Source organism: Trifolium pratense, linkage group LG6 (genome assembly GCF_020283565.1).
Source record: "Trifolium pratense cultivar HEN17-A07 linkage group LG6, ARS_RC_1.1, whole genome shotgun sequence".
Classification (NCBI taxonomy): Eukaryota; Viridiplantae; Streptophyta; class Magnoliopsida; order Fabales; family Fabaceae; genus Trifolium; species Trifolium pratense.
Window position 1 is genome coordinate 38,140,526 of NC_060064.1, and position 71,359 is coordinate 38,211,884.

At 34.9% G+C, this 71,359-nt stretch overlaps 7 protein-coding genes and 2 pseudogenes across 9 annotated transcripts in view; 4 read left to right on the forward strand and 5 right to left on the reverse strand.

The window, feature by feature from the left end:
• Positions 1-3,119: 3,119 nt before the first annotated feature.
• LOC123892231 (uncharacterized mitochondrial protein AtMg00810-like) lies at positions 3,120-4,001 on the reverse strand. The gene has a single exon (XM_045942040.1). The coding sequence runs from the start codon at positions 3,999-4,001 to the stop codon at positions 3,120-3,122; it is 882 nt and encodes a 293-aa protein (XP_045797996.1).
• A 9,654-nt stretch (positions 4,002-13,655) lies between these two features.
• Positions 13,656-15,753, forward strand: LOC123889942 (protein LIFEGUARD 4-like). The gene is made up of 4 exons (XM_045939469.1): positions 13,656-14,068; positions 14,182-14,295; positions 15,019-15,176; positions 15,291-15,753. Exons 1-4 carry the CDS (start codon positions 13,819-13,821, stop codon positions 15,492-15,494), a joined length of 726 nt encoding a protein of 241 aa, XP_045795425.1. The 5' UTR covers positions 13,656-13,818; the 3' UTR covers positions 15,495-15,753.
• Positions 15,754-17,745: 1,992 nt separating this feature from the next.
• Positions 17,746-19,611, forward strand: LOC123892233 (protein LIFEGUARD 4-like). The gene is made up of 3 exons (XM_045942041.1): positions 17,746-17,989; positions 18,979-19,145; positions 19,246-19,611. Exons 1-3 carry the CDS (start codon positions 17,746-17,748, stop codon positions 19,609-19,611), a joined length of 777 nt encoding a protein of 258 aa, XP_045797997.1.
• Positions 19,612-23,541: 3,930 nt separating this feature from the next.
• Positions 23,542-25,907, forward strand: LOC123890188 (protein LIFEGUARD 2-like). Its single transcript, XM_045939742.1, has 4 exons — positions 23,542-24,030; positions 24,131-24,244; positions 25,275-25,432; positions 25,542-25,907. Exons 1-4 carry the CDS (start codon positions 23,793-23,795, stop codon positions 25,737-25,739), a joined length of 708 nt encoding a protein of 235 aa, XP_045795698.1. The 5' UTR covers positions 23,542-23,792; the 3' UTR covers positions 25,740-25,907.
• Positions 25,908-26,707: 800 nt separating this feature from the next.
• LOC123892234 lies at positions 26,708-27,682 on the reverse strand (annotated as a pseudogene).
• Positions 27,683-30,574: 2,892 nt separating this feature from the next.
• On the reverse strand, positions 30,575-37,031 carry LOC123890655 (ABC transporter C family member 3-like). The gene is made up of 10 exons (XM_045940299.1): positions 34,695-37,031; positions 34,385-34,471; positions 33,668-34,306; positions 33,388-33,552; positions 32,978-33,272; positions 32,650-32,867; positions 32,106-32,411; positions 31,928-31,991; positions 30,768-31,007; positions 30,575-30,681 (listed from the first exon to the last, which is right to left on the reverse strand). Exons 1-10 carry the CDS (start codon positions 37,029-37,031, stop codon positions 30,575-30,577), a joined length of 4,458 nt encoding a protein of 1,485 aa, XP_045796255.1.
• Positions 37,032-37,916: 885 nt separating this feature from the next.
• LOC123890192 (VAN3-binding protein-like) lies at positions 37,917-40,432 on the reverse strand. Its single transcript, XM_045939747.1, has 6 exons — positions 39,913-40,432; positions 39,682-39,807; positions 39,136-39,574; positions 38,507-38,740; positions 38,312-38,422; positions 37,917-38,209 (listed from the first exon to the last, which is right to left on the reverse strand). The coding sequence occupies exons 1-6, from the start codon at positions 40,234-40,236 to the stop codon at positions 37,995-37,997; spliced, it is 1,449 nt and encodes a 482-aa protein (XP_045795703.1). The 5' UTR covers positions 40,237-40,432; the 3' UTR covers positions 37,917-37,994.
• Positions 40,433-57,740: 17,308 nt separating this feature from the next.
• Positions 57,741-58,884, forward strand: LOC123892235 (annotated as a pseudogene).
• A 5,822-nt stretch (positions 58,885-64,706) lies between these two features.
• LOC123889471 (serine/threonine-protein kinase Nek2-like) overlaps positions 64,707-71,359 on the reverse strand; it is a 7,785-nt gene continuing 1,132 nt past the window's right edge. For all 3 annotated transcript variants that reach the window (XM_045938817.1, XM_045938816.1, XM_045938818.1), the window contains 14 exons: positions 71,165-71,282; positions 70,949-71,015; positions 70,545-70,610; positions 70,188-70,234; positions 70,021-70,066; positions 69,824-69,904; positions 69,689-69,731; positions 69,514-69,563; positions 69,348-69,429; positions 69,189-69,238; positions 68,803-68,876; positions 68,110-68,161; positions 65,804-66,271; positions 64,707-65,565 (listed from right to left, as the gene is read on the reverse strand). In XM_045938817.1, the coding sequence (XP_045794773.1) occupies positions 64,909-65,565; positions 65,804-66,271; positions 68,110-68,161; positions 68,803-68,876; positions 69,189-69,238; positions 69,348-69,429; positions 69,514-69,563; positions 69,689-69,731; positions 69,824-69,904; positions 70,021-70,066; positions 70,188-70,234; positions 70,545-70,610; positions 70,949-71,015; positions 71,165-71,250 (1,869 nt within the window). In that variant the 5' untranslated portion in view covers positions 71,251-71,282 and the 3' untranslated portion in view covers positions 64,707-64,908. The remainder of the gene's footprint in view (positions 65,566-65,803; positions 66,272-68,109; positions 68,162-68,802; positions 68,877-69,188; positions 69,239-69,347; positions 69,430-69,513; positions 69,564-69,688; positions 69,732-69,823; positions 69,905-70,020; positions 70,067-70,187; positions 70,235-70,544; positions 70,611-70,948; positions 71,016-71,164; positions 71,283-71,359) is intronic.

The following is a 71,359-nucleotide window of genomic DNA, read 5'->3' on the forward strand; positions in this document are numbered from 1 at the left end:
GTCCTTTTTCTTGGCGGATTGACGGGAGTACCTCGTCAATAAAATATAAAAAAATAAATTGATAAATTTGTAAATTTTTTGTAAAAAGTTAAAAATAAAAATGATCCTGGGAAATCAAAATATAATTATCAACCAATAAGGTGACCCAAAAATAAAATAATCAATCAAAACTTCAAACATCTATGATTTATAAAACCAAAGAAACCATAATAAAACCTTAATTAAGAAAATACTCAATTTAAATCCAAAACAAACAAAATTTGGATTCCATTAATTTAATCCACAAAAATGAGGAGGCAAAAAAGTGAAATATATATATACATACATATTAATCCTATTAGGTAATTAAGTTGACTTTCTATTTTAGTTAGACTCGACGGGCCAATCCGCCACGCCCCGCCGTCCCGTGTGTTTTGCAAGTTAAACGGGACGGGGCACGCTAATTTTGTGGATTGAAAATGACAATCCATCTGGCAAAAAATGGTGGGTTAAACAGGCCGACCCAACAGACTTAACCTGTTTTATCATCCCTACTAATAAGCACGTTTTTTAGAGAGAAAAAGTTTTCCTAAACACTTTATTTATGAACAAACAATGATTAATTGTTTTTTAGTTTACGTACATATTATGAAAGAGTAAATAGTAATGTTCATTTTATATGTAGGTGTTTCGAAGGACACATTTGGACCTGTTTGAAATGATTTTAGTTTTTAGTTTTTAAAATGTATTTTATAAAAGTGTTTTAGGAAATTGTTTTTAAGAAGAAATTTCTTCAACCTGTTTTACTTTTATAGTTTTAAAAATCGATAAACAAAAAATAATTTTTGAAAACACTTTTGTAAAATTGGATTACCAATCAAATTTTTTAATTTTTAAATATTAAAAATTAAAAAACTGTTTTTAAAAAGGAAATCAAACAAGTACTTATTATCGGAGTCTAGTGTAAGTGGCTAATACAGATAGAGATGACAACAGGCGCCCGTGGGTGTGGGTTTGATACTTACCAAACCCACACCCGAAATCATCACCCAAGCCCAAACACAAACCTAAAGGTTGTTCGGGTGGCAAAACAACACCTACGCCCACATCAATTGGTTTCGGGTTTTTTCCACCCAAACCCGCAGTGCATTTGAAAATAATTTGCAAATTTAAGAAATTAAATTATAACATAGATTTTGAATTAAATTACAACAAAAAATAAGGTATTCTAAGGAAATTCAAACATAGATTTTCAAAAAATTAAACATAGACTTTCAAGAAATTAAATTACAACTAAAATTAAGGGGGTAATTAGGTAATTTAACATATTTCGGGTGGGTGTATGGGTTTCGGGTGTGAGTTTAACTAATACCAAACTCACACCCATATTATCGGGTGTCACCCAAACCCAAACTCAATCAACACGGGTTTCTCCCGTTGACTTGGGTCTGGGTTCGGGTGAGTCTATCGAGTTTGAGTTTTTCTGCCATCCCTAAATACAGAGTAATTCTAAATCTCATATATGTATAGTACCAAGTTTAACTCATACTCCTTAAAAAAAAACTTAATTAAAGAATAAAGATACACTTGCAATTTTTTTTGTAAAGTACTCTTGTGGCTAGACTCTCACACATTTAAATGTAGAGAAATATGGAATCCAAAGTTCAAATCCCGGCCACTTCAATAAAGTTTCTAGTAGCTACCATTTGAGCTACACTTATAGGACAAACACACTTAGAATTTATTAAATGTTATTCAATACTTGACATGAGTGTTGTTTACATAAACAATGTAATCAAATGTTTATTTGAATTATTTTTTTTAAAAAATAGCTAGATACACGTTCGTAACTAATAATATATAATTTGTTTAAGTGACCTAAGACTAAGATATATTAAATAAATTATCAGAAATTTAATCTTTAATTTTTATACATGAAAAAAAATATTCTTAAGAAAGAAGACTCACATTGTACTTTTGGTAGTTACTCCAACAAAAATTAATCCCTATACTGGTATAATGGATATGCTTCATAGTATATTTAAATGTGTCAAATATTACATTCCGAGTATTTTTTTAATTGTATTTAAATATTAATATTTTTTCTTAATCTTTTAATTTTCAAAATAAAAGATCCGGATAATTCAAAATTTAATGAAAGATAAGCAAAATCTTTTCATCTAAAATTCGAATTCAAATTCTTCAAATAAATTTTTGTTATAAATTGCAGCTCATCGACCATTTAAGTCGAATCACTTGATTGTTCAAAATATTGATATTGATATAAGGTATTCTTAGATTAATTTATAAATGCAATCTTCATAATATTTTTTACCAAGCATGAAAATAATGTATAGGTAAATTAAGGATGCTGACAACAAGCTTTGTTGGCAAGCACACGTACAAAGCCACTTAGACTTTTTACTATAGATTCCCTCAAATATGAATGAGTATAGTGTGCCCACCACCATACCCCAAAATTGAATTTGTTTGATGATGAACCAGCAGTGAGAATATCAACACTTTTTAATATATTTGCATCGTCATCCTTTTGATTATAATATTATACTTTTTTTTTCCGGCTTTTCACCACCAGTTGAATCTGGTTCGGGGGTCAGTTCTGGCATCAAGTGGTTCCAGCCCCCTCCCGATCGCAGTTGTGGGGGATCGAACCGCGGTCCTCCCTACCAAGTTCAACACCAATCACTACTGAACCAACTAACGATTGGTATTATAATATTATACTTTTGTCACCCAATAAATTAAAAAAAAAATAAAAAATAACCTTTTTATGTGTGATGGTTGTATTCTTAATTCTATGGCTGATGAGATGCCGTGGACAGTGTATCCGATAGACACGTAACAAGAATTTTTTTAATAATTTTTTGGTCAAGCCAATATTTTTTAGTATTTATTAAATATCATATATAATGATGGATATAAGTCCGATGATTGTTTATAGCGTTTTCGAAAGTTCTAGAGTTTGAGTCACTAGTATTAGCAATATACAACTGTCATTTGAGAAAAATCATATTAATTATAGGGATCATTATTTTAAGTGTTGTTTGACTCCCACAATTAATATGATTTTTCAAGTTTTCATATTGATTTGTTGACTAACTTGTTGCAGCTGTAGCATTTTAATCCTCAACCGATTCTCCATTGGTTGTGCCATAATTATAGGTATCATTATCTTTAAGTGTTGTTTGACTCCCACAATTAATATGATTTTTCTCAAATGACAGTTGTATATTGCTAATACCCTCCCTCAAACGAGGCCGAGGTTGAAGGCAGAGTTTGTCTTGGAAGTGCATGAGAATAGCCTTTGACACCGGTTTAGTGAAGAGGTCGGCAACTTGATCATTAGTGGGAATATAGTGAGTAACAAGAAGTCCAAGTGAAACGCGTTCGCGAACAAAATGATAATCCAATTCAATGTGTTTACTGCGAGCATGAAACACTGGATTGATGGTCATGTGAAGAGCACTAATATTATCACAATAGAGTATCAGAGGGGAGGAAAGAGAAATGCGAAGGTCTTTTAAGATGAATGTCAACCATGTCAGTTCAGCTGTAGTGTTTGCCATGGCCCTATATTCAGCTTCAGTGCTAGACCGGGAGATTGTGTGTTGTTTCTTTGCGCACCATGAGATGATATTTCCTCCTAGGAAGGTACAATAGCCAGTGGTAGAGCGTCGAGTAGTAGGACAACCTGCCCAATCTGCATCAGAAAAGGCAAAAAGATCAAGTGTTGTGTTGGAAGTGAAATGGAGACCTACATTAATAGTTCCTTTGACATATCGTAGGATACGGCGAACCATTTTTAAATGCATAATTGTGGGAGATTGCATGAATTGGGAAACATAGTTAACACTATAAGAAAGATCGGGACGAGTAAGAGTAAGATATTGTAAGGCTCCAACAATCCCACGATAGTAGCTTAGATCATCAAGGGGAGTGTCATTTGACCCGATCTTGGTCTTGGCTTCGAGTGGTGTGCTCATCGGCTTGCAATCAATCATGTTAGCTCGTTCGAGGATAGTACGTAATAGCATAATGAGTATGAGATAAATGGAGGCCATCAATTGTCGGGAGTATCTCAATTCCAAGAAAATGGTGGAGAGGTCCTAAGTCCTTCATGGAAAATTCAGATTGCAAGAGTTGAATGAAGTCAGTGACTAGAGAAACAGTGGATCCTGTAAGAAGTATATCATCTACATAAAGAAGAAGAATTAAGGAACCTTTATCAGAATGCAAAATAAATAAAGATGGGTCAGCTAAGCTGCAGAAAAAACCATAGTTAATGAGATACGAACTAAAACGGTCAAACCATGCTCGAGGCGCTTGTTTAAGACCATAAAGAGCCTTTTGGAGTTTGCATACGTGGTTTGGGTATTGAGGATCAACCATGCCAGGAAGTTGCTCCATATATATGTTTTCAGCAAGCAAACCATGCAAGAAGGCATTTTTTACGTCAAGTTGTCGAATGAACCATTTTTTAACAAGAGCTACGGTGATAATTAACCTTATGGTTCCTGGCTTGATTACAGGAGAGAAGGTTTCAGTATAGTCAACTCCATCAACTTGGTGATATCCCTTTGCAACGAGGCGAGCTTTGAGACGATCTAGAGTTCCATCAGGTTTGAGTTTTGATTTGAAGACCCATTTAGAGCCAATAACATGCAAGTTAGGGGTGCGAGGAACAAGCTCCCAAGTTTGATTCTTATGCAAGGCTTCAATTTCTTCGCCCATTGCGGCTTTCCATCCGGGGTGAGCTAATGCCGAACGAATGTTATGCAGGTTACGTGGAATGTCGGCACAAGGCGTGGTAATCAAGGCGTACTTAGGATTAGGCTTTGTAATCCCATGTTGTGAGCGAGTAACCATTGAGCGTACAGGTACATCATGTGGTAGTTGAACTGGGATAGTAATAATAGGCTCAGGTTGTTGATTTGAAGTAGGAGTCACACCCTCAAGCTCATTTTCAGTGTGTAAATGATGTGGTGAGTGGCCAGATTGTTCAGGTTCAATTTGTGAGGAATGGGCTGGTTGATCACTAGGCGAAGTAGAAGTCACAAGCTCAACCTCATTTTCAGTGTGTAAATGGTGTGAGGAGTGTCCAGGCTGCTCATGTTCAATATGTGTGGATTGTTCTGATTGATTAATAGGTGGAATGAGGAGTTTCAAGGGAAAAGAGTGTACTAAATTTGTGGGTAGCGGGCTGGAGCATGGTGGTGAAGTGGAAGTTGTTGTCAAATCTGCACAAGATTTAGAATTAGTATGGGGTAGCCAAGAATCAAATATGCTAACTACATGTTGTGTAGGAGGGGGAATTATATTACGGTGATTATCTTTATATGGAAAAAATAATTCATCGAAAACAACAAGTCGTGAGATAAAAAATTTCTTAGTAGAAGGATGAAAACATTTATATCCTTTATGTGTATCACTATATCCAACAAAGACACAAGGAATAGTTTTTGGATCAAATTTGTTGCGTCGTGTATCCCATGTGTAAGGGAAGCATTTAGAGCCAAAGACTCGTAGTGAAGAATAGTTAGGATGTGTCTCATGCATGAAAAAATAAGGAGTTTCAAAATTAAGAGAAGACGATGGGAGTCTATTAATAAGATAAAAAGCTGTAGTAAAAGCTTCTACCCATAGAAATAAAGGAGCACCACTATGGAACAATATAGTCATACCTAGTTCCCGTATTATTCTATGTCGTCTTTCAACCATACCTGTTTGTTCTGGTGTATATGGGCATGATACCTGATGAATAGTACATATTAAACGAAAATGAGTTGAAAGTTTGGAGTTGATGAACTCACCTCCTCCATCAGAATGAAATTTTTTAATTTCTTTGTTAAATTGTTTTTTAACATACTGCTCAAATGATAAGTAAGCATTAACAAAATTAGATTTGTTTTGTAAAGGAATAATCCATGTATACTTCGAGAAGTCATCAACCAAACATGCATAATATTTAAATTTAGAAATAGATAAAACAGGAGCAGGTCCCCATAAATCACAATGTATTTTTTCAAATATAATAGAACTAGAATGCTCAGAAGAAGAAAAAGGTAGTTTATTAAGCTTTCCTAATTGACAACTATCACAAAGATGTTCAGGTTTAACAGTTCCAACTACATCAATTAACCCTTTATTCTTTAGTAATTGTAACGCCGAAGTTTGAGGATGTCCTAGTCGCTGATGCCAAATGTCTGCTGAGCCAGATTTGAAGCGATGTGAAAAATATAATTCAGGAAAAGAAGAAAGAACATATAAATCACCCTTGCGTCTCCCTGTGATCATTGGTTCCCCAGTTTCTCGTTCCTTTACACAAAAATCAACATTAGAAAACTCACAATTAACAGGAAAATGCTTGGTTAGTTGACTTACAGAGAGTAAATTTTTTTGTTAAATCGGGAACAAGTAAGACATCATGATGAGGCAGTGTGGTATTCTTTTGCTTAATGAAGGAATCCCCAATACCATGGATTGGTAAAGGAGAACCATCACCAATGAGCACAGAATCTGTACCTGAGCATTGTCGAATGTTACTCAACATACTAGTTTTACCTGTCATGTGATTGGAAGCTCCGGTGTCCGAGATCCATTCTGTTTCAGCAATTGTATTATCCAAGGTGAGTGCTGCAAGTGCTTGAGGTATATCATCAGATTGAGTTGGTTTCTTAGGCACCCACCAACATATCTTTGCAATATGGCCTACTGTGCCACAATATTGACATTTTTCATTCCGATAGAGATCCCTTTCTGCAGGAGTCATACGACGTTGTCCCGGTGGTGGAGGGCGTCTCTGCTGGGTGGTCAGGATATGTTGATTTTTACCTTGGCTACTAGGTTGTTGAGCTTGGAACCCTCTCCCTGTCGATGTGAAGGTTTGAGAGTTTCCACGGTTTCGAGAGGAAGATTGATGAGATTTTTGTTGTTGGCCATAGAAAGCCATTTGAGGAGCCAAGGTGTTTTGCATCTTTGCTCGGTTGGAAAACCAATTGCGTCGTTGATCAAGACTCTGGAGTTGTGAGATTACCTCAGAATATAGTGGCCTTGGAGGTTTTAGCATGGTTGTTGTGAATGTTTCATAATCAGGGCCAAGGCTTGTGAGGAGGTAGAATACCTTTTCTTTGTCTGGGATAGGTTTCCCAATTGCAGCAAGATTGTCGCACAGACCTTTGAAAATGCGAATATGCTCACCAATAGTTTGGTCATCTTCCTTGCGGAGGTATGTGATTTGTTGACAGATTGTGAATTCACGTTCTTGTGAATCTTCTGCATATGCATCTTTGAGTGCAACCCAAACTGCGTGGGCTGTGTCGATGCCAACGACCAGTCCGAGTGCTTCCTCGGAGAGGGTTCCGATTATCCAACCTCGAAGAAGACGATCAGACTTGCGCCAGGCAACAAATTCGTCAGTTAATTTTGGAATAAATTGTTCTGAGTTTGTGGTACTGGTGGTGTATTGAGTGGGTGCTGGGTCTTCATTTGTAAGGTGACCCACCAAATCTTGGCTTTCTGCAAGAGCTAAGGCTTGTTCACGCCACAATGGATAATTTGTAGAACTTAGTTTTAACGTGATAAAGTTGCTCACATTGAGGGATAAAGAAGTAGTCATGATTATGCAGGTAGTGTTCACAAAGGCTCTAGATACCAAGAAGAAAATAAGGATATGAATGAATTGATGCTATATTATTATTTGTGAAACGTGAACACTGATTATACAAAGAGTGGTATAGAAAATTATATAGCCCTGTGTACAACGGTCATGTATAATTGCAATTTAACAAATTCCTAAAACATAGAGAAGTTTTCATATTGATTTGTTGACTAACTTGTTGCAGCTGTAGCATTTTAATCCTCAACCGATTCTCCATTGGTTGTGCCATAATTATAGGGATCATTATCTTTAAGTGTTGTTTGACTCCCACAATTAATATGATTATTCTCAAATGATAGTTGTATATTGCTAATAACTAGCTAGATGCATTTTTTCAATTTGCATACAAAAGACAAATATATATATATATATATATATATATATATATATATATATATATATATATATATATATATATATATATATATATAATACAGAATTTTATTGTTGGTTCTTGCTTATCTTGTGATACGATGGTTTATGTCACTTTTTAGTTTTTATTATTATTGGACGTGTTCCCAATCAAATATGATCATTTGCAAAATTTGTGGAGCTAAAGATTATTATGGGCCGGGCTGCGTTTGATCATTGCAACGAGTGAGTTGCAGTTCATAAGTTGCGAAGTAACAATGATCCTGATGTTCCGCTTGTCAGCACCAATCGGTGGGAAAATCCTCGTATAGGATGGTTAAAGTGCAATGTAGATGCAGCATTTTTTGTCAGTGCAAGTATGACTGCGATGAGTGCTTGTTTTCGAAATAATTCTGGTGAGTTTATGGCTGGAATTACGCAGTGGAAGCAACTGACTTTATCAATAGAGGAGGGTGAAGCATGAGCATTATTGCAAGCTATGAATGAAGCTAAGAGCAGAGGTTTTGAAAAAGCGTCCAATTTGAAAGTGACTCTCAAGTATTGGTTGATGCTATTCGTACCAAACGGCGAGGGAACTCGGAATTTATTTCAATCGTTAATGAAATTATTCTTGTTATGTTATTATGTGTGAACTTTGAAGTTAAGTTTATTAGAAGACAAGTGAATTCGGTTGCTCACACTTTAGCTAGGGCGGCCAATTCTTGGATTAGTTTCCATATATTTGAGATCATTGGTGGTTGGTTATTCATCATGTTACACTTCAAATTATTAAAAACAATTATTCAGTCCTAGATGATTTTTGAATGTGCAATTTATAAATGATAATTGGACTCAAGATTCCATTGGACATCTTATTCACACAAAAAAAAAAAAACTCATAAAGGTGTTTGTACAAAAATATATACATTAAGATAAAAACACATTGTGTCTATGGTCACGGATATGGTTAATTGCCTGTAAAAATAAGTAGATATGCAAATATCTTAATATTATAGGTGATAAAATGACTGTAATCCGTCAGACAAATCCATCTAGCATGTTATTTTAAGCACACTGAGTTGTGTTTTAAACCTTACCATTGACCTACTGATTTATCCTATTTAACTCACTAAAAAGAGGTGACACAGAGCGAATTCACCAGCCATGTCAATTAAATTTTAAACAAATGTCTTTCTTTTTCCAACTTTTCTGAGACAATTATATTTTCGACCTTAAAAAATTAGTATTTCTATTTAATCCGTCGAAAAATGAGACGTGACATAACATATTGACCCACCTAGTCAATTTAAAATTTTAAAATTGCATACTGAGGTGCGTTGACTATTAGATTTATTATTGTCTGATTTGAAAATCATTGATACACAGTATTATTTATTTATTTATTTTGAAGAAGCTAAATTAGCCACTCAAATTGGCGCCAGAGAGAATTGAACCTCAAACCTCAAGAGGAGCCACAGTATGTTAAATATAATATAACACCGTTAATCATTTGGAAAACATTTCATGAAGGAATTATTTTGAATTCTTGAAAATCTTTGAGGGTAAATTTCATCAACTTTGATTATTTTTTGTGCACGCAGCATCAGGAATTTCGATCATAACAGTGTGTGATCGCTGATCTGCAGCAACAATGGACATTGCTCAACGCAATTGAAAGAATTCATCGCTGATCGCCAATGCTTAGCGCCCTAGGAAGCACCGACACCTCTATGATTAGGTGTGTCGCGGTGTCCGACACGTGTCGGTGTCCGACACTCTTATGACACTCGTCCGACACGTGTCGGATAGCTCATATCGGTGTCGGAAAAAATTTAATTTTTCCTTTAGTTTGACACTCCTTTGATCGGTGTCCGACACCTGTAAGACACTCGTATGACACGTGTCGGACAAGTGTCCCAAAAAAAATTATTTTTCTTTGCTTATACTCTCCTTAGGCACGTATTAGACATATCTACAAGAGTTAAAGATGTGTAGAAACAACAATATTGATCAATTAGGGATTGAAGACATTACATTTTGATTACGATATTTTTAGTTTCTTCGATCATAGATGGATAAATAAAGGTAAAAGGGGGCTGCTAATTTAGACCCAGTTGGGTCTAAATTAGCAAGGTGCACCTTTTGAGTTGACAAAAATACCCTTTCTTTTTATAAAAAAAAAAAAAAAAAACATATTGGCGCTGATCCAGTGTCGCGCGCCTACCGCAGGACCACCGTTACAGACCGTTGATTTCCATCAGACGGCCAAGAGATGATCTCATCATGGCTGTCGGATCAATCAGACAGTCTAGATCATCCAGCTCCATGATAAGCCAGCGCGTGCAACACACTAGATCTGCGCCTGGAGAGAGAAAATTTTATTTTAAAAAAAGCAGGACACGTGTCAACTGCTGGGTGGTTGGCGTGTTTTTTTTTCATTTAATACTTTAAACTCAATTATTTCGTTGTAAATTAATTTTTTATTTTTTTATTTTTATACCAAAATTCATAATTTTTTTTTGTCTACAAATAGAGACTTTGTTCGTTTGATTTGGACACAAAAAAAAAACTCAATTTTTCACTACCTTTAATTATCTTTATATAATACTGTGAAACCATTTAGCTGGTAGAATGGTTTCACACTATAACTCTTTGAAACCATTTTACTGGTAGAATGGTTTCAGTGAGTAATTTCTTAATTGTTTGCTTCTGAAACCATTCTGAAACCATTTAGCTGGTACAATGGTTTCAGAGCGTTGTACTTTGAAATCATTTCACTGATAGAATGGTTTCAGGGGAGTTGATTCTTAATTGTTTGCTTCTGAAACCATTTTACTGCTAGAATGGTTTCACAGTATAACTCTCTGAAACCATTCTTCCAGCTAAATGGTTTCATAGTAATATATAAACATAATTTTTCACTTCCTTAATCTCGTTATTTATATGTTCTATTGCATTTTAAATTATGTGTATCGTACTAAGTACGTTACTTGTGTGTTGTAATTTAACACGCACCACTCAATCAACTCACTGAAACCATTATACCAGCAAAATGGTTTCAGAATATAACTCTCTGAAACCATTCTACCGGCTAAATGGTTTCATAAGCAAATAACTAAGAATCAACTCAATGAAACCATTCTACCAGTAAAATGGTTTCAAAGTACAACTCTCTGAAACCATAGTACCAGCTAAATGGTTTCAGAAGCAAACAATAGTTTTTAATTACCGTTTTATCTCATTTAATTAACGAAAAATAGTTTCAGGTCTCCAAAAATTTCATAAAATATACCAAAAGTTCCAGAATATTATCTAATATTTTATTAGAAACAAATAAAAAAATAATTGGTTTCAGAGTACAAATCTATGAAATTATTATTATTATTTGTTAAATGGTTTTAAATAATCAGCGGAATTTGTGAAAATAATTTCATGACTTGAACTAGGGAGAGTGAGGTACACAAGAGGGTTCTAAATAATTCATAGTACTTTACATAAAATTTTGGAAATTTTTTATGGAATTATAATATTTTTAATTACCTTTTTAATCATTTAATTAACTAAAAATAGTTTCAGGTCTCCAAAAATTTCATACAATATACCAAAATTTCCAGAATATTATCTACTATTTTATTATGAAACGGGTCGCGCGACCCGGTTTTTGACCCGGTTCGATCTCCCTCAATACTCAACGAAACTCGACGTTCCTTATATGGATTTTGATCGTTTTTCAATTTTACAAAGGTTTCCGGTATTAGTTTTTGAAATCGGCGTTCGATTCGCACGTAAAATGAGGTCGAAATTTGGAAGAAATTTAAAAAATGTAATAGTTGTTGTTGTTGCATGGGAGGCGCGCTATTTTGGGGGGCGCGCTATTTTATGATGCAAATTACATACATCCCCCAGTTGCTCTATTGTTTCAAAAAAAAAAAAAAAGGTATTTTTGTCCAACTCAAAAGGTGCACCTTGCTAACTTAGACCTAACTAGGGTCTAAGTTAGAAAACCCCAAGGTAAAATACTATCATATCTTGTTTTAAAACTTTTTTTAAAAAATAACTTGCTCAAATTAGATTTACATGTATATATTTTGATTCTCAATTTATATGTTTTATAAATATGTAGCGGTGTCGGTGTCCTATATTTTTTACATTAGCGGTGTCGTGGTGTCCGTGTCCGTGTCGTGTCGCGGTGTCCGTGTCGGAGTCCGTGCTTTATAGTTAGCGCCCAACAACTGCATAAATCAGCACAACTGAAGATAACTTCTATTTGTGAATGCTCATTGTTCGGACCATAGCATAGCACATCGTTATTCCATTTGTTTTGACATTCCTGACATATAAATACAGTTTTTAAACAGCTATATTGGAATGAATGTTGGATTTCTCATGAATCATTGTTGGATTACTAAAGAACTTTGATAGGAAATACGATTTGACGATTTCTGTTAGAACCCGTAAAGTCAAGACAATGAAACTGTATATTATTGAATGATAAAGATGAGCTCAAGAGCTCTACAATATTGGTGTGACAATTGTGAAGAAAAGATAAACCAGAGTGTGAACACTCCTACCAGAGCACAATGCTCCTATCTATCCAGAGAGAAATCTCTCCTAAACAAACTCATAAACTTTCTGAATGTCAACTCTTTTACGAATCGGTTCATTAATTCCCTTGCAATTTGCATAAAGTTACATACCCAATGTGTAACAAAATTGGCCTCCACTACTTCATAAGTTCTTTTGAAAGCTTAAACTAGAGGACCACGTAATATGCCGCTTCAACATTTAACGGTCGATTGTTCTTATCCTTTTTTAACGATCGTTTCTTTTAGGAATTGAACTCTAATTATTCCAAACAATTCGTTCTAGAGGAATTTACTAACCATTTAAGCTTAATAACTTAATTCTTAATTTATTATTTTAATAATTTGGTAATTCCTTTTTCCAATAATTAATAATTTGTTAATAATTTTAGTCCTTTTAAAACAGAGTAATTGATTTAGCAATGTGTTAGGTTAAGACCAAAAAATGTGTGACAATCTTCAAACTTAGCCAATTTTTTTTTAAATATTTATGTTTAAACTTTTTAAAATATTTATGGTACCTACCACAATTCAATGGTTTACCTTATAATATGAAGTTACTTAACTAGCAAGTGAGAAGAAGTGGAGTGTGGGAAATGACAAGCCAAGTTTGTAAATTTGTAATTGCCCTTAACTTTGCCTCACCACACGCACAAGAATCTCTCTACCTTTTTGGGTATCGAAGCTTTGAGTAAAAGAAGACATGTTCTGGAAACCACAAGAGAGTTGTGAAAAATAGGAAAAAAAGAAAAAGAAGAAAACTAAGCTAGAGAAAGACACTTCTTAGGGCATGTTTGAAACAGTTTCCAAATACTCATTCATTTTTAGTTTTCAAAAATTAAAAAAAGGAAAAAGTTTGTTTGAAAGTCCTCTTTTTAAAAATGGTTTTCACTTTATTGTTTTTTTTGTTTACAATGAGCTGAGGATCGAAACCAGAACCTATAGCGTACTATTTATATCCCTCACCACTAATTTTATTGTTTTAAAAACTAAAAAACAGAAACAGGTTATAGGTGTTTTGCTTTTTAAAAACTATTTTTAAAATCTAATTTATAAAACACATTTTAAAAACTAAAAAGCAAAAACTGTTTCAAACAAACCCTTAGTTTTAAATTATTTTGTTGAAATCCTAAACTCTCTCTCTTGTTTCTTCTTCGTATAAATTCATTGAAACTAAGCGGTGTTTAGTCGGTTAAGCTATTTGGAAAAGTTGCATAGAAAAAAAAAATGTCTGAAAAAAGAGATTTGGAGAATGGAACAACAACAGAAACAAGAACCCTTTATCCTATGATGCTTGAGAATCCACAATTAAGATGGTCCTTCATACGTAAAGTATATTCCATAATCACTTTTCAATTGCTTCTAACCATTGCTGTTGCTTCTGTGGTTGTTTTTGTTCCTCCCATTGCTCATTTCTTTGTCAGCTCCACACAAGGCTTGGTTCTTTACATAGTTCTTATCTTTGTTCCCTTCATAAGTATGTGTCTTGTTCTGTTTTTATCATGATTTTGTTCTTTATATATTATGATTGATGATTATTATAACACTTTGGTTTGTTTTATTAATTAATTTGTTTAATTTTGCTTGCAGCATTATGTCCACTTTACTATTATCATCAGAAGCATCCTCTCAATTACTTTCTCCTTCTAATTTTCACCGTTACTTTAGCTTTTCCTATTGGATTGACTTGTGCCTTTGTTAGCGGTATGTACTAATTTTTTTTTTTTTTGTTCTTCTTATAGTTATTTAATTTAAAGAATTTGATCATGATAATATTTTTTGTTGTCAATGATTATTAAAACCATGTGGTTTGCATATTGGATGAATTTGTGTATATATGTTTAGCATATATTGGATGAACTTATGAATATAAATTTGGGGATATTTCTGTTCAAAAAAATAAATTTGGGGATATTTTATGAACTAATTTAAATTAAAAAAGTGGTATTAATCTCGCGCTGCCACCGCCCTCCTCCCCCAAATCCAAATCCGTTTGATCAAGAGGTAGCTTTGGTTGGTGGTGGTGGTGGCGGTGGCGGTGCACCCCCATTCAAGACTATACCACCCTCTAAATCATGTTATTGTGTTATGTGTCAAATGGACAAATTGTTTAGTCTTTTTTTGGTTAGTGTATGAAGTTTTGTTCTGATCTCTCACTATTGTGGCTATATGACTTTTAGCTTATTTTAAGGATATGAAATTGGAAAAGATTTGAATTAAAGAATTGAAGCTTACATGACCTTTATTTTTTTTTTTGAATTAAAGAATTGAAGCTTACATGACTTATATTTTAACCAAAAGCTTACATGACTTTTGAAGAGTAGTTTCCAAGCTGCTTCTAACCATAACCAAAAGTTTCTGTAATATTTCCAATAAGAATTGCAACTCTTTAATTCCCCTAATGAAGAGTCCGGAAATTGGATGCAGGGAAAGTAATTCTAGAATCTGTAATATTGACCGCTGCGGTGGTGTTTAGCTTGACTCTCTACACATTTTGGGCCGCAAAAAGAGGCCACGATTTCAGCTTTTTAGGCCCATTCTTATTTGGAGCTTTGTTAGTTCTCATCCTCTTTGGCCTCATTCAGGTATTTTGCTATTAAAACGAGTCTATTTAGTTCTTAATAAATATTAGGTACATACATTAGCCCTTGTAATAGTGATTTTGATATCAAATAACATTTGTGATCATTTTCTTGCAGATTTTGTTTCCATTGGGAAAGTTGTCACATATGATCTATGGATGTCTTGCATCTATTATATTTTGTGGCTACATTGTATATGACACAGACAACCTTATCAAGAGGTTTTCATATGATCAGTATATTTGGGCTTCAGTTTCCTTGTATCTAGACATCATCAATCTCTTCCTCTCTCTACTTACTATTTTTAGAGCTGCCAATTAATTGGAGACAATAAAATGCAGTATATATACATTAATATATTTCTTATCTTCCAATGTAATTTTTGTTTTCTCTTTTTCAATGTTATTATGTTATTATGTAATTATAATTATAGGCAACTTACATGTAACATAAATTAGCAATGCATATATGAGATTACCCCTATTTCAATTTTTGAAATAGGTCTTTATATGTAGACTACATTCAAAGTGGTGTTAATTTGTATCTTTTTCATAACTATCAAGATTTTCAAACCCTTCATTAATGTAACTCTTAAAATGATGACAACACATATTATGAAAGATAAACTCTAACCAATTTCTTAATAAGTGTGAAGCAAGAGAATTTTGCTTATAAATAAGGCAGACGAAACTAACAATTTTTATGTTAAAATGCAATGTTCGGAAACAGGCTTGAGTTTTAATTTTAATCCGTGGTGGTTTAATTCTTTGTTTGTATGGGTTGATGTATGTATCTGAGTTTCTCTTGTTTGTTGGGAGGTTTTTCTTTCTATTTCTAGTATAGATTTAACTTTTTTTGACAGGCCTTGATGCCTTGTGCTTTTAATATTATTTGGTTTATAAAAATCGTGTTAATATTCCATTAAAATTGGGAATAAAAACATGTTTGAAAGTTCAGTTGATAGCTTCTAATTTTTTTTTTTTGAAGGGATTGAAATTCGAATATTTGAATTCTTTATTTTTTCACACTTGTGTGAATTTTTGTGTAAATAGTTTATTAAAATTGGGAATAGAAGCATGTTGAAAGGTTGAAAGTTCAGTTGGTAGTCTAAGAACATTTTTGGAGGGATCGGAGAATTCAAATTTTAGATTCTCTATTTTCTCGAACTTGTATGAGTTTAACCACAAAACTATTGAAGAAAAGGGGAATAGAAGCATGCCATATGATTGACCTTGAAAATAATAAGTTGATGAAGCAAATAATAAGATTAGGCATGACAATATAATTCATACTCGCGGGTGTCCGCCCGACCCGAACCGATTTTGATGGGGACAAATTGATTTGACTATATTGGGTTTGAGTTTTCCCCGAATTTAAAAGACAGGGGTGAGACGGGTAATGAGGACATTGATATACTCACCTCGAATCCGTCCCCGAACTCGTTCCGCATATATATAATTACATTTTACATCTCTTAAATTATATTCATATATGTTTGTTTTTATTTTTTTAGTTGACTATTAAACAAAGTTGTTTTTTCTATTTATATTCTTTGTTTAAAAAAATTATATTGTCGAAATAAAATAGTTTTCGATTTTTACCTCATTTTTTAATAAAAAAGTACTAAAATTCAACGCAAGTTCATATCGAGGTGAGACAGAATGGGGATATACCTGAAATCCGTCGGATCTGGGTTTTGGGTTTTACTTTTCATACTTGTTGAGAATTCAGACGGGTTTGGGGAAAACCCAAACTTTATGGGTTTAGGAAAGACAAAACTCGCCGGCCGTGCCCCATTTGCCATGCTTAAATAAGATTGACCTTGAAAATAATAACTAATCACTTCTTATTTTTATTTTTACGGATCACTTTTTTTTTTAAAGACAAATAACTAATCACTTGAATATTTAAAATTAAATATGGTCCATAAGATTAATATAAAATGAAGGGTGGAGATGAGATTTGCTCATAGAGTAATTTTCTTTTTCAATAAAGATTAAGTTGATACCTGATCCTTTTTTTCTTTTCTTTTTTTGAATAAATTGATATTCAGTCCTTCTTTTTTTATTTATTTATTTATTTATAACTAAATAAATAAATGTGGTCCACTCTTTTTATTTTGTTATTGCACTAACGTGTATATATTTGACTATTATGTGTGAAAACAAAAAAATCACTTGAAAAAATCACCGATATTATTGTGGATATTGGTATATTTTTACTAAATTATTGAATATATTTTTTACTAAATTATTGAGTATATTTTTTTGTAATAATTATTGAGTATATCTATAGATATATATTTTTCTTCAAGAAAAAAAAATCTATAGCTATATATTTATGTTTGAGTATTTTTTTTTTTAACTAAAAGATTGAGTATATCTATAGCTATAAATAGGGAATAATATTTGGTCTTTTATATCAAATTTTTATTCAAAATATTCACATAATTACATTCTATTAAAACCCTATTCTCTTCTGTTAAATTCTTTTCAAGTATTCGTCAAACCCAAAAAATAAAAAAATAAACAAAGAATTCTTTTCAAGGAGGTGTTGAAGTTTTGTAGTAAAAATGTATGGAATAAAGGATTTGGAGAGTTCGTCAAAAAATATAGATTTGGAGAGTGGAACCATTCTCCCAGTAAATTCTCAATGGCCCTTCATTCGTAAGGTATACTCCATCATCACCTTTCAGATGCTACTCAACATTGCGGTTGCCTCCGTCGTTGTTTTCGATCAACCTGTTGCCAATTTCTTCGCCACCACCACACAAGGCTTGGTTCTTTACATTGTTCTTATCTTCGTGCCCTTCTTAAGTGCGTTTCTCGTTCTGTTCTTTTTGTTATCATGATTTTGTTGATTATATTTTCATCATAATCTATGAAATATGGACACTTTTCGACTTGGACGTGTTTCTATGTCAGACACTCTGACACTGACGTTTATAACTATATTAAAATATGTTAGTATTCTCTTAATTATTATCGGTGTCAATACGTTAGTATTCGGGTGTTTATGTCCATATTTCATAGATCATAATTATTAGTTATTATTTAAATATGATTACTCATATCCCCCCCTCCAATTCCATATTTTTCCTATTAATTTGTTTAATTTTGCTAATTTTGCAGCATTATGTTCAGTATTCTGTTGTCATAGCCAGCACCCTGTGACCAGTCTCTTTCTTGCCCTGATCTTCAACATCACTTTATCTTTTCCAATTGGATTGACTTGTGCCTTTATAGACGGTAACTCCTCAATATTTTCTTGTTTTTTATTATTTCTTAGTGAATTGAATGATCTATGAACGAACATTAGGGGGACATTGCATTATATATATGTAGGGGTCGACGTTCGAATCTCGGACACTCTACCTATCTATCTTGATAGTGGAATTTCTAGTCACCAGTCTACTTGATAAAAAAAAATAATAATAATGTTTCATTAATATAAATGAGTTATAATTTGAGAGTAAAATTTGTTGCAAAGCAACTTAAAATCCGAGACGGAGGCAATATTGGATGAATTTGTGCATATATCTTAAGTAGATAATGAAAGGAGAATAGAATTTATTAAGTTGGGTTTTTTTTTTTTTTTTTTTTTTTTTTATAAACTTGATATAAATTCTTAGAAATGAGTATTGAGCCTAACTCATCCTCATAAAACCGGCTTGTAAGGTGAGGAATGACTCTAGTATATAAACACTCAGTCGGACAATCTCTCAACCGATGTGAGACTCTTAACATAAATTTCATCAATTTTCAATAACAATTGCTAATTTTTTTGTCCTATTCTGATTATGTAGGGAAAGTAATTCTAGAATCTCTCATATTGACTACTTCGGTTGTATTTTGCTGGACTCTTTATACATTTTGGGCTGAAATAAAAGGTCATAATTTCAGCTTTTTCAGCTCTTTGGTCCTATTTTTGTTGGGAGTTTTGTTGGATTTTATACTCTTTACCCTTATTCAGGTATTTTGCTCTCTATTTAGTGTTTAAATAATTTGTAAATTACTCCTTATAAAAGTAATTTTGATATTTAATAATAGTGTGATCTTTTTATCTGTTTTAGGTTCTACATCCATTGGATAAGTTGTCACATATGATTTATGGGTGTCTTGGAGCTATTATATTTTGTGGCTACATAGTATTCGACACACACAACCTAATCAAGATATTCTCAATTGATGACTACATTGTGGGTTCGACTTTCATGTATCTAGACATCATCAACCTCTTTGTCTATCTACTTGAGAATTTGTTTGATCTACTTTGTATTTGTCATTATGCTGATTGTAATTGTCTGGGTTGTGGCGATTGTTTTTATTGTGGCGATTGCGGTGATTGTTGTGGTGATTGTCTTGATTGTTGTTGTGATTGTTTTTGTGATTGTGGTGATTGTGGTGATTGTGATGGTTGCGGTGATTGTGGTTATTGAAAATAATAAAATTACTCATTTATGTTTTTTTTTGTTATATTGTTCATGCATCAAGTTTGTTCTTAATTTTCAACATAACCTAAAATGTTTTATACAAATTATGATGATGGCGTTGCAAAGAACCTGTAAAACCATCTCCATTCACAATTTCTCTACTATTATCACTGGTGCTGTTGTTAATGTTATTAGTAGAATCATGAAATAAAAAGAAACAAAAACATGTACTAATATAGAATCATGGAATATTGGTGTCATGAAAATTTGGCCGGGTTAATTTTGCATATTGGAATTTTGTCCTTCCACACAAATTGGTTATAAGTAATTTTCAATAGTTCAGGGGTGTATTGAATTGAGATTTTATATATGAGACAATTTTTGCAAAAAAAGTCTTTGTGATTTTATGAGATTTTGTTGAACTATATTGATTTTGTGAGATTTTAAAGACTTATTTACAATCAAGATTTTTAACATATGATTTGAATGGATTTTGAGAGATTTTTTTCAAAAGACTTTTTACAATCAAGATTTCATAATACTTTATATATTAGGAAATTTTTGTATATTAAGAATTTTTTAAAAGAATCAACAAATTTTAATAAAAGAAATTATAATTTTTTGGGAATCCAAATATTTAAACAAAAAAAACCTTAAAATTTTTTTTATGTATATACTTATTTTTTTTTTTGTTACAATAGAGAAAACAAAACAAAAAGACTAAACAGAAGCGAATGCTACTCCCGGATGAAGCCTATCCCCTGCGCATCAGCGAGCAAGAGCATATAGAGGTCACTTGGGGGCCTAGAGATTTTCACTAAAGAAGAGTCAGATAACGCACCCATCTTTGCTAAGGCATCCGCACACGCATTACCTTCCCGTAGCGTATGGTTCATCGCCACCTCCCAATCTCTAGCGAGGAGTTGACGAATACTAAAGACTTCATTAGCGAACATGTGATGAGCAGACACACCGTCCCGAATAAGGTTAACTGACTGAAGCGAGTCTGAGTAACATGTAACCCGACGGAACCCACTTTCCCAACATATGTGTAAGCCATGTAACACAGCCATGAGTTCTACGAATAAGATACTTCGAATATTAGCAGCTCCGTAGAAACCCGAAATAAAAACACCGTTATGATCCCGAATCAGACCACCGTAACCAACTGAACTTGTAGCGCCGAAAAGGCTTCCATCAACATTGAGACACACGGTACCTTCCATAGGTGGGGACCAAGATACTAAACGCGGGTTAACGGGCGTAGCTGCTACCGAATGCGGAGGCATAAAAGCAGCTTCACAGGATTTTAGCAAGGAATAAATCTTACCCATACTAGTGTGAGTATTTTCTCTATGGTTATTGAAGACAATCTCATTCCTTCCACACCAAATCACCCAGAGAGCAATGAAGAAGAGGGATCCATGAATCTTACCCATATTTTTATACCATGTGAACGTGTCAGCCCCTTGGGAAGAATTGCGATTAAAAACCAAACCAGTCAGATTCCACACTCGTGCTGCATCCAGACACGAGAATAGGCAGTGATCGATGTTCTCAGAGGCTCCTGCACAGCGAGGACAAATATCGGTGTTGCAGAACTGCGCGCACAGGAATGGATTCATGAATGAGTTGCCAGACAAAAAATTGAATATTTGCTGGGACATTAAGCTGCCAAATCCACTTCCAGTTGACATGATCATTCAGCGGTGCTGGGTTCAAAAGCCAATTATAAGCATCCTTGACGGAGTACATACTCGAACTCGAGTTACTCCAAGTCCAAACATCAGGCAAATTCTGCACTATTCTAGGTTGGGTTGCTGTGATAGCATTGACAACATTGTCTGGAAGATTAGTATACAAAAAATTAAAATTCCAGTTACCGTCAAACCAAACATCCTTAATCCTTGCGAAAGTATCCTGAATTGCTACATAGGGTACCACTGTACATAACTTTTCTTTAAGAATCCAAGGGTCATACCAAAAGCTTGTGTCGCCATTACCAACTTTGAATGTGAACCCATCTTTCAGCATTTGCACGGCCTTCGCCATTGAGTTCCAAATCACAGTCCCACCAGTAACAGTTACGTTAAAAGGCAGCTGCCCCTTCAGGTATCTATCGTTGAAGAGACTTACCCACAACTTATCCGGTGTTTGAAGAATCTCCCATATAAGTTTACCAAGGAGTGCTGTGTTATGAGACCGGGAACTTCTCACACCAAGGCCCCCATATTTGCGTGGTTGAGTAATTTTCTTCCAGCTAACCAGATGCATCCCAGAATCTCCGGTACCTTTCCAAATAAATCTTCGAATACTTCTGTCAAGATCCTCACAAACACTTTGTGGAAGCCAATTAATTTGCATGTGATATGAAGGAAGGAAGGACAACACTGAGTTCGCCAACACCACCCTACCAGGCTTGTTCAATAACCGACTCTTCCAAGAGGCCAATTTAGCAGTGACTCTGTCATACACATGACTAAAGTCTTGTTTACGGACCTGCCCATTAAAGTCTTGTTTCAAAACGTATATACTTATAATCACAAACAGTTTGATCAAAAACAGTTAAATAAACTTTTTATATATCAAAGACAGTTTGATCTATTAATATAATTGTAAGGTTGGTTTTGCATTGATTGGCATTTCACCAAACAACAGATTATACACCAATTTTAGTTCATTTAGACTATGGTACAATTTGGATCAAATCAACTGATAAATTGGTTAATTCTCGTTCCAATAAGCTGAAATGCTCGATTCGGTTTAATATTTAAAGATAGGGTCTTGTTAACATGTGCATATAGGGCACATGATAAGATATCTTAATATAGAAATTTAACATTTAATGATACAAGACATTTAATGCTTGAAAAGTTAAAATGCACAAATTCTAAAGCATTATTTCTATTTTTATTACCTTAACATGTGTCATATATGCACATGTTAACATTCTCCTTAAAGATATTCAATGTCTTAAAACAAAGCACTAAACTTACTTTTACGTGTTTTAAGATTTACACAAGGTAAATGATCGCAATACGTTGATATGCTAATTTTTTTAATGGAAAAATCAATCTTCTTAAATATTATATCCAGAGACCTAAGTAACACAACATTGTTATGCATGACTTTTTGAACTCTTTTTAGAAGATTCACATCCTCGAGTACTAGGAAACCAAAAGTGTCAAATGCAAATAATATAAAAATATGTTGATTGTCAGAACATACATGTTTTCTCATATTTGACCACTTTACTTGAAGTAAAACATGTTGTCCTACAGTAAAAACTCCAGCCGTCAATCCTTCATGTGAAGAAACTCCGGTTAATCTAAACATGCATGTTTTACTCATATCCACCCATACACCAAAATAGCTCAACCATCAAGCTGTCTAAAAATCAAGCTGGTATAATTGTAATGTGTGACAATAGCTCAACCATCAAGCTGTCTAAAAATCAAGCTATGCATGGTCGCAGCAAACATATTGATGTAAGATTTCATTTCTTAAGGAATCTTACTAAAGAGGGCAAAATTGAATTAGTTCACTGTGGAAGTGAAGACCAAGTTGCGGACATAATGACAAAACCGTTGAAACTTGAAGTTTTCCAGAAGCTTAGAAAGATGCTGGGAGTATGTGAAATTTCTGATATAAACTAGTTGCTGCATAGCATTTAGTTTAAGCTAGTTGCTGCATAGCATTTAGTTTAAGGGAGGGAATGAAAGAGTTACTGCATTATTAATTTATGTTAAAATAAAAGTCCTATTTTGTAGGAAAGATTTAGTCTTCAGTTTTATTTGATTTCCTTAATTTTTGCTATCACTTAGCTATTAGCCTTTATTTTAGGATAATGGGTTGCTTTCAGTTATTGTTTTTATCATTGTGTTAAATGGCTATTTAAGCCAACGTTGCTGATTAATAAAATTGCAGTCATTTAGTCCAAATTGTTTCTTGCTTTTAGGTTCAATTCTCATAAAAGTTCTTAACAGTTTTATCTTCCGACTTGTGTTTCTTTTATACCCTTGAATTTCTAATTTTGCCTTCCAACAAAAAAATTTCTAGAGATTTTTATTTTACAGCATATCAATTAAATCCATTGATTAAACTCAATTTTTATTCAAGACTTTGCATTCCATTCTAAATTCTAACACTAGAACCCTAAACTAGCGTTCCTTGGAAGAAGAAAAAAAATGTCTGGGAAAAGTGATGTGGAGAGTGGAGCAAGAACCCTTTACCCTATTATGACTGAAAGCCCTGAATTAAGATGGTCTTTCATTCGTAAAGTTTACACTATTATCACCTTTCAGTTGCTTCTCACCATTGCTATTGCTTCAGTCATTGTTTTGGTTCACCCTGTTTCTAATTTCTTCAAGGAATCCATACCAGGCCTTGTTCTTAGCATTTTTCTTTTCATTTTTTCCTTAATACGTATGTTTCTTGTTATGGTTTTTTTTTTTTTTTTGTTCTTTTAATTATTGTAGCACTCTTAATTATTACTATTAATTTGTTTGATTTTGCTTCCATGCAGTAATATGTCTACTATCATGTTTTCATCAGAAGCATCCTCTCAATTACGTTCTCCTCCTAATTTTAACAGTCTCTATGGCTATTCCCATTGGATTGACTTGTTCCTCTACTAGTGGTAATTAACTCCTCCAAATTCTTCTTCTTGTTTTTTTTTTTTTTTTATTTTTTTTAATTAATTTTTTTATTTATTATACAATAACTTTTAATTGTAACTGACCCTTAAAGCAAATTATCAGGCATAAAGGGGTGGGAATAGGTCAGGCCGGCCTACGGGGGCCTATGGCCTAGCCTACATAAGCTCAGGTCAGGTCAGCCTATTTCTTTGAATAGAGCATGCTCAAGCTTGACAAAGTCTAGTTCGGCCTAGCCTATTCCCACCTCTAGGCATAATGCATCTAGGGATCTTTAAGTTTTGCACTAGGTCTTTTAAGTTATTTATTTATTTTCCGGTAACAAACATGTCTTTAAGTTATTTAGGTAACACATAGGTAGGTACTTTAAGTTTCTAATTTATAGCTTTGATATCTTTCTGGCCTCCGTTACAAAAGTGGTAACATAACGGTTAATTTGCACTGAAAGCTCCTTCTTGTTATTTGGAAGCCAAAATGCAGTGTTTACTACCGCCTCAGCGTGTTTGTAATGGAGAATAACTTAAGGGTAATGGTGCAATAAATTAGAAACCTATTTGTTATCTAAAGAACTTAAAGACCTATCTGTTACAAACGTAAAACTTAAAGACCTGCCAAATTATTACTATGGACCTTGTCTGTCATGCCTTGTCTACTAAACAAATATTGGTTTTATTGGAGGCTTAAAGCTAGGGTTTTATTAACCTTACCTTTGAATCGACTCTGGATTATATCATACCATTGGTTTGCCTATTGGATCAATTTCTCCGAATACTTTTTTGAAGTGGAAATTAAAAGAAGAAAATTGATTAAGTAGATTTGTGATGAACTTGGTCTAGATTCCGATAGTTAAGAACTTTTATTTTCTTTTTGAATTTTTGGTCAATTATACTTCCTAGTGGTTAGACTCACACTTAAGTGTACTATTGAAGTAGAGAATACTGGATTAGAAACTACGATTGAACTACACTTACTAGACTAATTTTTTGTTCTAATGAGGCTGAAAATTGGATGCAGGAAAAATAATTTTAGAATCTGTTGTATTAACTGCTGCGGTCGTGGTTAGTTTAACTCTCTACACATTTTGGGCTGCAAGAAAAGGTCATGATTTCAGCTTTTTAGGCCCATTCCTGTTCGGAGCTTTGATAGTTCTTATTGTCTTTGGCCTCATTCAGGTATTTTGCTATTAAAATGCTTCTGTTTAGTTCTTCATAATTAATAGGTACATTAGCCCTTGTAATATTGATTTTGATATCTAATTACATTGTAATCCTTTTCTTGCAGATTCTGTATCCATTGGGAAAGTTATCACATATGATCTATGGGTGTGTTGGAGCTATTATATTTTGTGGCTACATTGTATATGACACAAACAACCTTATCAAGAAATACTCCTATGATGAGTTCATCTGGGCTTCTGTCGCCTTGTATCTAGATGTCATCAACCTCTTCTCCTTTACTATTTTTAGTGCTGGTGATTGAAGATAATTAAAGCACAATATTATCTTATATGTTCCTTACCTTTCAATTTAGTTTTGTTTTCTCATGTTTTTCATTTTTTATGAAATTATAACTATAGGTAATTCCTTAGCTTGTATTTAATATGCAACTTACTCTTGTTCTTTTTGGTAGTAATAGTTTCTGCAACAAGTTTGCTCTTCATTTTCAGCATTACCTGAAATTTTTACGTTTGCGAGTCTTGTCATTGAATGGACATGTAGGAAATTCTGTCTGTGATGTCAATTTTTGAAACAAAATTTTACCTGTCCTGTTCTATGTATGTAAACAGAAACTACTTGTGCTGCTGTTTTTGTTATTGGTTTTCCTTTCTCTAGTGGTGTTACTGCAGCAATATTCCATGTTTCCTTTAGAGCTCTAGCTTTTAATGTTATTGCTCCTTTGAGACCTACATATCAATGACCATTAGGCACATTTTATCCTTGTGAAACTTGAGATTTGTAATAACTTCAATTAACCACTTTGAATATAGTTTGGTCTAAAATACCATATCCAACTGCATATTCTATGTCTTAGTGCAAGTTTGGTTCTGCGACGTTAAAAATTGATTTTGCTTAAAAGCTAGTTGAATGTAAAGTGGTTTATGTTTGGATATATTTACATAAAAGAGAATTGAACATTAAATTTTAGTGAAAAAATCACGTTTAGACTAAAAAACAAATCTAGCTTTAAGCTAAAATAAATTATGAAGACAATTAATTCTACTCAAGAGCAACCAAATATGTCACAATCATTTATGGCCTCCAATCGTGGAACCAAAATAGGCTTAATGTTTTTTAATGTTCCTACGGTCACACGGGGACTGCAGTTAGGAGATAAACTATCTGTAATATCAAGATTTGTAATGCTACTCAGCTACTGCATTGACTGTATTTAACTAAAATTCTCTACAATGTCAAGAATAACAACGCTACAACAGTATGAAACATTAATCATTTATAATGCTCAACCATGAGTATAGTGATATCATCATGAGAACATAGATTCACAGCTGAGCAAACCACCGAAGCAAGGTGGTTGTGCTCAGCTCCCATGTCTGTCTTAGCCATTTCTGATCCTTGTTTGTTCTCGATGAGGCAGCTGTTGCAGCTGCAATGGCTGCTATAGCAGCAGCAACAACGGCCAAAATAATGGTAGCGTGCAGTTGAGCATTATGTGTTCTGCTTTCCTCTTTCTTTTTTTCTCTTCTTTTTACTTTTAGGTCCTGAACAAGCCGTGCTGTGCCAATAGCAGCATTTGTCCTTCCACCATTGAATAAGGGGTGAATGGAATTGTTTGTCCGAAAAAACTGCACACGCATTGATAGGATTCATAGGAATAAGCACAAGCAACATGGTAAAAAGCTAACAAAGTTGCTCATAGCATAGTTGAAATTTATTGCATACCTTAACAACATCATCAAATTCATCTGAATGAGAAATTGATGGACTGTTTGTTCTGGTTAATGAACCACCGCCAATTAAAGGCTCGCTGCTGTGAGATAATCTACCTGAAGTTAACCGTGACACTTCCTGTTATATAACATAACAAAGAAACGACATTAATAACGATAATGTCCATAGTTTGCTTAAGAGATGTGTTCATGTTTATATGTTTATTGTTAATAAAGAGTAATAAACACCTCTCTAGCAGAATGTGACATAATGTGCGTGCTCAAGGACAAGCTGTGAAGTAGCAGAGGAAGCAAAAGAGAACTGATTCTTAGACACAATTGAGATTGAGACCTCCTCAGAGACAGACTGGTTAGTGGTTTCTTCCGGAATAGAACTGTTTGAAGGAATGCATGAAGAAAGAGGTGGTGCACTCCATGACCTTGACAGAAACTCCATGGGAACTCGAGGACTCTCCGGCAAAGGGGTGCCTCCGCTCGAAACCAATTCAGACCACCAAGAATTGATTGGTTCCATATCAGCTGGGGCGAGCTAGTTCTGAATGTTAATTTAGAGAGGTACAGAAGAATCTATCTCGGGGTGTGTGAAGATCGGTGAAAATGTAAAATGAGTCAGTTACTTGCATAGCAAGCTAAGTCTGTTTTTACTGTTGAGATTAGTTAGACATTAACTGAAACGGTTAGATAGTGGTTATGATATGTTGATTGATCACTAGTATCTCACATTGCATATATAAGTGTGAGTACTTGACTTGTAAACTTAGATTTTGTGATCAATAAAATTTCTCTTCCTTTAGTCTCACTTTGTGCCTATCACTGGAATTTCTGTTTCTCTTCTGTTGCGCCTGTGTATAATTATATAGTACTAGTTTTGGCAAGAGGAATGAGGTGATGTTGAAGTACTACTTTGGCCAGGTTTAAATATTGTACTAGTAAGTCTGCCATATGTTCAATATATTCATTCTCACAAATTATTTATTGAGTTCGAGAAGTTAATGTTGTTTGAAGTTCCTTCACATACGTGTGCAGATGAAACATTACCTGCGAATGCGAAAAATTGGTTAGTTAGGTAGTTGGATGTTCATCATCTTCCGGCATAAGCACAGTGATTGCTTGTGACATTACATCAAGCAAATTGTCAGATAACCTATGAGCTGAGTGATGATGTTCTTTATTGTTATAGGTGTTGGCTATGTCCAACCCCGGCATGTTAAGAATGCAAAAACGATGATGCTTGAAATTGTACGTATGTTACGAAGATATTAAAATTCTTTTAATGCAGGGAAACTACTTATAAAAACTGTAATATTGACTATTGCGACGTTATTCAGCTTGACACTGTTCACACGTTGGGCCGTAAAAAGAGGCTATGATTTCGAGTTTTTAAACCCATTCGTAACCAGAGCTTTGTTACTTTTCCCCCTCTTTTCCCTCATTATGGTATTGAATTTAGGTGGTCCTACAAATTCCTTCTCTTATATACAGGTTTTGTTTTCATTGAGTTATAAGTTGTCACATATGATTTTTCTATGTCTTGCATTTATTGTAAATTGTGTCTGCGAAGTATATATATCATAGACATGCAAGCAACCGTATCAACTATCAAGAAGAGGTACTCCTTCTATGGTCACTACACTATGGCTAAGCATATCTTGGTTGTGGGATTCATGATGATCTTCTTTTCTCTGTTTACTATTTTGAAGCCACGGATTTTGGAAGATGATGATGATAATAATAATAATAATAATAATAATAATAATAATAATAATAATAATAATAATAATAATAATAGCACAACATCGAACACTGCACATGACACTCACGTAATCGAACCTGGGAAGGCAAACAGCTGCCGCAAATTCACCATAGCAAATGTTTAATTAATCAACTAATTCCACAATCTTTGGACTTATTCATTCCTTGACCAAAAACAATGCTGTTTCAAATTTTCCTATTCCAGGACCATTTTGGTCCATAGTAGATGCTGCATTGTCTTTGACATTACATCAAGGAAATTGTCTGAGAGCCTATGAGCTGAGTGATGATGTTTACCTTCTTGTTATATGTGTTGGCCATGATTATGCCCGGCATGTTAGGAATGCAAACAATTTTTCAGAAGAACCCTTTTTCAACATGCAAAACACACAACATTGTTGTTGTTGGACACAAAAAGCATTATTCACAGCAACAGACGGAAAAACTATCACTCGTGAGTCAGATAGGACAACAATAGACAGAAAAACTATCACTCATGAGCATTAACCCATCGAGTCAGATAGGACAACAATACACAGCAAAACTATACATAAATTCGAATAGAACCACAATAGACGGAAAAACTATCATTCGTGAGTTTTGACACTGCTGAATTCAAACATATTAACTCATGCAAACAATTTTTCCCCAACCAGTACTAAGCTCAGACCATGGTTCTTCTGAATTATCTGACGTTATAAAACAGGCAAGAAAGGGTTCAAAACTAGTTCAATCTATCAGTGTCAATCGATATAAATCCAGTTACTACGGGCATAGATATAAAGGCAAATATAAATTAATAAGCTACATAAATGATTTTTTTTGCAACCACTCATTTCTTTTTTTCTATCAGGTAGATTAGGTCCATGATATAACTTCATTTAAATCTGAATTTGTATGCCAATGCTGAAATAGAAGATGTTCATGTGAAAACATAGCTGAAACTCCATGAATGAGCAATGAGTGTGTGTGAGGGAAGAAGATGAAACAGAGAATAGGCGCAAATTGAGCCTAAGAGCAGAAAAATTCATTTCACACAACTAACTTGTTGCAATGCAACGGTTAATCAATTGTAAAGTCCAGCTCATATGTGAAACTCAGTTAACTTGTAACTCAAGTAACTGAGTTTTGCTCAATATCTTTCACAGAATAACAGTTCACTATAGTGTAATATGTATATTTTTTGTGTCTACCTAGTACCTACTGTCTTGAGTGTTTTCAATATTGCTACAAGTTTAAAAACAAAGTTATGACCTTTTATAATTGTAGGCCAAAAGTCACTATCTTGACAGATTCAATTATTCAGGATTGTGTAAGTCTAAGAAAATACACACTGCAAACCCAGGTAGAATACGATGGAACCAAGATGAAGTCAATATTGACAATATTTTAACATATAATATAGTTTAATATGTGATAAATGATAATGAGATTCATGAACAAAATTCTATAAAAAGTTATAGACAAAGAAAATGTCGACATATGGAAAGACGCAACTATATCGAACTAATTGGATATGAAGCTAATTAGATATAAATGAGTTTTTCAATTGAAGAAGTAATGCAAACCCTATTAACAAGATACTTCCCCCTCCCCAAAAATATTCATCTTCACCAAGAAACTTCAATTTCGGACGGTACTGATCAAGAGTTTCTCAAAATTTTGAGTTGGACCTCATGGTATACTCTGCAACAAGCTTACCAAAAGATGATGACTTATCCTCAAGCAATGTGGTTGGGGAGTCATACTCCTCAATAAGTCCTATAAACCAATACACAAGAAAAATCAGAAAGAAAAACAAAACAAGGACCTCATTTTAATAAAGAATAACAGCTTTTCTTCCTAACCTTGACTAAGAAGTAGAACCATATCACTGTCAAGAACAGAAGTTATTCGATGTGCAATGGTAATGACGGTAGAGTCCGTGAAATGCTGCCTAAGAGTTTGTTGAATCAAATTATCTGTAGCTGTATCAACTGATGCAGTGGCTTCGTCAAGCACCAAAATCTTGCTCTTCTTAAGCAGAACCCTACCTAGGCAAACCAACTGCCTCTGACCCATGCTCCAATTCTCACCATTTTCACTGACTACAGAACCATCAACTTCCACGTTAGCTAGCAATAGGTTCAAGAGTAGAAAGAAATACTATATACTCCTTATGGACTTTGTTGTGAATTTGGATTGAATCACACCAATAAAATACTTGATGTGTGGAGCAAATAACGATTAAGCAATCAAATAATGAGATCGACAATAATAATCAGAAATCAAAAGATAAAGCGATAAAGAAAAGGAACACAATAGAATTGTTTACCGAGTTCAGTCAATGTGACCTACTCTGGGGGAGAGAGAAGCTCTCCAATCCACTATCAAATGATGTTCTTGATTACAATGAAATCTCACAATAGAGTTACAAGAATTAGCCTTGATCCTAATTCTACCCTAAGCCCGAATTTCTTCCCATGACCAAGAAATTCAATATGAAAGTGTTTCCCAAGATGATAGAATGATTCCCCCGACCCTAGAGTCTTCCCAAGATGATCTCTTTTAACCCTAGTCTGTTTGTCGGCTTTAGAAACCCTAAAATCCTCTTACCAAATATCAGAGAACCTGACATATATATATATATATATATATATATATATATATATATATTACTGCGTAATTTTCGCCCGGGGCAAAATTTTCGTCTGGGGCACAGGAATTTTCGCCCGGGGCGGAAAAACAGAAACTTAGCTCCATTTTGACAGCAACTTGCGCCTGGGGCGAAATTCTTCCGCCTGAGGTGCCAAAACAGTAACCTTTTTGTGTCTTCCTCATTTTCAAGGCAATTTACAACAGACTTCAATATAAGTAAAAAGGTTGGTCTAAGTTTACTATATACTCTATTTGAATGTAAATGCTATATACAATTTTTGGCCTAAATTTGGAACTTAATACGTATACCATTTTGCTTATATTTAAGTCCGAAGGGAGTATTTATGTTCAGCAAAAATAGAAGACAAACCTGAAGAGTCGAGCCTTCCTTCTTTCTTTCTAACTTCATCTCCTAGTTGACACTTATCCAAGGCCTATTTTAAAGGTAAATCAATATTTAAAGATCAATTTCAAGTCTAAAATTTTGGTTAAAACCATGTATCACTGTCTTTGCATTTTTTTCAACAAATAAAAGAACACAAACACACCTCCCAAATTTGTTCATCAGTGTACTCTTCAAGGGGGTCCAGATTACTTCTCACTGTCCCCTCAAACATTGTTGGATCTTGCGGAATAATGCTTAGTCGAGACCTCAAGTCATGCAGTCCGATTGTAGAGATGTTGATGCGGTCAATGATAACTTCCCCAGCAGTAGGTTCAATGAGTCGGAAAAGTGTTTGCATAAGAGTTGATTTGCCACTACCTGTTCTACCAACAATGCCAGTTTTCAATCCTCCATGAAATGTGCATGTCAGGCCATGCAACACGAGTGGAAGATGTGGAGCATATCGAACCTTCATCACAGACAACAAATCATTACAAATGTTGAAATGGATCAGAAACATCTTATAAAAAAATTTATGCTATGAGTATGTTGTATCCAGAGCACAACAATTCATAAGCCAATTTCTAACAATTTAGGAAAAGAGAACCTTAGCATGAATTTCAAAAATCAATTGACTGCAAAATGAAAGAAAACAGAACCAGAAACATATTTAAAAGGCATCAACATGGAGAAAAAATTGTAGCTACCTGCAAGTTCCGTATATCAACCTTGCCATATGCGGGCCAAGAAGGATCTGGCCTATTTTCTTCTTCTGAAACAAGGGGAGGCTCACTAGGAATGGTTGTATGTTGAAGTATCCTTTCTACCGATATAATGTTGTTCTCCAAGTTGCAAAGACTCCATATCACCGTATATGTTATCGCGTTTATACTTAGACCATAGGTAACAGCTAGACCAGCAATGCCTTCAAAAATCAGACAAATGACACAAAAGAGAAACAATTATACACAACTTCTCATGACACAAGCAGGCTAAATTTTGATTGATATATTATACCAAACTTGAATTACGTACCTGGATTTATGATTCCAGGTGGGATTGATATCAAGAATATCAAGGAAAAGGCAAATGTGATGGAAGACAATATATCTAAGCGGAGACCTAACCATTCGATAGCAACAGCCATGTTGAACTTTGGTCGAGAATACCCATCAACCAGTTTCATATTTGTTTCAAGAAATCTTGACTGTTGATCAAAGCTTCTAATGGTTGAAGTACCGGAAATTGTTTCCGCAAAGTGTTGAATGATTGGGGCTCTGGATACTCCAACTAAACGTGACAGTTCACGGCCTGATGGTAAATAATATCGCTGCAGATTACAAGTTCCAAAAAGTTGTTAGTCATCACCTTATACTATTATAGAATGGAGCAGATTTGCAACAAAACAAAAAAATGGTATAGAAAGCCGATGGTCCAAATAATACCTGATACCAAATGCTGACTGCTATCACAGGTACAAAGACAATGAAAACTTGCCATGCAACATGAGACATCACTGCTATAATTCCCAGAAGCATGATCACATTAAAGGCAAATGCGCCAATTTTATAAGGAATGTCGGCATCCACTGCACTTTGGTCAGTAGAAGCCTGAAAGACAACAAAGAAGAAGAAAACGATAAAAAAAACAAGGGACAACGTATTCCATAGGTATAGTTATTAAAAACAACTGACAAGAAACAGAAAAATCGGAGGTATGACATACTCTATTAAGGATTCGTCCACTTGGAGTAGAATCGAAAAATGACATGGGGGCGCGAAAGATGCACAAGTGCATTTTATTGAAGAGTATAGTAGCTGTCTTATAACCAACTGTAACAAGTAACAATTCTATAACAAGAATGCATAAAGAACTTCCAATGGCCAAAACGACATAGACTTCAATAAGAGTTGTTTCTTCAACAGGTGGCTTCACATCTGCTGAGATGGGAGTTTCCCACACCATCCAATAGTTGCTTCCAATTTGAAGAACTTGAAAAAGAATCTGAGCCAATAATATGAACAGTACGAAAGCTCCTCCATATGCAGTTGTGATATACTTCCAATAGACTGAAAACCCAACTTTACCTTTCTCCCTTTCTTCTTCTTGAACAATTTGGCCTTTCGGTTCGCCTTTATCATTTGCATTACCATTTTGCACTTCTTTGTTTGCCTCTTCATGAGTGCCAGAGATATTTACATCTTCTTCTAATGTACTAATTTCATTTGAGGTTTTTCCTCCATCCAATGATTCAAGTGTAGACAAAGCTTCTCTGTGTGCCCCAACAAGTTCCATAAAATCGGTTCCAATATTAAGAAGCTCGTCATACTTTCCGCTTTGAGTAATTTTTCCATCTTTCATGACCTACAAGGGCCGAAAAAAAGGTTAAAAGAAAATACATCATTTCAAAATTATGACAATTGAATAACAATAAATACTCACCAAAATAAGATCAGCAGTAGGTAAAAACTCCACTTGATGAGTAACATAAATCACTGTTTTTGAACTTAAAACACCCAGCAAACATTCCTGCCACACACTTAAGCAAATAATTTCACCAACTAAAATAATTACGTAAGTGTCATGCTGTTTGAACTAACTACATTTCAAAAGTCTAAAACAAAAAACTAGTTGTACATGGTTATCAAATCAAGATTCAAATCGTGAATCAAAAGACATTTTTTTCTGAATCATGAATCGAGGAAATAGGCAGTTTAAGTTGCACATAATTAACAAACACAAAATGAGTTACCTTAAAAAGATGAGATCCTGTATGAGCATCCACAGCACTAAAAGGATCATCAAATAGATATATATCAGCATCTCGATAAAGAGCACGAGCAATTTGTATTCTTTGTTTCTGTCCACCACTCAAATTAGTTCCACGCTCGCCTATAACCGTCTGATCACCAAATGGCAAGATTTCCAGATCCTTCTTCAGGGAACATGCTTCAAGTACCTTCTCATACCTTTCCCTAACCATGTGTTCACCAAACAATATATTATCTTCTATCTTCCCACTTTGAATCCATGGTGATTGAGCAACATAGGCCTTTGTTCCACAAACTTTAAGGATACCTGATATCTTTGGTAGTTCTCCCAATACACATGAAAGTAAAGTAGACTTGCCCGATCCAACTGTACCACAAACAGCAACCTTCATGCCATGAAAAACTTTGAGGTTTATGTTCTGCAAAGTTGGATTAGGTGAGGATAAATCCCAAGAAAAATTCCCATCAACCACTTCAATTGAAGTATCAGAACTACCCGGAGGAAGCTTTTCGACAACATCAGACTGCAAGTCATCAAGATGAAGGAACGACGCGATCCTATCAAGAGAAACTTTAGTTTTTGCTGTCATTGAAATTAAATCAGGAAGACTATAAATAGGCCCTTGAAGAATCCTGAATGTTGCTATTGATGACAGAATCTTCCCTGATTCAAGTGGGATCCCTATGAGCATACAAGTACCAAAAGTAACCACAGATATAACTGTAGATGCACCATAATAGAAAAATTGAGTCATAGCTGAAGTATAAAGAGATTTTTTCAACCAGCCTTGTTCCGCATCCCTGAGCTCAATTATTTTAGATAGAAACTTCATTTCCCATCCTTGTAGTTTGAGGATCCTCATGTTCCTTAAAGTTTCAGACGTGCTCTTCATTCTAGTATCCTTTGAATCCATCAACTTCTTTTGAAACTTCCCTTGCAATGATCCCAACGGAACATTTGCCAACATAACAATTATGGTTGTAACAAGAGAAGCAATGGAAGCAAGTCCAACGTTTTTATACAAAATCAACAATGCCAACGTAACTTCCAAAACTACTATCCACCCATCATGCATGTACCAAGTGAAAAAACCAACTCTTTCGACATCAACAGTAATGAAATTGGTAATTTCTCCAGAAGTGTGACACTGCCTTGATTGACAAGAAAGTGTTAAGGTTTTTTCATATATCATAGTCACAAGCAGTGCTCGGATTCGAACTCCGTGTTGCTTCAACTTAAAGTACCAATGCTTTTGTGATAAGCATTTCACAAGCTGTGAAAATATAAAAGCAGAAACCAAGACATAGCCTTGATTCTCATATAGCCTTTTTCCACCAAGGTATTGAACAAAAGAATCAATAAGATAAGGACCAACATAAGAAGCACAAGTGTTTATCAGTGCAAGAAAACCAGTGATAAGAATCTCTTTCCACCCTAAAATTATCAATAACTTAACCAACTTAAGTGTGGTTACTCTATTGATTGCACCACAATCAGCTTCAACTTTGTCTCTGAAAATTGGAAAAGCTCCCGCAGCACTATCTCGACTATCTAGCTGAGGAAGATCCTCGAGGTCTAGGGTCTTCTTATTTCCAAATGCTATAAGTGGACCCACCCAAGATAAGGTAAGAAGGCTCAAAATTCCAGCATTTGAATAAGGAGTAACAGTATCACTCCCTTTAGTCTCTCTTAACTCTAAAGCATTACCATAATTACCATTCAAAAGAGGCTCTTGAAGAGTTCTATCACCTTCATTTTTCACACAATACCCCACATAAAAAAACAACAAACTAACACAAAATGAAACCACAACAGAAACCATACATTGAACCCTTAACTCAATATGATTTTCATACAAAACAACAATGTCAGTCACAAACCAATAACAAGAAACAAAGAGATAAAAAACACACCAAACTCTAAAAAACAATGGAAACCTTCTTTTTCTTTGATCTGAACTGAACAAAAAGAAGAACCCTTTGTGGATACAAACACAAACCACACACCAAGTAACTGTTTTGAGAACTAAATCAAAAAGGGTAACAACATTTTCTTCTGACCAAACACTTGTATACCAGTAATCAAAAAGAAACAAAACAAAATTGAAAGAAGAAAAAGCAATACAACAAAACTTTGTGACATTAAACCAATTGCTAGTGCTATTTGGTGTCTCATTGCACTCATTGATTACAGCACAAGTTTTGATTTTTTTCCAAACCCATGAAACTAAAATCGCTAAAAGCAATAGTATATGAAGTATAATAGATAACCCGTGAAGAAAAATGGGTTTTTGAAGAAACTCAGTTTCAAGGTTCATGAGTGAAGTAGAAGACAAAACAAAGAAGCTATACGATGAAACAGAGAGAATAACATAAATAGAGACAAAACAATGAGAGATATTGAGAAAGAGACACCTGTATCACGATCTGCTATAATATCTGCGTCGTGTAGTTTTACGCCGTAATCAATCCAGACCGTTGATTTGAGATCAAACGATCTACATTATATAATCAGTTTCTCACAGTTAATTGATATCAGACGTTTATTTATATCGGACGGCGAAGAAGTGATTGCGTAATCTGATTCCGAAGGTTGCGTAATCAGTTTCTCACAGTTAATTGATCTCAGACGTTTATTTTATATCAGTTTTTCATGATTCCTTTTTAGTTTTTTACTGCATAAATAACATTAAATTCGTTTAACATTAAATTGAAACTTTGAAAACCTATAATGACCATAAATATTGATTGATTAGATTAATTTTTTGGAACATAATTGAGATTTTTTTTCAACAATTTCTACTGACATTCCGCGTTAAATACTGACTAAAACTCCATTTTTATTTTATGAATTTAACAAATGTTGTGTCAAATCCAATTTAGAGATTTCTATCCGTTAATCGTTAGTTGGTTTAGTGGTGATTAGTGCTGGACTTGGTAAGAAGGATCACGGTCCGATCTCACAACTGCGATCGTGAGAGGGATGAAACCGCTTTGATACTAAAACTGACCACCGAATCAGATTAGACGGTCCAATGAGCAGAGCATACCAGTGGTGCTTTTGAGTCAGTACTATATTATATCATGTGGTTTGCCTAATTATAGATGAAAAATAAAGGAGGATAAAATTGATTAAGTTAGTTTGTGATGAACTTGGTCTAGATTTCAATAAGAATTAAAAAAAAAAAGGAAAAATGATGATATATTAATAAACACACATGCTTAGTACATTCAATTAAATTTGGCAATCAACAATGATAACAACCAACAAAATGAGAGGTTTAATTGTTGCACTTGTTTTCTCTTTGTGAAACGATTGAGAGAAGCCTAGAGACCCCTTGAGTCCATATATCATATTCTCTTTGATTTCTACACTCAAACTCCACGATTCCCCTCAAATCTGTTTTCAATCCAAAGTAGCGTCGTTTGTCTCCATCGTCTAATAAATCTCTTCCTGGCCATGCCGGTAAATCCGTGCACACGTCTAGCACAACATCTGCATATTCATGAGTCCAACATTATTTGACATATGTACCTTGGTTCTTGGTACTAATAAAAAGTAAAAACAAATCAAGCTGTGAAACTATTTGTTACTTACTCTTGTTCTTTTTGGTAGTAATAGCTCCTGCAACAAGTTTGCTCTTCATTTTCAGCATTACCTGTCCTGTTCTATGTATGTAAACAGAAACTATTTTCCAATGCAAATCACCTGCAGTTACAACCAAATGAATTTTACTTGTTTTTTCAAACTATATTATGAGTAAGTCTTAATAGCTTAAATTGTAATTGATACCGTTGCGAGTGCGTTTGAGTAATTCACTGCCCTTAGCAAGTAGCTCTTGGATGCCGGAACCTGAAAAATTATCTCCATTCACAATTTCTCCACTGTCACTGGTGCTGTTGTTTATGTTATTAGCTTTTCCACATACTGTCATACCCCCCATTCCTTTCTCTAGTGGTGTTACAGCAGCAATATTCCATACTTCCTTCAGAGCTCTTGCTTTTAATGTTGCTGCTCCTCGAAGAGCTGCATATCAAGGATCATATACATGTATTATATACATAAATTGTCAATATAAGGATACAAAAACAAAGATTATAAAAAATAAATGTTATCAAGTCTATATTAGACACATTTTATCCTTGTGAAAGTTAATATTTCAAATAACTTAATTAACCATTTTGAATGGTTGATTCATATAATGTTTTGGTCTAAAAGTCCATGTCCAGCTACAAAATCTAATGTCTTAGTGGATTTTAAGATAAGTTTTTTTTTTTTTTAATGTGTCTGTCACCTCAAGGGACTGCGATTAGGGGATAAACTATCTGCAGTATAAAAAATTTCTCTACAATATCAAGAATAGCGCGATTGGAAATATTGATTCCATTATAATAGGAAATAGATGCTTAACAGAGTCCTACCTGTGGCAGCTGCAGCAGTAAGAGTAGTGATATCATCATGTGAACGGACATTTACAGCCGAGCTGACCACAGAAGCAAGGTGCTCGCGCTCAGCTCCCATTGCTTCAGCAGCCTCAACACATTGTGCAGCAACTAATGTGGCAGCCGAGGCAACAGCCATGTCTGTCTTAGCCATCTTCTCGTCCTTGTTTGATGTCGATGAGGCAGCTGTAGCGGCCGCAATGGCTGCTAAAGCAGAAGCAACAGCAGCCACTGTAATTGTCGCGTGCAGCTGAGCATTATGTGTTCTGCTTTCCTCTTTCTTCTTTTCTCTCCTTTCTTTCAACCACCTTCCAACTGTTTTAGGTCCTGAACAAGCAGTACCATTTCCAATTCCAATAGCCCCATTTGCTCTTCCACCATTGAATAATGGGTGAATTGAATTGTTTGATCGAAAAAACTGCACAAACATTAGTACGAATAAGCACAAGTAACATGGTAAAAATATAGTACTAAATATGAATGTTAACATAGTTGCTCATAGCTTAGTAAAAATATGTTGTATACCTTAACAACGTCGTCAAATTCATCTGAATGAGAAATCGGTGGACTGTCTGTTCCGGTTAATGAACCACCGCCATTCAAAGGCTCGCTGCTGTGAGATAATCTACCTGACGTTAACGGTGACACTTCCTGTTACATATAATTAACAAACATCATTAATAAAGACAATGTCTAGAGTTAATTTAATAGATATGTGTGTATGTGTCTTTGTTGTTACTAAAGAGTAGTAAACACCTCTCTAGCAGAGTGTGACATAATGCGCTCGAGGACGAGCTGTGAAGTAGCAGAGGAAGCAAAAGAGAACTGATTTTTAGACAATGTTGAGAGGTCATCAGAGATAGAATGGTAACTGCTTTCTTCAGGAATAGAAGTAGTATGGCTATTAATGGAAGGTATGCATGAAAAAAGAGGTGGTTGAGGTGCAAGAGCTTTTGTAACTTCAAGAGCTGAGGCACTCCATGACCTTGACAGAAACTCCATAGGAACTCGAGGACTCTCCGGCAGAGGGGTGCCTCCGCTCGGAGCCAATTCAGGATGCCGACAATTGATTGGTTCCATGTCAGTTGGGGTGAGCTAGTTTTGAATGTTAATTTAGAGAGGTGACATGCTAGAGAATCTATCAAGAGGTAAATATATAGTACTTGTTTTGGCAGGAGGAATGAGGTGATATTGAAGTATATGCTAAAGAGGCTTAGGAATGGTCAATCAAAACTAACCATGTGGTAAAGATGCTTTTATTTTGTTAAGGATCACTTTAAAATCTATCTATATTCACACTTGTTTTTCTTACTTTCACAGTTACATGTGACTGTAATAAAAGAAACAAAAACGTGTACTCTCTGGTCTCATGTATAAGCAAAGATTATTTTTTCAGGTTCATTGAATAACTGATGTATCTCGTGCATAATATGAACCAGATACATCATTTATTCAAAATATCTTTGCTTATATATATATATATATATATATATATATATATATATATATATATATATATATATGAGACCATAGAGTACTAACTGAATCATGGAATGGTCCCACTAAAAGTTGGTTGAGTTATTTTGAAATGAATTGATTTTGCAAGTTGATGTTTGGTCCCTTTAAAAAATGGTTATAAGTGATTTACAAAGGAGTTTAAAGTAAGCTGATTTATTATGTTTCAATAATTTTATTTCCAAAACAAGTTTGATCTAATAATTGTATTGTTGGTTTTGCATTTCACCTAACAATCAATTATACATCGATTTTAGTTCAGTCATACCACGTGGTGCAATCGAGATGAAATCAATAGAGAGATTGGTTGATTCTACTAGCCGATTCAGTCATGACAAAATGAAAAAATACTATCACTAACAACTAATTATTAACTTTGGCCGTTTCAAATAAACGCCAATTCAGTCTAATTTTAAAATGTTGAGCTATCATGACTAATTCACATTGCAATCTTAGGGAGTTAGGAGTATGATGTATGGATGAAGAAAAGAATCTAGTGGAATTCTGCATTTACCCGCATCCCAAACCATATACACACAGACATTTAGTTTATAGGAGACATAATTATTAACAAGACAAAAAGGTTGTGGGACAGCCAAATTACTTAGGCCAGGTTTAGAGAAATGTTATAAATATTGTACTACTATGTCTGAGATATGTCACCTTAAGTCCTTAATATAGGCTTCCATGTGAGGACTCCAGTTGAATCTAGTCAAGGTTAGTTTAAAATTCATTACTACTTAAGTAGTAAATGAGTTTTTTATGTCAATCTATATTATTTATTTCAATCTCACAAATTATTTATAAATATTATTTGTTGGTTTAAATATGATTTTAGTTATAGTCTGACTTTGTGAGTTTTTTTATTTGGTTTCAGTTCCTACAATTTTAAAAATTGATGATTTTAGTTCAAGATGGCATATTTGACTCAATATAATCATGACACATGGCGTTATGTAGCCCAATAAGATGACTTTAGGGACCAAAGACAATAGTTTTTTAATTTGCAGGACCAATTCCAAACGCTATAATTACAGGGACTAATATTATATTTACACCTTATTTGTTTATCACCGACGAGAATTAGATTTAGAGAAAGATGCTAGTCGACTTCCACGACTTGACCAACCAAAATTCAAATCCTGATTGAGAGAAAATACTAACAAATTTAGTTTTGAATTTTTAACTATTTCTAAACGCTAAAGAAAATATCATCAATATATTCAACAAATAAAAAGTTACTGTAATATTAACCAGACAATAAAAAGAACAATATCTGACTAGAGAAATTCATGATAACTGAGTTGTCAATGTCTCGATTTCACTTTTAAAGGGATTACAAACACTAGTGTCTTAAGTGGTACTAGTACACTAACAGAAATGATAAAAGCCTCCTTAGAAGAAATTACATGCACGAAAACAGTGATACATTTTAACAAATTACTGTGCTAATCAACTTAAACGCCTCCTTGGAAGTTGCAACAATAAGATGTTTTCTTGGAGGAAATTGTTCATCAAAGTTTCATAATAGGAAGCATGAAAGTATCTGACAAATGTAGTTGCACTAATTAACCAATACATATTCAAAAGAATATATGATAATAGTAGCTATATTCAAATGTTCATGTCATTTTCTAGTAGTTAATGTGTTTAATACACATAAGTACGTGTCATAAATTAACAACTTGGGTTGATCTGGTGGTATTGGTTTGGAGGACCTTAGGGTGAGATCGAAATTCGGTGCAGCAGAGAAGAGAATTGACTGCACTGCAATCGATCACATCTGAACCACATTCGGTTAAGATAAAACGGTCTAAATTTATAGGTTGAATTTTATATTTAAAAACAATTAAAATTAAAATCTGATCTTAAAATTTGAACCATTCAATATTGATCGAACGGTTCAGATGTCCTGACTCATACAATATGACTACACACAATCCAAATGAAGTGTAAGGTCTTATATTCGATTGTCGTTGGTGTCAATTTTGGTGGCCAGAGATTTGCATGACTTTAAATTACCACCCCCCACCCCCACCCCCACCAAAAAAAATCATTATTTATTTGATGTTTGAGTATACACCTTCAACCATTCCTTCAATTTGATCATTCATTATTTGACAAATGTTTTTTTTTAAAAACTCGGTATCCGACCTAAGAACCGACTAATTCAATGGCACCAATCTCACTGCCCACCCACCAGAATTGACATCAGGGGAATCGAACCAGCTGATACCATAAGAGGAACTCACTCCAAGGTGTCAAGCCAACACCACTAGATCAACCCCAAGTGGATTATTAGTTGACTAATTAATCCATCACTTTCACCTTAATTGGTCAAATAATTCCAGATGTTTTGGTCTTATAACATAACATATCTCATCAAAGTACATTATGGTTTGGTCTTATATGATATGGCTGATTCACTCCTTGTCCAAAAACAATGCTGTTACAAAATTCTCCTATTCCAGGACCATTTGGGTCCGCAGTAGATGGTGCATGAAAATTGTCAGAGGGCCTATGAGGTGTGTGATGATGTTTCTTCTTGTTATAAGTGTTGGCTATGTCCAACCCCGACATGTTAGGAATGCAAACAAAGTTTTCAGCAGAAACCCTTTTTCTACATACACAACACACTACAGTGTTGTGGTTGGACACAAAAAGCATAATTGACATAATGGGGGGCCTTTTGCTGAAATGAGCGTGCCTAGAGACGTCATCAACTACTACTTTTTCAACTTTTAACATAATCTCATCAATCAATACCCTCTTAATAAAGCTATGGAGAAAGGATTTCATCTAATATGCACAAGTGAGACAAGTGTTTTACCATATACGAACTTTAATTATTTGGTCAATAAGTCTCACAATTGAATCAAATGAGATGTATTCTCATTCTCCGAATAAATATATTCCATTTAAATTCTGCAATTCAAAAGACAAAAAAAAAAAAAAAAATCATCAATGCTACTAGAGCACCATCGGTTGTATCAACTTCTGCAATATAAAGTACAAAAAACCATATCAATGTGAAATATTTGATTTGATCGTGTAATTTATTGATCTAATGGTTAAAATAAATTTGTGTATAGTGAAAGACTTGGCCGGAAGAAAGACGCAAAAGGAGAAGAGAAACAACAGCTTTTGCTTTTGGATGTGGAAGTATATTTTGTTCTGTCCTTCATAGCTACTGACAAAAGGCTTAAGCAATTTATTCCTTTTGCTTGCCTCATTTTTTTTTTGACAAGTGCATCATTTTCTTAATAATAACATAATTGCTCCCTTTTAATTTCAATTTTATTTCATTTGCAATTCAAATGTGCTTTGTGGTGTTTTAGTACTAGTAGAAAGAGACATCCCTTTATTTTTTTTGGTTATAAATATGTATCTTCTGCACAAAGATTAATCATTCGAGTTGAATAAGACTATGATAAGCGACAAAAAAATTTAAATTACTAAATTTTTAAGTTTAATTTCAACTCCATAACATCTTTGTTAAGCCGTAAGAAACCTAAGTCATATCATCAAAAATCATTTTGAATAGATAATCATTTTATTCAAGGCAAGAGGTTAGTAGTAGACCATGACACAGCTTATATTCTAACATATTGCATATCCAAGCTCCCATTATTCTCTTTATGATGAGATAAATGTAATTCATTTTTATTTTTTTGCTTAAATAATTAATTCATCCATGTAAGTTCGTGAGTTTTTGGTTTTAGTCCCTGTATTTTTTTTTGTTTTAAAACAATCCTTGAATCCTTTTGGTTTTCATCCCTAATATTAAGTGTCGTTTCAAAAAAGATGTGGCAAATGGAGGTTGACATGGATGTGTGTGACGTGACAAACGAGTATCATGTGTCAAAGATGATGTTCAGTCATCCATTTAGAGGGACCAAATCTAAAAATGAAATTGCACAGAGGCACCAAATCCAAAAATATATATAAATATGGCCCCGCCTTTTTTCAATTACTACCACCCGTCATTTCAACAGCATAGGATAGTCTCATTTGTGTCCGGGAAAATCCCAACTAAGTAACTCCAGTATCAAGCTTGGTAGGACCCGTTTCGATTACTCATATCATTCCAAAAAAATTACATCAAAATTAAATAGAAACTAAAAGAGGAGTCTCGTGTGTTATTTTTTTTAAGAAGCTAAATTAGCCCACCATGTTGGCGCAGCTGAAGCTAGGCACAAAACACTTAGGCTCGCACAAGCTCACTCAAGCTAGCAAGAACACACGCGCGCTGCATAGTCTCTAGGCCTTGCCTATGAGCACAAGTTACAAGATCTACTGTTCTTGCAGCAACAATGGTGTTTGAATGGAAAGAATGAAAAGCATTTGAGTAATTGAAAGGATGAAGAAGATGAAGATGATTAGGGAAAAGAGAGATCAATTTTATTCATCCACATATGGGGAAAAGAGTTGATTACACACACTAATTGAGCCAAACACTTTATATACTAGATCACCACATCAATTGGTGATTCTCTTAGGCCCTAACAAACTAATAACCAACTAACCAACTCTAACAACCTATGAAAACAAACTCTAACTGACTCTAGTTAGTTATTCTAACAAATTCACTAACTAACTTGCCACATAAGCAATTAGTTACACTTTCTCTTAATTGCTTGCACACCAAGCAATGTCATCAACAATATGAATTAACCACTAGAATCAACTTAGATTCAACACTCCCCCTTAATTCATGTTGTCCACTGTCTCAATTCCCATTTCACTTCTCAATTTTTCAAACACTTGTACTGTCACAGCCTTGGTTAACAAGTTTGCAACTTGCTCTTCACTTCTGCAATGCATTAGAGCCAAGTTACCATTGCTTACCTGCTCTCTTAAGTAATGGAACCTCAGCTCTATATGCTTGCTTCTTCCATGAGCAATAGGGTTCTTTGTAAGATTGATAGCAGACACATTATCAATCTTCAAAGTGACTGTCTCACACCTGTCTTGACTGATCTCTTCAATTAGGTTTTTCAACCAAATGGCTTGACAGGTGCTGAGTGATGCTGCTATATACTCTGCCTCACAGGAGGATAGGGCCACTACAGGTTCCTTCTTTGAACACCATGATATTGGTGATCCACCATAGAAAAACATATAACCAGCAGTTGATTTTCTATCTTCATGATCACCACACCAATTTGAATCTGTGTAGCCAACTAGCTTGCATTCTTTATCTCTGTCACTTGCAGGGAACATAATACCATAGTTTATAGTCCCTTTCACATATCTAAGTATTCTTTTCACTGCTATCAAGTGTGAACCTTTAGGCCTTTCCATGAACCTGCTAGCAATCCCTACACTGTAAGCCAAATCAGGCCTTGTATTGCACAAATACCTCAGAGAACCAATCAGCTTTCTATAGAATGTAGGGTCTACATCCTCTTCTTCTGCACATTTTGTCAACTGTGACCTTGGCTCAGTAGGTGACAATGCAACATTGCATTTTTCCATCTCAAACTTCTTCAAAATCTCTGATGCATATCTAGTCTGATGCATTAAGATTCCTTGCTCATTCCTCAGAAACTCAATGCCTAGAAAATATGTCATGAAGCCTAAATATGTCATTTCAAACTCTTCTTTCAAGTCACCCTTGAACTCACTAATATAAGATTCATTGCTTCCTGTGATAAGCAAATCATCTACATATAGACAGATTATAATAACTCCCTTTGCAGCATCTTTCTTGACATACACTCCATGTTCTGTGACACATTTCTTAAACCCTATTTCATTTAAGAACTTGTCAATCCTTTTGTTCCAGGCTCTTGGAGCTTGTTTCAGTCCATAGAGTGCTTTCTTAAGCCTGTACACTTTAAACTCTTGACCTTTCACTTCATAACCAGGTGGCTGGGCAACATACACTTCCTCTTCTATAGGACCATTCAGAAATGCTGACTTCACATCCATTTGATACATTGGCCAATCATTTAGGTTAGCAATAGCAGTTACTAACCTTATTGTTTCCATTCTAGTAACAAGTGCAAACACTTCATCATAGTCAATTCCTTCCTTTTGAAGAAATCCCTTTGCCACTAGTCTTGCTTTGTATCTGGTTATTTCACCCTTTGAGTTCACTTTCAGCTTGTAAACCCACTTCACATCTATTGCTTTCTTTCTCTGTGGAAAATCCACCAGCTCCCATGTTTGATTGCTTTCAATTGAATCCAATTCCTCTTTCATAGCACATCTCCACTTTTCACTTTGTAGAGCACTATTCACATCAATTGGTTCAGATTCAGCCATGAATGTTAAATGGATCAACTCACCATCATTGTTCACTTGACCATCTGAGTTTATTTCACATTCTTGTAATCTTGCTGGTAAAACTCTAGGCCTATTTGATCTTCTTACCTCAGGCACTAGTTGATTTACTTGTTCTTCACTAACTTCTTCAATCATCACACTAGTTGACTTCTTTCTGTCATTAGTGTTCCAGTCTCATTCCTTAAGCTCATCAATTATCACATCTCTACTGATCACCACATTATTATTGATTGGATCATAGAGTTTGTAACCTCCAGTTGAATGATAACCAACCAATATCATCATTGTTGACTTATCATCCAGCTTCTTTCTCAATTGATCTGGTGTGTGTCTGAAAGCTAGTGAACCAAACACTCTCATATGATTCACATTTGGCTTGTGTCCTGACCAACATTCTTCTGGTGTGATACCCTTCAATCTCTTTGTAGGGCATCTGTTCAATGTATAAGTAGCAGTAGAAACTGCTTCACCCTAGAACTCCTTAGGTAAATGCTTCCCCTTCAACATACACCTCACCATATCCATTATTGTTCTATTTTTTCTTTCAGCAGTCCCATTTTGCTGTGGAGTATATGGTGGTACTATGTCATGCACAATGCCTTCATTGTCACAGAATTTTGCAAATTGATGTGATACATACTCTCCACCCCCATCTGTTCTTAGGGTTTTGAGTCTCTTACCACTTTGTCTCTCAACTGTAGCTTTAAATTTCTTAAAGATTTCAAACACATTATTTTTCTTACTTATCAAGTAAGTCCATAGTTTTCTGCTAAAGTCATCTATGAAACTTACAAAGTACCTGTTACCTCCAATTGAGCTCACTTGCATTGGTCCACATACATCTGAATACACCACTTCAAGCACACTAGTAGTTTTACTTGCTGCATATTTGCTGAAGCTCCCTCTGTGCTGCTTTGATTGCACACATTCTTCACAAATTTCTTCAGGAACTTGCAGACTTGGTAAACCTGTCACCATCTTTGATTTTTGCAACAAGCTGAGGTCCTTGAAATTCAAGTGCCCCATTCTGTAGTGCCATCTCCATTCTTCTCTGCTTGATGCAGTCATCAAGCACTACATTGAGCTCAATCTTGAATGTCCTATTCTTTGACATTTCAATTTTTAACATCAAGTTACCTTTAGTGTTGTACACTTTCAGCAACCTATTCTCCATTACAATTCTATAATCTTTCTCTAGCAATTGGCCTATACTGAGTAGATTACACTTCATACCTGGTATGTACAATACACCAGAAATCACTGAGCACTTACCATCCTTTCTTCTGATGGTTACATCACCAATAGCTTGTACTGCAAGGCTGCTATTGTCTGCAAACTTTACATTGTGATTCTGAGTAGCTTTTAGGCTTGTGAACCAGTTTTTCCTCCCTATCATGTGTGTTGTACATCCAGTGTCAAGATACCATTTCTCTTGAAAGTCATTTTCATCCTTTGTAGTTACAAGAAGCATCACTGAACCCTCATCATCATCATCATTTCTAGCTATTTTGGCCTCAACATCACTTGATTCCTCTCTGAATCTACATTCATCTGCAAAATGACCATAATTTTGGCAATTATAGCATTGAATGTTTTTCTTATCAAACTTTCCTCTTCCACCTCTGCCACCTCTTCCACCTCTATGACCTCCATTGTAACCACCTCTTCCACCATTAGACTGTTTCTTCTGATTTCCACCACCTTTGGTATCTTGATTTTCTTTTCCATTTCCATTCTGATAACCAGCTTTTCCCTTATTGCCTTGCCATTTTCCCTTTCCTTTCTTATTCTTATTACCCTGCTGAACTTGTAATGCTATCTCACCATTGGATTTATCAGAGTTTCTCTGATTCATCCTTTGTTCATGTGCTTCTAAAGATCCTTGCAGTTCCTCAACTTTTATACTGTCAAGATCTTTAGATTCTTCTATAGCAGCTACCACATAGTCAAACTTAGGAGTTAAAGATCTCAATATCTTTTCTACTCTCATTGTACCAAACACAATTTCTCCACATGCTTTCATCTCATTAACTATTTTTGCAATTTTAGTGAAGAATTCACTTACAGTTTCTTTCTCTTCCATTTGTAGCTGTGCAAACTTGCTTCTTAGGGTTTGTAACTTCACTTTCTTCACCTTCTGATCTCCAGCATAAGCTGTAGCCAAGATATCCCAAGCTTGCTTAGCTGATTCACAATCTCCAACCTTTTCAAAGATATCAGAGCTTACACTTTGATGAATTATGAACAATGCCTTGTAGTCTTTCTTCTTCAATTCTTTGTGCTGTGTTCTTTGAACCTCTGTTGCACCTTATGAGAGTGGTTCCACACCATTAATCACTTGTTCCATCACATCTTGATAATTGAATAGCACTTTCATCTGCTTGCTCCAATTATCATAATTCTTTCCATCCAAAACTGGTAGATTCGCAGGTAATTGACCATTGTTAAAGGTTGCCATGGTTAAAGCACGAACCAGGCTCTGATACCAGATCTTGGCGCAGCTGAAGCTAGGCACAAAACACTTAGGCTCGCACAAGCTCACTCAAGCTAGCAAGAACACACGCGAGCGCTGCACAGTCTCTAGGCCTTGCCTATGAGCACAAGTTACAGGATCTATTGTTCTTGCAGCAACAATGGTGTTTGAATGGAAAGAATGAAAAGCATTTGAGTAATTGAAAGGATTGAAGAAGATGAAGATGATTAGGGAAAAGAGAGATCAATTTTATTCATCCACATATGGGGAAAAGAGTTGATTACACACACTAATTGAGCCAAACACTTTATATACTAGATCACCACATCAATTGGTGATTCTCTTAGGCCCTAACAAACTAATAACCAACTAACCAACTCTAACAACCTATGAAAACAAACTCTAACTGACTCTAGTTAGTTATTCTAACAAATTCACTAACTAACTTGCCACATAAGCAATTAGTTACACTTTCTCTTAATTGCTTGCACACCAAGCAATGTCATCAACGATATGAATTAACCACTAGAATCAACTTAGATTCAACACTCCCAAATTAGCGTCAGAAAGAATCGAACCTCAGACCTCAAGAGGAGCACACTCCTAGGTCCCAAGCCAATACCAATGCACCAGCCCAACTGGGTTAGTCTCATGTGTTAATAATAATAACCAAAAGGTTGGGAATGTTCCGTTGGCCAACGTGGCAACGTTTATCAATGTTCTTTTTAGTAGTCTCTACCATTTGCTCACCATAAGACCCATTCCAAAATTTTGGTGATCTGACCCAAAAAGTTTAGCATGGTAGGAGATTCTAATTTCTTGGATTGAAGTCCACCATGCGTAGGCTCAACTTCAAGCAAGGTAGGACACATTTCGATTACTCGGATTGTTTCCAATTAGGGCACCAAAAATCGTTCGCCGATTACCATATCTCTCCCAACCAAGGTGACTAAACAATACTGATATAAGTAATCGACGATGCACTATGCGGTCGTTTACACGAAACTAACTAAAATAAAAATAACAAAAAAATAAAAATTAGAAGAACAACAGAATGAGGGAGGGAGAGAATGAGGTTGGTGTGAAATTTTCACACTACAGTCCCCTTTTATATAATTTTTTAAGCAATCTTATTGTCTGCTTATGTCATTACCTCCCACGTGGCCAATCAGATTTGGCTACGTGGCAATCAATTTTGACTGCATGAGAAACTATGTTTCTTTATTGCTGACGGTTTCGCTATGTGGAATGCGAACATTGCTCACAATGTAGCATGCAAACAGTGATTTTTCAATTTTTTATAATTTTATATAATCACATCCTAAGTAGCAAGGGGTAAACTGGGAATGCTATGTGGCGCACGAGTGTAACGAGAGGTGCGAAAAGAAAAACTCTAACTACAAGCGACAACCAGTTTTACAACGAATTCATTCGATTAAGCATCTAATGCGTTCAACCGGCCATGAAAGGTGAACAAGCGTCTCAGACCACGGCCAATATCATAACATATTCGATCAACCTATTGCTAAGCGCAATTCTATATCAATTTCTGTTCGGTTTAATCTATAACAAGTGATGAATTAAAACGAATACAACTACTGTATAAATTCGAATATAATAATTAAGCAATTATCTAACACGAATTCATACAGTGGAAAAAGAAACGAAATTGATAATGGAAAGCATAAACAGGAACGAAATTTGCCATTAAAAACAGACCTCAAGAATCATGAATCGAGTTCCTTACACCTACGAATTGAACGATGAAAATTAGTTCTCCATGAAGTAGTGACGGCTAGGGTTTCTCTATTTTCGTGAACACTGAATGAATCCTAACTCTGTCACAATTTCGTTTTTATACATCGAGAAAAATGGGCCACAAAACAATTGGGCCGAAAAATAAAGGTTGTCCTGAAATAATTAAATTTTGGCAAGTCTGGGACATTGACGAGTAAATATGACTCCTTTGCGCTCTGAATTGGCCTCAGACTTCAACACGAAAGTTGTAGCTCTTTGTCTTATCTTTCCAATGCAACTGACCGCGCCTTAATCCGATGTTCCTAGCTCAAGTTATAGTCTGCGCAATGAGAATGTGTCAAATTACTGTTTATTACGAAAATAAATAGCAAAACTTAAATAATAACAAAACTAAACTCTAAACACAAAACATGATAAAAACACTAAAATAGCCGGAGAAGTCATAAAATTACCATAGCACAGAGTGATTAAAAAGTGCACTAAAATGCACTGATCACTGATCAGTGAGCTTGGGCTCGGGATGGCTAAGGCCCGCCCCAGTTTAAAAAAGAAACGGTTTTTTTAAAGTGGGAAAATACCAGTACACCCTTACTACAAAAACTTTTCACTTTCCCTCCCACATCGCACAATAGTACAGCGCGGCAAAGCAACGAGCACGACGACAACCTCATCACCACACGAGACACACGAGCACGACTCACCACCACCGCGCCGCCGCGACCACACCACCACGAGCCACCGCACTACTTTGTTCTGAGGACTGAGGTAGCAATTTCTGTTTGCAAAACCCTTTTCACCACTTTGTCAAACCCTTACAAACTTGATTGTTTCTATTCTTGTAATCTTGTTACCATTTGTTTTATGTGATTTGGTGTTAATAGCTTCTTTTTTTATGTGGCATTTGTTTCTATTGTGATTTGTTTATGCGTTTTTGTTCGATTCATCAGTTTACTTAAATCATGATGTTGAACACTTAGTTACTAGTGAGTTACTTGTGCAGGAAGTAACTGGTGTATTGTAACTAAAGTGTACATCTTGTAGAGTAGCTTGTTCTAATGCCTAGCTGTCATAGTTTGTTAGAGTTTGTTATAGTTTGTTAGAGTTTGTTAGCTTTCTGTTAGCTTGTTAGAAGCTTAGTAGCTAGTATATAAGCTTACTTGTAACTGATTCCTTATTCATTCAATCAATAATCAAGAGTTCATCTTTCTCTATTCTCTCTTTTTCTCACAATGTTGAGTTTGATTCATCTTACCATTCATAACTTCATGATGGTATCAGAGCTCTTCTGAGCTCTGCTGCGCATCGCTTCCTTCTTGCCATGGCTCGTGGTGGTCATAACAACACCGCCGGTGGTTCTTCCACCGTGATTTACACAGATCCGTCCAATAATCCTAGTGACATTTACTATGTTCATCCTTCTGATGGTCCTAACAGCATTTCAGTGAAGCCTGTTCTTACACACTCCAACTATCAGGTTTGGGCTCGATCTATGCGACGAGCACTTGGAGGTAAGAACAAATTCGAGTTTGTTGATGGTTCGATTGCAGTTCCTACTGAATTCGATCCGAATTTCAAAGCTTGGAATCGCTGTAACAACTTGATCCATTCTTGGATCCTAAATTCGGTTGAAGATTCAATTGCTCAAAGTGTTATCTTCCTTGAAAACGCCTTGGATGTTTGGAACGAACTCAAAGAAAGGTTCTCCCAAGGTGATTACATTCGTATCTCTGAACTTCAATGTGAAATCTTTTCGATTAAGCAAGAATCGCGTTCTGTTTCTGAATTTTTCACTATACTTAAGTCGTTATGGGAAGAACTTGAGGCCTACTTTCCTACACCTGTTTGTTCATGCCCGATGAGGTGCATCTGTGAATCTGGTGTTCGCAATGCCAAGAATCAACACGAAGTAACGCGTTCGATTCGCTTTCTCACAGGCTTGAATGAGCAATTCGATCCTGTGCGCGCTCAAATATTGCTTATGAATCCTTTACCAACTATTAATAAGATTTTTTCATTGGTTATTCAATATGAAAGACAGTACAATTCGACTCATTTGGATGAATCCAAGGTGCATGTTAATGCTAGTGACTCACGCAGAGGCCAAGGGCGTGGACGTGGTTCAAGTCACTCCTCTTTTGCTCAAGGAGGCAATAGGTCGAACAGTTACAGTGCAAAGAACAAAGAATGTTCTTATTGTGGTAAATCTAATCATGTAGTTGAAAATTGCTATAGGAAACATGGTTTTCCTCCTCACTATGGCCGTTCTACTACTGCTAATAATGCATCACTGGAATCCCTTGAAGAGAGGGAAGATCTTGATGACACTAAGAGTGTTAAAGGCAATAGCAGTAATGATGTTTTTGGCTTCACTAAGGACCAGTACAATCAGTTACTTACTCTCTTGCAAACTTCAAATGCAAGTACTTCCAACAATGCTAGTACTTCCAGCAAAGTTAACATAGTGACTGGTCATGTTGCTTCAGGTACAACTCAGCTGGCTTACTCTTTTAACAGTTCAGTTTTTGGTTCATGGATAGTTGACTCAGGTGCAAGTGATCACATATGCTCCTCTTTGAATTGTTTTAGCTCATACAGTTCTATTACTCCTATACATATTAAGCTCCCAAATGGCAATGCTTCTATAGCAAAATATGCAGGCACTGTGCAGTTTTCACCTGGGTTCCTTGTGTCACAAGTTTTATATGTGCCAGACTTCCATTTGAACTTACTTTCTGTACCTAAGCTTTGTGTTGATAATAAATATACTGTTAGCTTTAATAATGACAAGTGTTTGATACAGGAAAGGAAGAACTTGAAGATGATTGGTTTGGCTGAGCTTGTGGAGGGATTGTATTACTTAACCATTCCAACCAATACCACTGTCAAGGCTTCCATCAATAATTCATCTCAAATTCCCCTTACAACTCACATTCCATCAGAAGCCCTTTGGCATTTTAGGCTTGGGCACCTTTCCAATAATAGATTGTTAGATTTACATAAAGTCTTTCCTTTTGTAAATGTTGATATTTCTTCTGTTTGTGATCTTTGCCATTATGCAAGACACAGAAAATCCAAATTCTCCTTAAGCTCTAGTAGAGCCAATAAATGCTATGAATTGTTTCATTTTGATATTTGGGGTCCCATTGCCACACCTTCTATTCATGGACATAGATATTTTCTTACTGCCTTGGATGATCATAGTCGTTTTACTTGGATCATTTTATGCAAAACCAAATCTGAGATACCTAATCTTGTTCAAAAATTCTTAACCATGATTGAAACTCAACATGAATGCCAAGTTAAAATTGTTAGGACAGATAATGGTCCAGAATTTTTAATGTCTTCTTTCTATGCTTCGAAAGGAATTGTTCACCAAACCAGTTGTGTAGAGACTCCCCAACAAAATGGACGTGTTGAACGCAAGCATCAACACATCCTTAATGTTGGCAGAGCTCTTCTTTTTCAATCAAAATTGCCTAAAAATTTCTGGTCATATGCAGTTTTGCAGGCCACTTATATAATAAATCGAATCCCTACACCTTTGCTTCACAATCAATCACCCTATTTCCTTCGTTTTCAACAACAGCCTGACCTTCATGAACTCAAAGTTTTTGGGTCATTGTGCTATGCTTCAACCATTCAGAACCATCGAACCAAACTTGACACAAGAGCTAGAAAAGCAGTTTACTTGGGCATTAAGCCAGGAGTCAAAGGTTCAGTCTTACTTGATCTTAATACCAAAAACATTTTTATTTCCAGAAATGTGACTTTCCATGAACACATTTTACCATATAGAGGTACAAATTCTACCTTTACTTGGGAATATCATTCCCCTCATGACATTTCCCACAGTGATAGCATTCCCTGCAGAGTTCATAGTGACCCTGTTGCTGTCATTGATGATCTTCCATCACCTCCTTCTTCTACTGTCCCTATTGTCACTTCTGAACCTACTTCACAGTCACTTTCACCTTCTCAAAATTCAGTTGATCAAAGCCTTACTCTTAGGAGATCAACTAGAACTTTCACTAAACCCTCTCATCTTTCTGATTATGTATGCAATCTCTCAGTGGACTCAGTGCAGCCTTCATCAACAGGTACTCCTTATCCTATCTCACATTATCATTCCTGTGCTAACTTGTCTGTTGATCATAGCAAATTTGCTTTGTCCCTCACTGCTGATGAAGAACCAGCCAGCTATAATGAAGCTAGTAAGCATGATTGTTGGGTGCAAGCTATGGAAGCTGAACTCAAAGCATTGGCTCAGAATAAAACCTGGATTTTTGTTGATGCACCACCTAACATCAAGCCTATAGGCAGTAGATGGGTATATAAGGTGAAACATAAAGCAGATGGGACAATTGAAAGGTATAAAGCACGATTAGTGGCTAAAGGTTATAATCAGGTTGAAGGAATTGATTTCTTTGAGACTTTCTCTCCTGTTGCAAAGATTACAACTGTTAGAACACTAATTGCTTTAGCTGCTATTAATTCTTGGCATCTACACCAGTTGGATGTAAATAATGCATTCCTGCATGGAGATTTACACGAAGATGTGTATATGTCAATTCCACAGGGAGTTAAGCACAATAGGCCTAATCAAGTGTGTAAATTGCTCAAATCATTGTATGGTTTGAAACAGGCAAGCAGAAAATGGTATGAGAAGTTGACTGGTGTACTTATTGAGCACGGATATCATCAGTCATTATCAGATCATTCCCTGTTCACCTTTCAAAATGGTACTCACTTTACAGCTTTACTAGTATATGTTGATGACATTATACTAGCAGGCAATTCCCTTGACGAATTTCAAAGGATCAAGCAACTTCTGGATTCACAGTTTAAAATCAAAGATCTTGGTCAACTTAAGTATTTCCTTGGCATCGAAGTTGCACATTCCAAAACTGGCATCACTATTTGTCAAAGAAAGTACTGTCTAGATCTTTTGCTTGATACAGGCTTACTTGGTGCTAAACCTGCTAAAACTCCTCTCGATACTTCAGTCAAGCTTCATCAAGACACTGCATCACCTTATGCAGATATAGCTGGGTATCGAAGGCTAGTTGGAAAGCTCCTTTATCTCACTACCACTAGGCCTGACATAGCTTTTGTTACACAACAGCTTAGTCAATTTCTTTCTGCACCTACCCAAACCCACTATGATACAGCTTGTAGAGTTGTTCGATACCTCAAAAATTCACCTGGCAGAGGCTTATTGTTTCGACGAGATTCACAACTTCATCTACTGGGTTTTACAGATGCTGATTGGGCAGGGTGTTTAGATACTCGAAGGTCCACTTCAGGGTATTGTTTCTTTCTTGGAAATTCTTTAATTTCATGGAGGGCTAAGAAACAACACACAGTATCAAGAAGTTCATCAGAAGCAGAATATAGAGCATTGTCTTTTGCCTCTTGTGAATTGCAATGGTTGGTATATTTGCTAAAAGATTTGCAAGTAAACTGCATCAAACCACCAGTTCTATACTGTGACAATCAAAGTGCTCTACACATAGCAGCAAACCCTGTGTTTCATGAAAGAACTAAGCATCTGGAAATAGATTGCCATTTTGTTCGAGAGAAACTTCAACAAGGGATCTTCAAATTACTGCCTATCCACACAAAGGCTCAACTGGCAGATTTCTTCACCAAAGCACTTCCACCTAAGTCTTTTCTCTCTTTCATTTCCAAGCTAAACATGTTAGACATTTACCATGCTTAGCTTGAGGGAGGGTGTTGAACACTTAGTTACTAGTGAGTTACTTGTGCAGGAAGTAACTGGTGTATTGTAACTAAAGTGTACATCTTGTAGAGTAGCTTGTTCTAATGCCTAGCTGTCATAGTTTGTTAGAGTTTGTTATAGTTTGTTAGAGTTTGTTAGCTTTCTGTTAGCTTGTTAGAAGCTTAGTAGCTAGTATATAAGCTTACTTGTAACTGATTCCTTATTCATTCAATCAATAATCAAGAGTTCATCTTTCTCTATTCTCTCTTTTTCTCACAATGTTGAGTTTGATTCATCTTACCATTCATAACTTCATGACATGAAGTTTAATTTAATTTTTTTGATGATCAAGTTTGTGCTTATTACAACTTAATTTTTTGGTATACAATATGATTTGCATTTTTTTATTTATAAATTAAATTTTGTTTTACGGTCCATCCCAATATTTTTGGCTAGCTCCGCCACTGATGAAATTAATAAAGTCAAATATAGCTTTGTTTGATTGATTATGCTGTTAATTTAAATTCTTAAGTGTGCTCCTTATTGCTTGCAGTAACAATGAAGAGGTGTAAAAGGCTCGAGAGCGAGTTGTCTGATTGTCTTATATCATATATCTTTTCTAAGTTAAGTTCGAAGGATTTGGTGAAAACCAGTTCATTGTCCAAACGATGGCTTCAAGAATATGGATTAAGAATTGACCTCAACTTTGATCTTCATAACTTGTTTGATCAAGGATTACAAAATAACCTACCAATTCCAACCTTTCAATGGGTCCAATCTTAATTTGCCACAAGATTGGATCAATTCATGCTACATTATAATGGTTCCATGATCTGTTCAATCCGAGTTGATTTTCCATTAGGCGATGAATATAGTGATGTCATTGACAGAGTGATTTCCAAAGGAATTGCTAAGGGTGTCAAACGTATTGAACTGCTCTTATCACATGAAACTAATGATACTGGTTTGAAAATAAAGCGATACAGATTCTCCTTTACTCTCTTTTCTGACACCGATTCTCTATCGTATCTGCACCTACGACTTCTCACATTTATATCTTAATAAATAGCACCTTTGGACTTCTCTGGATTGAAGATTTTACTGGTGATTATGGAGGACGCATAATGAACATAGAGCCTAATATGTTATTGAAGTTATATTGGATAACACTGAAGAGAGTGAAACAACTATATTTGTCCTTTCGCCCAATTGCCAGAACGCGTCATATCGATAATTTATTGATGATCTTGTGCCCTTCACAGGTGAGTCAGTCAAATCCTATTTACTAAGATATAAATGTTAGTTATACTAGTGATTAATCTAACTAACATTTAGAATTTTACATCTTTAATATCATGTTTGCTAGTTTATGTTTATTGCTTCTATATAATTGTGTGAATCTATGAAAGTAGCGATGAGCGATTTTGATCCCAAAATTGAGATAGCTGTATAGTACATTGTGGCATTATGATTCTAATATGTTACTGGTGCAAACAGATAACGAAAGTAACAAAGGTCTTGGTTCGACTTCAAAATCTAAGACAATTGGGGTTATTTATTGACGGAGCATATGATTCTAATAAGGACTACTTTTGGATTTGCCTTTAAATATTGCAATGGCTTCTCAACATCTCCGAAAGCTTTCTCTAACTGTGAGTTATTCAACTCTTTTTTAGATTGTTCGTTAGTATTATATTATTTTAGAATTGAAAATTACTCTTACAATAATTTGGGTAAAATCAAGATAAAAATATTATATGTTTGCACATTAAATGTAATCGAGTTAGCAAGAAGTCACCTATTGAGGAATGTGAATTCGCTGAAGAAAATTACTTTCACTTCTGATGACAAATTCTATATAGGTGCTGGAAAATGGACTAAGAACTCAGATAGTTGTTGGTTTGAACGTAACTTTATTCACGAGATGCTTAAAGATGAAGTAAATGATCAATGCCGGCTTATAATTTTGTAGTGTTACTAATAACATACTCGTGCGTTTTCATGGGTTGCAAGTCTTGTCATTGAATGGACATGTAAGAAGTTCTGTTTCCGATGTCAATTTTTGGAAGAAAAGTTTACCTGTCCTGTTCTACGTATGTTAACAGAAACTATTTTCCAGTGCAGATCACCTGCAGTTACAATCAAAATGAATTGATAATAATAGTAATGATAATGATACCATTACGGGTATATTAGACACATTTTATCCTTGTGAAAGTTTATATTTGAACTGTAATCACTCGAGTCGGATAGAACTGTAATAAGCGGCAAAACTTTCTAAATTCCTCCACTTTTAAGGTTAATTTCAAACTATAACCTCTCATTAAATTGTAAGAGACCTAAACCATATCATCAAAGTCTTTTTGAATAATGAGCTTCACCAAAAAGGATGGATTTCGGGAGAACCCGGGTTTGATTCCTGGGTGGAACAATTTTTTGGTCAGGCAGAGCCGGGTATACGGACCAAGGTCCGCGGGCCGACCCCTTTAACCCGCAGCCCGCACGGACTTAAGACCAATTTTTTTTGGCCCGTTTATATTTTTGCCCGTGTGGGTTGGACCGTTAAAACCGCGGGTTATGCGGGTTAAATCCGCGGGTTCGCGGGTTAGCCCGTGGCCCGCCTTCTTTTTTTTTATATATAATTAATTACAAAATTTATCGGATATAAATAACTTGTAACTTGGTCCATGTCCAAATTCAACTTTTTTAACCACAAAAAAAAAAAACTTAGTCTAAATCCTAATTATAAAAAGCAACAACACACTCCAATTTTAATCAAGTAGACAACAACACAAAATATCAGGATTCAGGGATGTTCTTCTACTTATAATCTTTTGGTCTTTTTCACTATTTTTTACTTTGTCTTATATATACATTTGCTAGTATTTAAAAGATGGAAAATGTTAAACAGTGCCCCCGGGCACTAGTTAAGAATGCAAAAATAGTAATTTGGCATTGGAATTTGTGCAGTCAACTTCTCGAAAGTTTAAAAAGTGTTATTTTCTTTTCAAAACTTTCTAATTTTGGTTTCCTTAACCAGTGCCCCGGGGGCACCGGTTAGCATGACCCTTAAAAGATACATATCCAAATGGGTAGTTATTTTTCTTGGGGGTATTTTCCGCTATTATGTTTTGAATAATTTGGTTACCTTGATGTGATTTAGTTAAGTTGAATCTGTTAATCTTTTTATGCTTTTTTGGGTACATGTAGAAAGTTTTTCTCACTAAAATGGACGGTACAAAAATGACGATAAGAATCAGTTGAATTTGATTTTAGTTGCATTACTTACAAAGAGAAGATAGATAAACTCAATGATATCACAAACTTTATTTGTTTTTATTTGTTAGTTACAATTTATATGTTATAACATAAAATTATTAATAATATATTTTTTTAAGCTTTCATTATATCAATATTTTACTAATTTAGTTTATTTTTTGAAAAAAAGTGATTTTTTATTTTTTTTGGTAATAGTCCGCAGGTTAACCGTTTAACCCGCGGGTTTATGCGGACCGGACTTGGACTTAATATTATAACTCGTTTATATTTGCCGACGGGCTTGTTCGCCCCGTTTAATATGCGGGTTTATGCGGGACGGGTTAAACGGGGCGGGTTAACCCGCATACCCAGCTTACTTACCTCGCGGCCGAACTCTGGACTACTAGAACCCCTTTCCCCTAGGAACCAGATGGTTATAAAACCAAAAAATAAAAATAAAAAATCTTTTTGAATAAACAAATTTATGTAAGAGGGGTTGGGTTGAATTACAGTTACATTAAAATAAATAAGAATCATAATATGTGTCCTAAGGATATCAAAAATAGTAAATATTTAGTTAATAAAAATAAAAAGTAAAAATTTATTATAAAGTTTAATATTTACGCTTTTGAGAATTTGAATATACATTTTACAAGATAAAATATCTACTTTTAATTTCTTAACATGTTTTAAAAACATATGTTAACATTGATAAATAACTACAACAAGAATATACATGACCATCTAACTCAATTGAGTAGCTTTACCTAACTTTTTGTAGTAGGTGTGAAAATACTAAAACATTAACATCTTATTGAGAATCTATCTACCCCTTCAAATTTTGCATGCCTAGGAAAAAGCATATGCCAAGAATGAATAATACATTCTAGGATTGTTCGTCCAAATAGCGGCGACACCAACAAATTGGAGTGCATTCTATGAACAACATGATCCATTGATGAGAGTTAGGTCCTTGTTTAAGGAGGTGGCAAAGGATTTATCAGTGAAACCGTTTCAAAAGGATAATGGAGACATGATCAATGTGCCAACGTCTTTTATGCGGTTATTAGTTTCAAAGTCCTGAATTCCATACGGCATGGCAGAGTCATCACGGACTTTGGGATTAATAATCGCATAAAGAGACGTAGGCGCACTAATCAGCCAGGCCGGCAACCGAACAAGCTTGCAGGAGGCTGAGAAACAAAGATCAAGGGTACAAACAAGGCAGTATAACACCTTCCTCTCTCCTTTCTCTTCAAATTCTTGTTTAAAGCATAAGACAGGTTCAGAGAACATGCTAATAATTTGACTTTACTAGATGAAACAATTAGCATAAAATCCCAATGAAAAATTAAGCCATCATATTGATCATGTGTTCTTTACTACTTATGAGGTATTGAATAGACAGCAGAACAAGCTATTAAAAATATATATCTCAATCTCACAGATCAAAGAAAAGACAGAGAAAATAGTGTTATTAGTAATGAGAGTGAGTTTTGAATTATCATAAGTAATAATGTATCGAACTATGATGATTACTGTAACCAGATTGCCAAGTTATCTACCAGTTAGAAGCACAACAAAGTACAAGTACCTTATAGTTTATGTAACTTGAACAATATACCATGATTATAGGTCAGTTAGTGTACATTTTGAATTTTTGATTACTTTCGTAATGCAAAGCTAGTGCTTATTTCCAAAGTTTTAAAAAACACTTCATTTATGCGAATATAACTGCGACAAAACGGTATTGATGGTGCCCGTTACAATTTTTCCATTTTAATGGAGCGATCGATAATCACAAAAACGACCACGACAAAACATCATTACGCTGTGAAAAAAAAAATCGTTGAAAAATTATGAAAAGAATTACATTGGGATTATAATTGTCAAATTAAAGATTGAATTATCAAATTAAATGATTCAATAGTTAAATTATTAAAATAATGATATGTCATAAAAACATTCTTTTAAAACATGTTATGTGAACTTTTGTAAAAAAGTAGAGATTAAAATTGAAATAAAAAAATTTAGTGGGCCCAAAGTTTAAAGAAAATTTTTAGAGGACTAAATATAAAAGTTGGTTTTTTTTTTTTACCGTAAGAAGTTGATATTTTTAAAGAGATCAAAAATATATTTAATCCTACATTAAATAATTATATAAATGATTTTAATAAGATTTGTGCAATGTTGTGATTAATTCACACCACGGCGAGCTTAATTCGTAATGCAATATACGTAAAAAATGAAATCACAAAATGCTTCACACGACTGCAACCGCTATTAAAAATGTTGCAAATTTATGTTTCACGTAAACCATACTTCTTAGACAATATATATAATTATGTCACACATTTACTCTTCTTAACCGTATGCTTTTTTGAATACTCGATAGGGTTAAGGTTTATGGTAATGGGTTAGGTTTTAGGGTTAGAGTTAAGGTTTAGGGTTAGGGGTAGTTAGCGTTTATGTTAGGGGCTAGGGTTAAGGGTTAAGGTTATAGTGGTTAGGGTTAGGTTTTAGGGTTAAGGGTTAGGGTAAAGTGTTGGGGTTTAGGGTTAGGGTTTTAGGTTTAAGGGTTAGAAATTATGTTAGTGTTGGACTTAGGGTTAGGGCGTAGGGTTTAGGGTTAGATTTAGTTTTAAGGGTTAGTGTTTATGTTAAGGATTAGGGCATAGAGTTTAGGTTTAAGGGTTTATGTTAGGTTTAGGGTTAGGGGTTATGTTAGGTTAAGGATTACGGTTTATGTTAGGTTTAGGGTTAGGGTTAAAGGGTTAGGCTTAAGGTTTAGGGTTAGAGGGTTAGGGTTTAGGTTAAAGGGTTAGGGGTTATGTTAGGGTTTGGGTTAAGGGTTTCTTCCGTCTCTCTCCATCCAACTCTCTTCATCCATCTCTCTCCATCCGCCTCTTTCCATGCATCTCTCTCCATCCAAAACTCTCTTCATCCATCCCCATCAGTCTCTCTCAATCCAAAACTCTTTCCATCCATCTCTCTCCATCCAAAACTCTCTCCATCCATCTCCATCTGACTCTCTCCATCCATTTCTCTCAATTCGTCTCTCTCCATCCAAAACTCTCTTCATTCGTCTCTGTATCCATCTCTCTCTATCCCATCCTCTATTCATCCGTCTCTCTCCATCAAACTTTCTCCTCTCTCCATCCGTCTCTCTTGATGAAATGATCATTCTTTCAAACGGCAATCGTATTAGAGGTCGACAAATCCAAAGGTGTAACCAATAGATTTATTTTTCGCTAAAGAATATATAAACTAGAGAGAGATTCCATTAAGCATCTCCATATATACACATTCTCCACTTTTGAGGATCTAATATGCTTCAATCTGTCTCTTCCCATTATATCACTAGGAGCAATGTTGTTTTGTTTCCTCGGGAGAAAATTAAGCATTATATAAAGGGTAAATAGGGTTTTACCCCCCTGCAAAATAAGCCAATTTTGCATTACCCCCTGCAAAAAAAAAACTTGGGATTACCCCCCTGCAATATGAAGATTCTCTCTTTTTACCCCCCTGCTTGACAACTTGGCATAGAATCTTTATTTTTTATGAGGTGGCATGCATATGTGGCATTTATTTATTTTTTATTTTTTAAAATTTGCACATGTCATTTTTATTATTAAATAAATTAAAAATTAAAAATATAATAATAAATTCTTTTCTAATTTTCCCTTCATCCCTACCACGATAACTTTCATCATTCAACAAGAACAACAACATCAACACCACCAAGAACAACAACAACATCAACAAAATCATCAACACCACCAAGAACAACAATCCAAAAAGAACCCAATTTTTTTTCTTGCAAAAATCAATCTCGGTAAACCCAGAAATATAATCATAAATTTCTTTTGTTCTTCTATTCTTCATCCCTTTGCAACAACCCAATTTCTTCCTAACCCAAAAACATAATTCTTCTTCCCAATTCTTCATCCCATCAATTCAATCCATAACCCATAAATTCAAAAACTCAGTTTCTACCTTTATAGGAAATTCGGTTCCTAGTTCCTGTCTTTGTTCTTCATCAATCATTTGTTTCGACGAATTCGGCGGAGTGATTCGGCGGATTTCTAGGTTTTATTTTAGAGAAAAAGGATTCTGGGATTCTGAGTTTGTGTTAGAGAAAAAATAATTTTGGGTTTTGTGAAACAATGGATTAACATATCTTTTTGAATTAACATATTTTATTTTTAATAATTTTTTTTGACACAATATTTTTTATTTTTTTAAAAACTAATTAAGTGGAATTTTTTAAATATTTGTCACCAATTTATTTAATAATAAAAATGACATGTGCAAATTAAAAAAATAAAAATGAAATAAATGCCACATATGCATGCCACCTCATAAAAAATAAAGATTCTATGCCAAGTTGTCAAGCAGGGGGTAAAAAGAGAGAATCTTCATATTGCAGGGGGTAATCCCAAGTTTTTTTTTTGTAGGGGGTAATGCAAAATTGGCTTATTTTGCAGGGGGGTAAAACCCTATTTACCCTTATATAAATATGTAAAAACCAAGATGTACAGGTTGTAATCATGTTGGTGCTATAAAGATGTGAATCAATCTTACAATTGATGTGCAGTATTATATTATTTATTCCATATTAAAAACTTAATCAAACCTCATGAAAAATACCAATGCAGATAATCAAAACAACTCTTCAATCTTCATATGTCATTGCCAAATATACAACAAAATTAATGTAAACTATCCCATGCAATGATCACGTAAGTGTATGAGGAAACCTTAGATCACAGTTTTGTTTAAAGCTCTTGGCCAACCAAATAGCCGTTTCCCTTGGAGAAACCTTCTCAGGCCCAAACGGCTTCAGCAATACACCAAGCTCATCAAACCTATGTTGTTGTAGTAGTCTAGCACTGAACTCCAGCAGCCCCTCCAACGCATCAGCACGTTGCTGGTATGACGAGGTGTCAAACCGATGCTCGCGCGACTCAGATGAGGAGCGGCTTGAAACGCCAGCTGTAACATAGTTAGAGCATTCACTGGCACTGCCATTTGTAAATGGAACACCAGTACCAGCTTCAGCGGTGCTAGTAGGGACAGTAACTTTTTTGTCCACCAGGATTGTACACTTGTCCTTTGTGATTGTGCAATCAGCACTCCCTGCTGTGCTAGAAAAACATTTGGCTGATGCTGATGATGATCTGCGAATAACATGAAAGAATGGATCCTCGTAGGAAGCCATTGCGAATTCTGCAATCCTGTCAATTTGCGGTGCATCAACAGAAACATCAGGAGAATCCACATAACCAACATCAGTGTAGAAGTTTGTTGTGTTCCTGCCTCTTGTAGGAATCGGAAGGGATGCTCTCCAAGTTGGCGTGGAAGACTTACCAGATGGTGCACGGGGAACCGGAAGCTGAATCAATAAACAAAAAGTGAAATCAATAAAATAGCCTTGATTCTCTAGTAACATGTGAAACTCTTCATTGAGTAATACATTGTAAATCTCACCACCAATTATGCTCTACAGGAAATTTAAACAAGGCTATTATTAATTGAAGTTTGGCATTTGATCCAATCTCATCAGCATAAATATAATTTCATAAATCAAAGCCATCGAGAGAAATGATAAGATATGCAGAGGACTAACTTACTGATTCACGCTTTGAACCGGTAACATATATCTTTGGCTGTGCTGTTGTCTGCCTTCTGGCAGAAGCGGATTCCTTAGCTACTCTAAGTCGTGGTGTTCTTTCCCCAGTTGAGGACTTTATGGCTTTTGATTTGTTAGTATTGCAGTGATCACGGACAACACCAGCAGATAAGTCATAGAGCTTCTCTACTGAACAATTGGATAATCCTTGAGCTCTTTGAATAGAAGAATATTGAGAACTTTGTTCCGTTCCAGAAATACTGGGATTCAATGCCCTGTGATTGTTTAGTGACAAGTACCTGTCTTGGTCAGAAAGAGTAGAAACAGATTCTGGCTCCACAAACCGAGTTCTTCTTGCATAGTTTGACTCGGGCCATTGGAATGGAAAAGTACTTCTGGGGCTATTTAGTTTTTGGTGAACTTTAAGAATGTAAGGCTGAAGATGTGGATGATTTAGTAACTCTCTGGCCTGTTAAAACAAAATGTGCTTGAGTTGTTTTGACTATATTCAATAAAATAAAGTTAGCGGCGGTACTAAATGCACATTTTACATATACTAGTCATGCAATGGTAGTAAAAAAAACAAAGAGAACTTCAGCAAACAGTTAAATTTGCAATTATAGCAGCATCACAAATAAAATGCGTTAATCGACTTTAAAATGTTCACTTCACGAAACAGAAGAGGTGGACTTATAACAATGGTGATTACAAAGACAACAACAACAAATTAAAACTGTTATATTTAATCAGCACAAATTGACAGCATCCAAAAGTATGGTTAAAATGGAAATGCAGTGCAAAGGATTTATAGATCAAAACAAATAGTAGTAAATTCCAAGTAACTAGTGTTTTCACTTTTGACGTGCATGCTAATACACATACCAGAGACTTTAATTTAACTATAAATTTAGAGTAATGCTAAGGACACACCCCTTTAACACACACCAATCACAATTAGCCATGTCATCCCATTTTAATTTCCTTTTACCTGTTACCTGTTCATTTTGGATACCATCTTTTTTTTCTTTTTTTTTTTTTATTTTAACTTCGTCTTCTTCAACGATGACTGTTCATGTTCTCTCATGTTCTCACAAATCTCATATATGTCAAGAAGGAAATCTTGCATTTCAGCAAAATTGAATCAAATGGAACACAAAGTGATGCAACTTGTTGCATTCAGATCGAAAGTATTATTCCTTGTTTAGATTTTGTGCATACGACTCAATTCTTTTCTTCTCTGCCATTTCCATTATTGACTAAAACATAAAATTACTTTCCAAAACATGCAACTTATGATGAATCTGTAACTAGATCTGAAAAATATTGCTACAAATACAAAACCCATCTCATCAAATGACCACAGGAACTCTCGACCAAGACATTGATGGTCATCGGAGCTTACAAAATGACGATACGATGGCGGTAACAAAAACGTCTTGGGTTAAGTTGAACCTTGCGAGAAAGACGATGAGCTTGCACAATACAAATCAGAAAGAGTTAAGGAGCCATGGACATATCGAAAGGGAAGGAGCCATGGAACCATGTATAGAAGAAGAACCGACAATTTGCAGTTTATTATTATTATTTTTTTTCAAAAAAAAAAACAAAGTTTTTGTTGTTGAACAACTTGTTCTACCGGTTAACAAGTAAAAGGAAATTAAAATGGAATGACATGGCAAATTGTGATTGGTGTGTGTTAAAAGAGTGTGTTAGAGGGTGTGACCCTAGCACTACTCTTACTCATAAATTTATATTGTTTTTGGTTAACTCATGCTTGCTCAGAAAATATTTCCCCTTTTCTAACTGCATGTTCTTTTCCTTAAATAATTCCAGGTTTATCATGACTAATTTAATAAGTTTTGTTAAGTTCCTGAAATCCCATTTGACACAACATCACCATATATATCTGTAGATAGACAATGTAATTCTAGATTTCTCTAAGTTTGTTAACCAATAGTGGGTTTCCTTCATTGTAGCATAGGAAGCTGGAAGAGCAGTGTGCCATAAGAGAGCCTGACAAAGAAATGCCAGACAGATAATCAAGTAGAATTTATATCGTACAACACATAAGGTGAAAAACTAAAAGCTAAAATTATTTTTAAAAATGGAAGTGAAAAATTGAGCACAAAATCAAAATCTGCATCTAGATTAATCAGACTGTGATGACATCTGGCTCATAAGCATCACTTAAAGACAATCAGAAACTACAAAGACAATGATATCTGCATATCACATTTTTGTACGAGACTAGTTCATATCTATTATCTATGTCTTGATAAATACAAATACCCAAAAAATAAAACTCACAGTTGGCCTTAGCTCTGGATTTTTCCGCAGCATGCTTTTAACAAGCCCTCGGCTGAAAGAAGAAGTATATCACAATATATTACTAACTGAGGTAGATAACTTGAGTGAGAAAATTTATAAATGCAAAAGATTAAATGACCAAGAATGAGAATTAATACGTAAGATATAGAGGCCAACGGGGTACATCAAGAGTTAAACAGAAAAGGAATGCTAATTGCTAAAATATGGAACTATAATTGCAAAATGAACAAATCACATGACTGAGTTACATCCCATCCTTCTAGTTTGGTCATAATGAATGGTAATGTTATCTTAATCGATCATATAGAATTAGAAAGACGCTGTCAAGTTTTAATAGCTTGACTCTTAACAATCAACGTGATCAATTTATCACTTCATTCATGCACCAAAGAAAACATACATTACCAATTCCACAACAAAATTTAGTAACATATCAAGGAGGACATAAGATGCGATGTAGGTTTGATAAACAGTGAACGAGCGAATGGATAGGATGGTCATTACACATTACTAATTTGGTAAGTATCTGCATGTATGCATGCGTACATCAACCAACCATTGACCCTTTTCAATTTTAGTAGGTATGGACACAAATATATAAGTTCAACAAAAGCAGGAAATATAGAGATAATTGAATAATAACTTAAGATTATTATGGAACAAAAGACTCACAAAGCACTAGAGTACATAGTTGGCAGTGGAGATACTATAGACTTGTTTATTTTGTGAATCAATGCTTGTATGTCCTGCTCAGATGAAGACAACACACAAAAATTAATAATTAACAAAAGAAAGTCAATAAATTTAAGTTGCGCTCCAAGCTTTAGAAATGTGAAATATTGAAAATCATTGTCAATAATCCATCATAAAAGAATGAGAAGAAAATGCTTTCCAAACTAATATAATTCAAAATCTCAGACACCATCATGAATGTTTGAGTTTCAAAAGAACTACTGCAAAACCAGGGAAGTATACTGCACAAAATTCAAAAAGCTTTGCTAATAACACTTCATTTGTTTTAAAAATGGTGAATAAAAAAGCTTAAGATTTTGACTTACAAAAGCTTTAAAAGCTGGTCTGTGAGCAGCCATTTCATAAACACAGCATCCTGTTAAATATTATAAGTCACAACAAGTTACAAATACAATTAAAAATATATTGTAAAACATGAAAAAGAATAAAAGGGATTAAAGGGAGTACAAAGAAATTTATCATACCCAAAGACCAGATATCTGATTTAGAGCCATAGGGTATATCAGCAAGAAGCTCAGGGCACATATAACTTGGAGTCCCAACAATCTAAGTTTAAGGCAAGAAAAAAAGTTGCTAACCAAAAATAAAACGAAACAATAAATAACATGGTACTTTTGCAGTATTACTCACTGATGAAGCAAGATCATCAGATGTCAACATTTTAGCGAGACCAAAGTCACCTGCATTGAACATGCACAGCGTAAGGATAACATACTATAAATCAAAAGGCAATAGAGACATCCAAACTCTTAACATTAATTAAGTCTAAGAGCAGTGTGAGAATAAAATGAGCAAGGCCATTTACCTAGACGTATATCTTGATTTTTTGTCAAGAATATATTTGAACACTGAAACAGACGAGGAAATAACATCACAAAGGTGGTTCTTAAAGGCTATATAACATCTATCTATTATTATTGAGCTTAAAGAAGTCTTTTACCTTGACATCGCGATGAAGAATATGATTTACATGTAAGTAATCAAGTGCCATCAGCAACTGGACAAGCCACTTGCAGAGTTTCTGCAAAAAGTTAACAGATATCAATTATGTCATATAGTTCCAATAAGCATTGAAATAGGAATGAAAGTTATCCATCAGGCTCAGAAGTGAAGCGAGTTGCAGCAAGAGTAACCAACCTCTTCAGAAAAGTTAACACTATTGGCCTTTTTTATAGCTTCAGCCCTGGAGACATCATAGACTAATTATCAAAAGACTGCATAAATTGACAAGTAAAATATAAAAACGTTGTCACAAATGCTCTGACTTCCTCAAATACTCGAATTCAATGTCAAACATGACTTACATATCTCCTCCTTCACAATAGCCGATGATAATACATACAAAACAACCCTGGAAATAAAGATACCAGCTTGCTAAGTATCATAAATCAATCAAGATTATAAACTCATATGACAGGTTCCAAGAGAAGTTGTTCAGTTAAAACTTAAGATATCCCTTGGTATGCGAAAACAATAAGCATTCCTAAGTCCAAAATACATCACATATGTCTAAAACAGAAAAGTTTAGACTTCCTTCTCCAGTTTCCCATCATTTTTAGTAAGTTAAGCAAAACACACATGCGCCAACGTGCACGCACACATCGAAAACATGAAGAGCCATAAATTTAGAAGGTTCCAATTGAATTGAAAACAAGGCTAACCTTTTCTACCCAAGAATCTTTGTACTCCACAATAAATGGGTTGCGAACTTTAGATATAAGCTCCATCTACAAAACAAGAAACCAGCGTTGGATCTTAAAAATCTAATGTAAAAGACAATATAAATATCATTTTCACATTTTATGATATAAAACAACAGGTAATAATAAATTCACTTTAATAGAAAATTCAAATGTAAAATTGATTAAAATGAACAAAGGTAGGCTTGAAGATCAACCTAAAAAGCATTCATGCTGCAAAACATCAAGAGGTAAGATATAATAAATATACAAGAATGACTGTGCCATTTTCAACATCAAATCATGTTAAACCCCAAAGAAGGATGTAAGCCACTCAAGAACATGATTCTATTTTCCTCAAATAACTGACAAAAGGGGTGGATTACCTCCTGATGGGCCGACCTACGGGTTCTGTCAGTTTGGCGAGCAAGACGGATCTTCTTGAGGACATACCTAAAATGTAAATAACATAAACATATATTTAAAAAATTATATAACAGCTTATCAATATAGTAAAATGCATAAAAAGTTCTCATTTAAATACTCATATATAATTTATACATACAAAAAGGATACATAATATCATAAATCACAATACTCACTTTTTCTTTTCATGCTTGTGCCTCACAAGCAGAGCAGAACCAAATGCACCTTTACCGACCTGTTCTAGAATTTCATACTGCTCCATTTGAACTTAATCCACTTCACCTCTTATCGTCACTGACAGAGTGGCATTCCGGAAAGAAAATCATAGCAACATTGAGTTCATCATCACAAGCATTATCACCAGAAACACA

Excerpts from the sequence above, each read along its gene's own strand:
- LOC123892231 (XM_045942040.1), bottom strand. The coding sequence starts at position 4,001 with ATGATTGATTGCAAGCCGATGAGCACACCACTCGAAGCCAAGACCAAG.
- LOC123889942 (XM_045939469.1), top strand. The coding sequence starts at position 13,819 with ATGTCTGAAAAAAGAGATTTGGAGAATGGAACAACAACAGAAACAAGA. Across the intron at positions 14,069-14,181 it reads TATCTTTGTTCCCTTCATAA|CATTATGTCCACTTTACTAT; the intron begins GTATGTGTCTTG and ends TTTTGCTTGCAG. Across the intron at positions 14,296-15,018 it reads GACTTGTGCCTTTGTTAGCG|GGAAAGTAATTCTAGAATCT; the intron begins GTATGTACTAAT and ends AATTGGATGCAG.
- LOC123892233 (XM_045942041.1), top strand. The coding sequence starts at position 17,746 with ATGTATGGAATAAAGGATTTGGAGAGTTCGTCAAAAAATATAGATTTG. Across the intron at positions 17,990-18,978 it reads TATCTTCGTGCCCTTCTTAA|GGAAAGTAATTCTAGAATCT; the intron begins GTGCGTTTCTCG and ends CTGATTATGTAG. Across the intron at positions 19,146-19,245 it reads TACTCTTTACCCTTATTCAG|GTTCTACATCCATTGGATAA; the intron begins GTATTTTGCTCT and ends TATCTGTTTTAG.
- LOC123890188 (XM_045939742.1), top strand. The coding sequence starts at position 23,793 with ATGTCTGGGAAAAGTGATGTGGAGAGTGGAGCAAGAACCCTTTACCCT. Across the intron at positions 24,245-25,274 it reads GACTTGTTCCTCTACTAGTG|GAAAAATAATTTTAGAATCT; the intron begins GTAATTAACTCC and ends AATTGGATGCAG. Across the intron at positions 25,433-25,541 it reads TTGTCTTTGGCCTCATTCAG|ATTCTGTATCCATTGGGAAA; the intron begins GTATTTTGCTAT and ends CTTTTCTTGCAG.
- LOC123890655 (XM_045940299.1), bottom strand. The coding sequence starts at position 37,031 with ATGAACCTTGAAACTGAGTTTCTTCAAAAACCCATTTTTCTTCACGGG. Across the intron at positions 32,412-32,649 it reads TTGATATACGGAACTTGCAG|GTTCGATATGCTCCACATCT; the intron begins GTAGCTACAATT and ends TCTGTGATGAAG. Across the intron at positions 31,992-32,105 it reads CTGATGAACAAATTTGGGAG|GCCTTGGATAAGTGTCAACT; the intron begins GTGTGTTTGTGT and ends CCTTTAAAATAG.
- LOC123890192 (XM_045939747.1), bottom strand. The coding sequence starts at position 40,236 with ATGGAACCAATCAATTGTCGGCATCCTGAATTGGCTCCGAGCGGAGGC. Across the intron at positions 38,423-38,506 it reads ACTCAAACGCACTCGCAACG|GTGATTTGCATTGGAAAATA; the intron begins GTATCAATTACA and ends TTGTAACTGCAG. Across the intron at positions 38,210-38,311 it reads TACTACCAAAAAGAACAAGA|ATGTTGTGCTAGACGTGTGC; the intron begins GTAAGTAACAAA and ends ATGAATATGCAG.